Source organism: Protopterus annectens, chromosome 1.part2 (assembly GCF_019279795.1).
Source record: "Protopterus annectens isolate FY-2018-M chromosome 1.part2, PAN1.0, whole genome shotgun sequence".
In the NCBI taxonomy this organism is placed as follows: Eukaryota; Metazoa; Chordata; order Ceratodontiformes; family Protopteridae; genus Protopterus; species Protopterus annectens.
This window is the reverse complement of record NC_056727.1, coordinates 807,744,106-807,816,194: the sequence shown is the minus strand read 5'-3', so window position 1 is coordinate 807,816,194 and position 72,089 is coordinate 807,744,106.

Below are 72,089 nucleotides of genomic sequence, written 5' to 3'. Positions count from 1 at the left end.
CTGATGTACTGCGATGCCTACGCAGTACATCAGAGTTGGCAAAAGCAACGGAGAATGCAAGATCTCCGTTGCTTTTACTGTTTCACTATATAATGGGTTTAACATAGAGACAGCTTTAAAATATGCAACGGAGATCTCCGTTACTTATTTTAAAGCTGTCTCGCTATGTTAAACCCATTTAATATAGCAAGACAGGTTTAAAAAGCAACGGAGATCGCAAGATCTCCGTTGCTTTTTACACTGTGTCGCTATGTTAAAGGAGTTTAACATAGCGAGACAGCTTTAAAAAGCAACGGAGATCTGCGTTGCTTTTTTAAATGTGTCGCTATGTTAAACTCTTTTAACATAGCGAGATTAGTAGTTTATACTAACGGAAAAAGTCCGGCGACGGACCTTTTCCGTTAGTATATTGAGGGATTTACAATGGCCACGCTGGTTGGGCTGGCCAATCAGCGTGCATGTTTTAGAGGAAGAATTGTATAATAGAATATTTAGAAAATAGATGGCATACATAAATATGGTGTTAGTAGGAAATGAGAAGAAAACATTGTATATAGGTAGACTAACTACAGAAATATATCTTTGGACCATAAAGCTTTAACTAGTAATCTTAGGGAAAGTCAAGAATGAAATAAGAAAGAAAGAAAGAATATGGAAAGGGGTAGTTAAACATAAAGTCTGATATATTACGTGAGACAAATGTATGCTAATTTTATTGAACATGTTATGATCATGTAAGAATAAACTGATTGGACTGAAGGGTTCACAGAAACAAAAAAAGTAAGAAGGAAGTATAGGTATATGGTGGGTTTAGAGGAAAAAGAATGTGTTGTAAGAGAGGCTTAGCATTTGGATAGATTTCATGATCTTACAGAACATTGTTTAGAGCCTGAATTTAGACTGTAAGCACAACAATTGTTTGCTATGAGAAAACAGTTAAACAATGAGCATAAATAAGCAACAGAAATAACATGGGAAAGTGAACATATGTGGTCTTTAAATAGAAAAAAATACATGAAATTGGAAACTCTGGGAAGTTATTTAAACAGAAATCTGAGGTTATAATTTGTACAAAAAGAGATCTGAAGATAGCAGAAGAGGACATTTCTACAATTTCAGTGATATGATTTGAGCAAACTTTGAAAGTACAATAACGATTACATTCTGCATTTGTATATTATATAATTTTTCTTTTGATCACTTTGATAAAGAAAACAGACATAGTTGACATCTTTAACAAATGGTTCATGTCTAGAACTGACTGAAGAAGTAATACTTATGGAGGAGGTACAGAATTTTTAAAGAGGAGAGATATTCCAAAATGGAGGCCTAATTCAGTTTTGGCACAGAATATAAGATTTGTAGCAAGGCAGTGATTTATAAAACAGAGAAAAGGTTCAATGAGTAAGTTCAGGAAGGTATAGAAGGGAATGGTAAAAATATATAAATACTATATTATGGTGGGAAGGGAGCTGAATGAGTTAATAGAGAAGAAGGAAGTATATGTAGTTTACACTGACTGAAAAAAGGCGAACGATAATGTTAAGCATCAGACTATGTTGCAAACCTTACAAACATTTGAAGTAAATTCTTTGAATATGAGCTTTATTGAAGAACTGTCTTGACAGTTTTATATTTCCAATTGTAAATGGAATGGCAGAAAAAGTCTGTCAACTCAACAAAAGACTTTAACAATGGTGCCCATCGAATCCTCTGTATTTTGCTTGCTGCATTAATTTCATGCTGAGGAATTTGCATGATAGGCTGAGGGAGAAGTATATGGTGTTCAGAAGACAATTTTATTATTCTGCCCATTTTAACATATGCAGATAATATGGTTTTAATGGTGAGAAATAAGAAACTCTTACAGGACTTAGTAGGCTAGTTAAAAGAAGACAAGGAGTAGTTAGTGTTACATGTAAATGTTCCAAAAGCAGATTATCTGACACACAGATTATCTGACATGTATAACAAAAGAAGAAAGCTACTGCACATCAGAGCAAAATCCCATGAAGGGAAGACATCTCTGATCAACATTAGCAGAAAACTACGTTCTGTCTTAAAAACATCCAAGGCCAACTTTGAGAGAAAAATCGCTAAGGACACTAAAGATAACCACAAAGCCTTCTTCAGCTATGTTAGAAAACTGGGTGGAAACCCACAGCATACCTGGGATTTTAAGGCCTTCGACACAATACCCCACCTCAGCATCATCAGATAAGCTCAAACAGCTTAAACGTAACCCTTATGTCACACTATGGGGGGCAAACTGGCTAAAGGACAGAACCCATAAAGTTAAAAAATGGCAAAGCAATGTCAGACTCAAAGTCACAAGTGGTGTGTCCATAGATCTGTCCTGGGACCCCTCTTGTTCAGCATTTATTTCTCAGATGTTAAAGCAAACATGGGAGGGTTGTGGCTGACAAAGTTCGCAGATGACTGCAAACTAGGCGCCATAGTCGATACACCAGTGGACACATACATCCTACAAAAAGGCCTCACAGAAACGGACAACTGGTGCCGGAGTCACGGCCTTAAACTAAATGCCAAAAAATGTATAGTCATCCCCTTTGGGAAAAACAAAGTACCTACAAATTATCACATAGAAAGTAACCCACTGAGTATGGAAAAAGTAATCAGAGACCTAGGGACCCAAGTCGACAGCGACCTCTCATTTGACACCCACGTTGCCAAAGTGGTTAGGAAAACAATCTACCTTGCACACCTCATCATGAAGGGATTCACTTCCAGATCCAAGGATGTCATTGTACCCCTATATTACTCCCTCATCAGACCCATGATTGAGTACAATGCCCCATTTGGTATGTACCTCACCTGGCATTTGCAACAGCTGGAGAGACCACAAAAGTACCTCACCAAGGGGATCAAGGGTCTCCAACATATGTCTTATTCTGCCAGACTAAAGAAACTTCAGCTCTATTCAGTAGCATACCGCCTGCTCAGAGGTAATCTCTGCCTGACATACAAGGCCATGTCCAATCAGGATCTGATGGACATGCTCCACCTCAAAAAATCCAAATCCATCAGGACCACGAGAGCTAAAGACTTAAACCTCGGCACAAGTATGAATAGGACATGCTGGAGGAATAGATTCATAACCCAGAGGCTTCCCATGCTTTGGAACAAGATCCCAGTTCATATTAGGCAGAGCCCCTCACTGACTCTCTTCAAGAGAAATCTTGATGAGTGGATGTGAGATCGTAAGTTTACCCCAGGGGTCACATCTGTGTCACTGCTAGACAGGGGCACAGTAAACTAATTCTATTATATAAGGGGACCTTCATTGTGTCACTACTAGACAGAGGCACAGTATTCTAAATTTATTCTGTACATTTTTGTACCATTTCATGGGGTGGCAAAAGCCACATCACTATGGCTAGGCTTACAAATGCCCCAGGGCAGATAGCCTAGTATTATACTATGAAACTATGAGACTATGAAACCAAGTAATATAGCGGATATAGAAATTTCAGCAGATAAAATTTAAGTGTTAAGAATACAATTTCTGGAAATATCAAGGAGTTGATGAATGGAGAGAGACCTTATGAAAAGTGAAGACAATTAAATTGGAGAAATGGTATCCTATGTCTTTTGGAAAGAAAATATTTATGACAAAAACATTTTTGATAAGTTTAATAAATTATAATATAGAAGTTTATTTTATAACTGAAGCAATGAAAAGGATGTAAAGGAATTTTGTTTTAAGGTTGTTAGTGTGCAAGAGTAAATCCATTAAAAAGGAATAATGTACTTGAAATGGGAGGGCTATTTATGATACAGCCACTTTTTCTTATTTTTTATGGATATGATTTTTGTTATAGTTGTTACTTGGAAAGTAAATTACATTTGGGGTGTTTATGAGATGGATGTTTTGAAAAGAAGTGGTAGCATAAAAGAGATAGAAGACTATTGGTTTAGTAGGCAAAATAAATGAATTAATTAGAAATATTAAGAAATCAAAGTTAATTTTGATGAAAGAAATAAAAATATAAAAGTGTGACACATCGAATATGTGAATAGATTTTGCAATGAAGACGGGTAGAAATAAAAACTTCTTGACCATTAGTTAGAATATGGTGTGAAAATAAATGTTATGATTTTTCTAAATGTTATCAAATTTTAAAGAACTGTTAAGGAAAATATGAAATGTCAAAGAACTGATGAAAGATTACACAATTTTTAAGGATGTAAAGAAGAAGAAGAAATACATTTTGACAGTTTTTTTTTGAAGGGTAAAGCAAATATGGTCATATGGTCATTGATATAGAAAGTAACAAATCTGAATATATTTAAATAGAATTTTAGTATAACTTGTTTTTAGTTTTATAATATTGAACCTCTTGTATCAGAGACAACATGGGATATATATGTTGCCTTTGATACAAGAGGTTTAAGGTATCACACAGTGGAAATTCTAGCTTTACTAGATTTTTCTTTTTGTGTTTTTTAACCAATTGGTTTCTCTGTGTGACCTTTGTACTCATTGTTTTACATCATTCTATACTAGAAAGACTGAGAATCCCTTAACAGAATACTATAAGTTCACCTGCACTCCTGTATAAGTTAGACTCATTCCATGGTGTGTGAGTTAAGTACTCTGTTTTGTAGTCTGTGCTCTTAGATAGGTAGTGGTTTTGTTCTTACTTCAGTTGACTGTGTGTGTGTATGTGTCTCTAGTCAGCAGAATCAAAGTGCTATCCCACAGTTACTTCTCCAATGGCATGACTGGCCATTTTTTTTAACAGCTGCTCATCCTTACACATTTATTCTACCTGGCCTCCCAAGCTGTTGTCTCTCACAGGGCCTGCTGATGCCATCTACTATTAAATTCATCTGCACACCTGCATAAGTCAGGTTTGTGCCATGCCACATGCATTAAGTACTGTGTTCTGCAGTCTGTTTACTTAGATAGGTAGTGGTTCTAATCTCACTGCAGTCAACCGGGTGTGTGTGACTCTAGGCAGCTGAGTGTACGTGGTATCCTACAGTTATCTCTCCAATGGCATGGCTGGCCAGTGTTTTGATAGCTGCTAATCCTTACACATCCATTCCAAACTGGTCTCCCAAGCTGTTGTCTCTCACAGGGCCTGCTGATGTCATCTACCATAAGTTCACCTGCACAGGTATATAAGTCAGACTTATGCCATGGCACATGTGTTAAATACTGTGTCTATAGTCTGTTTACTTAGGTAGAGGTTCCAATCTCAATGCAGACAGCTGTGTGTGTGTGTGTGTGTGTGTGTGTGTGTGTGTGTGTGTGTGTGTGTGTGTGTGTGTGTGTGTGTGTGTGTGTGTGTGTGTGTGTGTGTGTGTGTGTGTGTGTGTGTGTGTGTGTGTGTGTGTGTGTGTGTCTCTGTCTGTGAGTTTGAGTGAGCTGTATTTTGATATTGCAGACAGCATTTTACCCAGCAGGTGGGACACATATCTTGTCCTCAGCAGACACTGCTGATGTCATCAGCTATAAAGGGTTGTTGGACACAATGCAAGTCAGACTTGTACCATGGTGCATGTGTTACATTCAGTAATCTGTAGTCTATGTACTTATATAGGTAGTGGTTCTAATCTTACTGCAGTCAACTGTGTATGTGTGATTCAGCTGTAATTTGATATTACAGACAGCATTTTGCACCAGCAGGTGGGACACTGTTATTCTCATATGCTCAACAGACAATGATGATGTCATTGGCTATATCAGAGTATTGTATATGCATGTATCTCACAAGGGCATGATCAGACAGTGGCCTGGATGTCAGGCAGACATCACATCATGTGATAGAAAACAGATTAAAGTAACGTGTTTTAATCTGTACACATACGTCATGGCATAGTTTGTAGGCTCTGTGTTAGCTTGATGAGAAAGCCCTGTGGGGTGTCCTGCAGATGCATGTTTCTGGTGAGCTACGTTCAACAGAGAGCATGATACTGCACTGTTCTGAGATTATACTACAGTGCTGTCATGCCATCCAGAGATCTGAATGCGATAGCCTGACTTATGATGCGCACCACGTGTTTCTACTGGATAATCATTAAAGAGAACAGTTAGAAAGTAATGAGACGCATTGCATTTGTTAACTTCACAACCCTTACCAGAGAATACACTATAAAGTAGTGAAATGATGATGCTATCCACTATACATCTTGGCAAGGTAAATATAATTCACAGGTACAATTACCATTTAAACAACACAAATGTAGATATACTAAGCAATAGTGTAGCTAAGCACCCTGTGTGTCAGACACAAAGCTTTAGTTTCCCTGAATCCAAAAGAGAGAAATCAGGGATATGATACAGTTATCATCACTTGCATAGGGTGCTGGGGGGAGGCAGGAGGCCTTGGCTGACAACAAAGGGTGCTGAGTTTGTGTGAGTAAGAATGGGGAAGCAAGCAGGCTGAACCATGCAACAATTGTATGTGTGTCTATAGGCATCCTCCATGTGAAAGTGGTGTGTGACAGTGTGCAGGAACACAGCCAAGCTCAGTGCTAGCTCTGTGTCTTGGTATGTTGGACAGGTGTGAGCTGTGTATGGTAGAGTTGTCAGTTCATCGTTGTCTTTCCTGACCATGAGATGTGGCTCTGCCAGAAAATGCACTGGCACTTCCACGCCCAAGGTCAAATGCAGTGCTACTACCTGAATGTGACTGTTGCCTGCTGGGCATGCTCCCTTCATGGGAATGCCCAGGACCATGACCCACTGGCCTGTCATTTCTGGGTGTGGACAGCACACCCCCTGATGATGCAGAGGAAGTACTGCCACTACAGGAGAGTGATTGGGCACAGCCACTTTTTCTAGCAGTAGATGGTGTGGCTGACCTACGCCCATGTGGATGATGTCCCCCTCCCAACAGATGTATCATCACAGACACTGCACGATCCATGATATAAACCCCTCGTTCCATCACAGACACTCCATGTTCCAATGTGTCATTTGACTCATCTACTGAATTGGCTACACTGTGGTGGCAGTCACAGATGCCAGACTGTGTCACTTCTAGAATCCTGAGCATTTGTCTGGAGCACCTTTCAGAATGTGCCTATGTCTCCATGATGGCTATAAACATCCATTGAGTGACACGGAAAGAGACACCTGCACCATGTAGAGGAGGGACAACAGGCCTCCTCTGAGCACCCCTATCAACCCTCCTATGTGACACTTCCCCAACACTTTGACTACAGACAGATTCAACTGCACTGAAGCTGCAGTAGTCGCACTCCCCTGATCAATGTCCTCATCCATGACCTGTCCAATATCACTGGCCTCAGTGGACTGGGTAGGCATAGGCCTACTGGCTGTGTCCAGTGAAAATGAAGGGTGTTGCTGGGTGTCAACCACGGTGCCAGATTCAACCTCTTTACCTCCCAACTCTGCCTCAGTTTGGCCACCATCATCATCAGTGTCTGTTGAGACACTGACATCAGGTGTCAGAGTGCCCACACTCCCACTGTCATGCTCACCTGTGATAAAAAGGGAGCAACACTGGAATGCATTAATAGCCGCACTACTATGCTGCAATATATGCTAAAAAAATACACTGCTGTTACAGACAGTACAGCAATACATACAACAGGCCTAAGAGGACACAATATGAGATATCTTATGACTTATCTTACAATACTGACACAAATGTGTTAGGCTTACCATCTGTAGGAGGCCTGCATCTCTGTATTCCTGATGGTCCTGAAATAAGTAAAGCAAGAGGTAATGGCAACATCATCACATTTAACAGTAAAACAGGGGGTAATGCATCTACACTGCTGAATCTGCAGTACCTGAAATGTCAACAAGAATGTGGATGACAGCTTCCAATTAAGCTTATAACTGTAGCAATCCTAAAACCACCCACCCAACAAACAACTGACACAGATATATACATCATTGATGTTAGTGCACTGTGCCACATTATTCTAATTATTATTTAATAAAACATACCTGGAAGTTCCTCTTGGGATGCAGGAGTTGCGCCCACATCCAGAACATACTGTGTCATGGATTGCTGGGAGCTGTCCTGGGTGGTAATGTTTTCCATGAATTCTTCACTGGCAGTGAGAGGGGCTTCTGCAGGAGGGCCTCCACCTGTGACTTGACGATCATGTGCCACTGCAGCTGCATGCCTGTGTGCAGCAGTTACTACGTGTGTGGCTATGTGATGCACCTGCTCATATGTGCGACTGTGTCACCCAACGGTGTTAATGTCGGCCACTAATTCATCCCAGAGGGCTGTATGCTCAGCCATATTGGCTCAACCCCCGGACAGCAACACAGCAGCATGTTGCCTTAAGGCATCAATTATCAGATGATTCTCTGCATCTGTAAATGGGGCCTATGACAAGCAGACATATTGTGTCCTACAAGACAAAAGAATGATAATACATATGATAATTGCATAACTACAAATTAACTATTTACAGATAAAGCAGTAAAGGAAGGCTGTCAGTATTCCCCACTGGATAAACATGGAAGATTCTGTATATTTCAGAAAATGACAAGATGGTGGATACAAAACAATAATACTAACAAGAGAAACATATCCTTGTCTGTGCCATAGCGGTAAGTAAGACATGTTCACCCATCCAAAATAACAGTCCAGTCTAGTTAGTGCCCTAGCAGTAACTCATCTATGCCCCCCCCAAACAAATGACAGGCTAAGGACCCATTGTGCTAACAACACATCTTTGAAATGCTAAAAGTGCTATCAAAGGACCTGTCCATGTAACGTGTACATATTTATAACACAGCATTCCCAATTAAGGTATTCTCAGTGCTGACTACATGTGAAATGGCTTGACAACCAAGCACATGCCATCATTACACTTCTAAGTAATGCATACAGATTAAAGTGTGGAAGCCACTACTTCACATTTATTATTAACTACATTCCAGCATATGCATCATGTAGGTAACAAAATGGGAACATACTTGCTGGAGTGCAATACTCCAATATAGAGATATACTATGAAGAAATACGGTTGTCTTAGTGAGTTGAACATTGTATTAACTCTCCTCAATATCAGTTTGGCTAGCTACACATTTGCCTTTTTATAATGGAGTGCATTATTAATGGATTGTATCTGTCTTAGTCTTTGCTCCATTGATGCTAATTATTGCATAAGCAGGTGAATTTCATGTGAATCAGCCAATCTTCTGAAGTTATTCAACAAGATATAAAGCATCCATGCATATCCCATGCCGATTTTTCCTAGGGATTTCACACAGTATGGAGTACAGACAGAGCATTTACAAGATAAGTCCTGAAAACATAGTGTAATGCATAATACTATTATGCAATGTACTTGTATTTTATCACATAGTATAGTAAGCAGGTAAAAGGTGGGAGAAGTGTATAGAAAGTCAAGTAACATGTGACAGCAGAGAGTTATTTCACTTATATGTGTCCATTAGAAAGTAGTAGTCTTCAGCCATGCAAGATTCACACATTCATAACTCTTCAGAGTACGGGTGATCAATGCATGGCCTCAATTTAGCATCATATGTTTGTAACGGAATATTTTTACAGAGAAGTTGTGCCATAACATGACTTTACCTTGGCCCACCCCCTTGAAAGAACAGCGTACCCTTGCATGTGCCAAAACAGGAATTCACCTTTGCTCCCACCACCAAAAGAGTAGTGTATGCTTTTCTGTGCCATCCAACCTAACCTTCATTTGTTGACAACTGCATATCATACTATTCCTGGTTAATATACACACACAATGTAAGGTAAATGAGGTAGAGGTAGAATGGCTTTCACACTGCATATATATGAATACTGGTCAGATTGCTGAATGGCCAAGCAACACAGATTGGTATAATTTCATGCAATGGTCCTAACAGGTTGTGTAATCGTGAAGTGCAGTATGTCCAAATCTATTTCATATAATACATGTATAAATAACAGCTGATGGCTTGATACAGTTAAAATGCATTGTGGAAGATTGCTGTGTGATGTATAACATAAAGTTGCTTGCTGCCAAGCTGTTTGCATGTCAGGCAAGGATAAGTCACCCATCCTGTTTTCTGACGGTGCATTGGAGTGAGATTTGAAAAATCTTGGAAGACATGCCTCCTGTTTAGTAACAAACTGTATTTTCCCTTTTTTTTCTCTTTTTGTCTTACTTTAGTGGGTGATGGGGGAGGGTGCATTGTCTGCGAGATGTACCTCTTAGCACAAACAAATCTGGCTATGCTAATCAGTTTTTCATGTAGAGCGACACTGAGCAAAATGGATGACTGGACCACCCAGGTAACAGACAAGACCCAGACAGCCAAAAATAGAAATCAGATATTTTCTGTTAACATAATTGTGCATCATGCAAACCCGCCAAGCGCTGTTGCACTGAGGTTAACAGCAAGAACTAAACAATGAATACTAACTTAAGGGATGTTATGTAACTTACTTTGTGACAGCAGGTGTTATGTCTAGGTCTGAAATCTAGATGGTCCTGGGTTTGAGTACAAGGTGTGCAGTCTTTGTTTTACTGTTGTGACATTGCAGTATTTAGCAATGAACTTACATAGTAAAGCTTAATAGAACATTAATGTCTATCATGCAATGAAGTGTCATACACAGCTAATGTTGGAAATATGACTTTGGTAATATAAGGAGCAAGCACTGGGGAGTACAAAGGGAAAATATAAAGATAAAATGTTACAGTTAGTATTTATTGTATAAAATACACCTGCTAAAGAACTGACTGTGTTGGGAGGGGTTAATGCATTGTTGTTGGAGGTAGATGATACTGGGTTCAAAATGGGGTGTAGGCATGGATGATAATGTTACATACATTTACTGATACAACTGCCTTTTACAGTTGCTTTGAGATGGTGTGCATCGTGCACCATTATGCACTGATTCTATAAAGAGAAGAAATGGTGAAGATAGGAAAGTGGTGAAATGGTGAGCAAGCAGGGGGAAAACAAAGTGAAAGCAGGGCAGGAATGTGCAGAAAGGGTGTATGAAAGAACCATAGCTATCCATTTCTTCAACCATAAAAACTGATCAGTTGTATACAATATTAGCTGAATTTGGACTGTCACCTCCATATACAGAGGTGGCAACAACATAATCATGTTGAATAGCCAATTGGACCGAATCAAATGTGTCAAGTAGATATGTGTAAGAAATGGAGAACTATATATGGGATGAATTTTTTTTTTTTTTGGTGGGATGGGTGCCTTTTTTTTTATTAAGAGAGGAATGTTGGGGAAGCACCATAGGCATGTCTGGTCTGAGGCAGGCAAGCTGGCAAGGTGAGCAAGCAATTGCTGACAGACAGGACATGTAAGGCAAGATACAGGGATGGTGAATCACACAAGAGCTTGGTGAACACCATGGTTGGGGTGAGAGTGGGGAAATCAAGGTCTCATGGATGACAGGATGAGTGTCAGTGGGAATCAAGTCCTCACCATGTGGACTGTCACCACTGTCCCCTCACTGCACTGCCAGCTGCAATGCCCGACGTGCATCTTTGCTGGGTAGTCTGTACCAGGACAGAGAACAGGGATTCCATCCAGCATAGGCATGTGTCCACTGTGCTCTGCACGATTCTACACACCATATCTGGCAACTCATTCCAGGAGATAAATGCACCCCCTCCACCACTGTTATCAGAGGGGACCTATCCTCTAGAGCAGAACTACCTGAAGACCCAGATAGTGCAGGGGGAACAGCTGGGGTGCTGCCAGGTTGCAGCTCAGATGTGCTGGGCCTTTGGTTCTGTAGCCGGTGGAGTGAGAAAAGGAGGATCATGTGGGGCCTGCCTACCCTGCTATGCTGTAGTAATAAAAAACAGTAATATACAATTATAAAATAAAAAATGAAAATAGAACAAATTAGGCACATAAAAAATAAATAGATGAACAAAGAAAAACAAAAATTAAACATAATAAAAATAAAACAAATGTATTTAACAACAAATACAAACAAAATTAGAAATAATAAATTAAAACAAATAAATACAAAATTATACATAATAACAACAAAATAAAAATTAAATAAAAAAGAAAAAAGGGTGAGGTGAGAGAAAAAACAGGAAAACATTACTAACTTCATAGTTAATATACAAAAGCTTTCTGCAATTAGTTCACTCTATTCTGTTATGTTTTATTTTTAACATTACCAACTCCTAAGAATTTTTTTTATTACGTTGAAGACTACTCAATTACTAACAGATGGACACTATATTATTGATCAGATTGCAGCCAACAATAATTAATGTGTACATATATTGCACATATGCATGACTGCACTTGACAGCAGGCCATTCATGCCAAGGAAATTGAGGTCTGAAAGTAACTTGCTATAATGATGATTAGCTAACAGTATTGTGTATATAATGATAAAAACATAACACTGTTATACATACTGTTGTATATTTGGGAAGCGTTGTTTTTGAACCCACAACCTCTGACTACTGTAATACTGTACTTTTATTTTGGACTACAAACTAATGCATGCTTACTTTCCTTTTATACTTTATACATGCCTGCTCACTGTTATTTGAGAATGTGAAACACTTACTTTGTGCTACAGAGTAAGGCATGGATTCTTTTACAGTTGGGATATGCATGCTCAGTTATATACAACTGTCTCAAATAACAATATGTCTTTACCAGTTAAAGCTATAATAGTACTTTTTATATGCATACATACCACATGCTTCTGTCATCCTTGCTAGGCATGCTCCATGAGACTTCACATTTAAGGCCCTTTCATCAACAGCTGTGGAAAAGGAAAAACAAAACAGAATGCCATTATGAATGCCACTCTTGACTATATTCAGCTATAACTTTTACAACTAACCCAGAGCTGTTGGACATGCTATACCTAAAGAAATCCCAAACCCTCTGACCTACATGCTCTAAAGAACTAAACCTTGTCACCACAATAAACAGGACATGCTGGAGGGATAGATTCCTGTCCCAGAGACTTCCTATACTCTAGAACAAGCTACCCATCTATGTCAAGCAAAGTTCTTCATTATAACTCTTCAAGAAAAATCTTGATGAGTGGATGGGAAATAGGAAATATACCCAGGGGATCACTTCTGTGGCTCTGCTCAACAGGGACACAGGAAATCAACTTTTTTTTGGGTGGCGTAAGCAAGGGAACCTGGTTGGCTAGGCTTACTTAGGCCCCTGGGCCGATAGCCTCACACCTACCTATGAACCTATGAACCTATGAACTGGCCAATGTATTTTATACTTACATATCTGTGGAGTGTTCCCTGAACTACATTCCCTGATCTACAGATCAAGGGTATCCCTCTTCCTCCTATTGAGATCATCATAATGATGACTACACTGCACACCAGTATGTGAGAAACTTGTTGCACTGGTCAAAGCCCTAGCCAAACTAATACAGGCTTCAGACTTATACTGAGAACCTGAGCAGTCTCTCTACAAAAGATGTGGGCCATGCTCCTTAACTAGGAGTCCAACAAAGACTTTGGACTCCTGAACACCCCAGCATTGCACCCATAAGCACACTCCCTCTCCAACACCAGCCATGTCTCCTAAAGATCAAGCTCAATGTATAATGAGCATTTCCCACCAATTCTGTTTTATATATCATGTTTTCCAACCAATTGCATGTATTGAACTTACTGAGAGTGTGCACTGTCTGTGTTTTGCTACATTTGAAAAAGCTGCACCCAGCTAGCCATCACACAAACACAGTAAGCCAGGGTTTGTCTGTTTGCATGATTGTGAGTGGTGCTCAACAGTGGGCAATAAAAAAAAATAAAAAAAAAACATGAAAAGCAATGCAGTTCCAAGGATATTTGATATGCAACCACTTGTGTAACTCTATTATTCAAATGTGATTGCAGAAATATACTTGCATGAACACGATATACCCACAGTCATACTTTTGATATATGCACAATACCCATATAAATGAATAGGTAAATAACTGACACAATATTAATATCTCAGCCCTCATACATGTAAATATTAATATCAGCTACACTAGTCAGGTACTAGGAGTGAGAGTAAATATGACATGACATGGAACAACATTAAAAGTGCATGGAATATGCAGTTTTTTAACCCAGGACTATGTGTACAGTAGTCCTAAACTTACAACTCTTTCCACAGGAAGGTTGAGAAAACACTTGTCTATGTTGCACTTCATTTATATAATCTGCAATGTCAACACAGTAACAGAAAAGTTTGCTCACCCTGTGCTGGAACTCAGAACCATTTGTACTTCAGACCTAGACTTACCATCTATTGCCACAGGATTACTTACATGACAGCCCCTATATTAGTATTCATTGTAAACTTGACAGTGTTAGCGCAGTGCAGCCTCACATAAGAGATTTGCGCAATGCCCAGTGGTATTAATTGAATTCATCCAGTTCCTATTTTTGGCTGTCTGGGTTATGTCTGATACATGGGTGGTTCAGTTGTGCAAATAAGCTAAGCATTACACAAACATGTGAAAAACAAAAAAAATAAAAAATGCAGAATGCGCAAACAAGCTAAGCATCATGCAAACGTGGGAAAATGCAAAAAAGACAGAGAAATAAAAAGCAATAAGATATATGAAATTAATAAAGGCAGAATGATATACCTGTGGCAGGTCCATTGTATGATTTTTCTGAAATTAAATGTGTTTGGGACCTTGCTAAATTTCAAACAAGGGAAAGCAATTGCCATCATACCTCTCAACTTTACAGATTTTTCCAGAATGTCCAGATTTTTGCTTCATATTTTTGGTCTGTTTCTCATATAACTGTGGGTTTTTGGCAAATCACTGGCAAATCATTGAGGATTGAATTCAGAAAATAATGACAGACATTTGAGATTCAGATTTCATACCCTTCAGAAAATTCTTGCCAATGCAAAACCTGTTATTCTCTCAACATTTTAAGTTTGTATGGGTAATATTTATAAATTGCCTCTATTTTTGGGCCTTTGTCCCCTCATTATTTATAGCTTTGTTCAGATTTCTTGCTGTAAGAGTTTGAGAGGTATGATTGCCATGCTGCAGACAGCAAGTTTATACAGAAATGTTATCCACATTCCTGAAGAGGTTTTGCAGCCAAACAAATGTTGTGCACCTTGAAGCTTTGTTTAAGCATGCCATGTCTCATTAATATGTATTGCATGGCACCACCACAGACATAACGTATGTACATGGAAACACTCTGTGTAGGTTCTACACAAACCCTACATGGAGTTTCTTGAGTCCTGCAACTAGTTTATTCTTTCTGAGGCCTTTCTGTTTTTATTCCCCTTTCATTTACACTTCCCCTTTTGTGGGGGGGTGGGTAATAGTTTACCTGATGACTCTTTACCCTTACATTTTATTTTGTGGTCTTCCTGTTCTTCATGTTAAAATGGAATTTCAAGTTTTTGGGGATCTATAAGTGGAGCCGAATGGAATTTCAAAACTTAAGGACAACTTATGGTCATTACAACAGCAGTGAATGAGGCCCCTGTGACGCCCGATTAATATCCCACCGAACTGGCACCAGTATGTGACGTCCCGTACTATTCTGCATCAGTAACTGCAATACTCACTACTGACTCCAATGTGAGACCATCACTTATACAGAAATAATATTTCACAATTTCCCCTAAGAGCACAACAGGAACATGCTCTATAACCTGGGTCTGGACCATATACTTCCATTCACCCCCTAATGTAACTCCTTATTACACACTACAAAGCAATGTGTCCCAGTTTAAGACCTCTGATACACTCAGGCTTAAATTGAATCACACACATCCAAACACTTCTGGGAAAGCCTGACACAGATTTCCAGCTGTGTTCCATCCCCAAATGATGCTGGAAAATGCTGCTGGAATCAGAGCATCTACATGCCCTTTCAAAGGGGTGTCCAATTAAATCCAATTAAAATTAATTTAAAATTAAATATTAAAACAAATGGTAGCATGTGACCTAAAGCAGTCAGACTTTTGGAATGGCCCAGGAATTATTAAAGCAGGTATAAGCACTCCAAATTCACTAAAAAATACACTAATTTATAGCCACAATGTAAGATAATAAAAATATTTAATAATGAGCAAAACAATTAAAAATATAAAACAGTAATTTCAATAAACAAACAGAATTCAATCACCAGGAAAATTAAATTAATACTGAAGGATAGAAATCCAGCATTTAGAAAAACTCTGACTAATTAACTATAATTTCCTATCTAACCAAAGAACATTGTCCCTGATCTAAACTAAATCATACAACAGAACAAAGGCAGGCTTACATTTCTTTTTGAGTCCTTTGGGTATCCTCTGTTCAGTACAACTGTGAACTCAAGTCACAACTCCACTCAACTCAGCTCAACAACTCAACTGTTTAAACTGTTTCAGCAGGCTATTTTATAAGCTAGGTTAACTGTCTTAACTGTTCCAGTTCTTATTTTCATTTCACTCTTTGAAAATGTTTTTTAAAGTTCCTTCCTTTCTTTCAGTCTTTGACAATAAACACAGAGCACTTGAACATTACGATGACATTGTCTGTAGTTCACCTGACACTGACATGGTCTACTTTTATAATCTCCTGTACAAACATGCGCAGTTAGACATGTAACAGAACACTGTTCAACTTTTCAAACATCCTGTACAAACAGAGCATTAATCAACATACAAGAACTTATTTACAATATCGTAGCCAGTCATGCTGGCATATAACAAACAGATTAATCTGAAATTATGCACAAAACTCCAGCCAGACATGCTAGCACAGATGACGGTGTCTAATATTTTCACAACCTCCATGGGGTTAATAATGTCGGAGTTTTGAATGTGGAAAAGGATAACTTTACTGATAAAATTAATAGGGATTTTTGTGGAGATGACCCCCATGACATTTCAAGAATATCTCCCATTACAGCAGAGGTCCCCTAGGTAACAGAAAGGGAGGGAGACCACAGAAGAAATTGTAAGGGTGGAGAATCATCAGATAAATTATTATCCCCCACAGAAGAGGATCAGTTCTTGAATGTATCAGTTCTTGAAGACTGACTCTTATTTTGAATTACGTTCATGTAATGAAATTAATGTCTTATAATAAAATTGATAGGATACTGTATGATGGTTTTATTAAGAAGAAATTATCTGATACAGTAATTAATTATTTGGAAGTAGAAAAACAGATCAGTTTCAAAATTGGCTAAGCTTCTGGTGTCATTCAAAGGGGATCCAGTGTCTGTCAGCCTGGGATGACATGCTCGACAAGCCATGTTGCTTCGCAAGAGACGGCTTGCACCTGTCACCCCTTGGCTTTCAAATACTGGCCAAGGCTCTTGCTGCCCCCATAGTGCCTTTTTTATGCAAGGCTCAAAAGTCAAACCCACCTCCGTAAACAGCACAAGTAAAAAACTGAGGGTTATGCCACTCAATGCCAGGAGTTTAAATCTCAAAATGCATGTGCTCGAAGCACTTCTAAGTATGGAGAACACTGACATGTGTGCAGTAACTGAAACCTGGTTCAAGACTCCAGAGAGCACTCTGGCACTACTGGGCTACAACTCATACCACACATTTTGGCCACAGAACATGGACCAAAACACAAAAGGAGGGGGTGTATCCATATTCATCAAGGATACCCACACCTCCAGGTTAGTGGTGCAGCATGATACCTCTGAGATCATCCATGTGCAACTAACATCGGGCAAATCTGCAATGCAAATTGTGGCCTGCTACAGATCACCCTCCATGACCCAGGACCACCACTCCACCTTTCTGGAGACACTGGAAACCATGAAGGTCCTACCAAACACCCTGATCTTGGGAGATTTCAATTACCCTACCATTAACTGGGAAAACTACTTGAGCACAAATTCCCAGGCTCAGTGCTTCCTGGAATTTATCAACTCAAATGCCCTGGATCAGTTGGTAAACTCCCCTACCAGAGGCCACAACATATTGGACCTGGTCATCACCAACATGGGTGACAGGTACTGCATCGAGGTCAACCCGTCACTGCTTAGATCAGACCATAAACTAATCACCCTGGATGTCCACATCCCACCAACACCCCTAACCAAGGAAACCACAGTGAAAAACCTTTCTAAAGCAAACTTTACCTTACTTAAGTCAGAGGTAGTAAGTTTCACAGCCCCCACGCTAAAGGATAACACTGCCCAAGATGCAGAATCCTTTACAATTGCACTCTATGAGCACCTACAAGGATGCATGGATCGTGCTATCCCTAGCAAAACCAAGACTCACTCCCCTAAGAGAAGGAAACCAGTCTGGTGGACCCCTGCCATAAACAGGTTATACAACAAAAGGAGGAAACAAGTTCAGAAAAAAAGCAAATCCCAAGAAGGAAAGACATCCCTGATCAGTATCAGTAAGAAACTAAGGTCCCTCATAAAATCATCCAAGGCTAACTTCGAAAGAAAAATAGCAAAGGACTCGAAAGATAACCACAAAGCCTTCTTTAGCTATGTCAAAAACCTAAGTGGCAACTCGCAGATATGCTCTGAGATAGTGCAAAATAGCACCAAATATACTGAACCTACTGATATTACCAACATACTGGCAGATAGATTCAGTGCAAATTTCACCTCCCTCTCACCTTCAAAAGGGCCCACAACAATACTGGAAAAGTGTAGTGTCCCGGAAATCACAGAAGCACAGGTGCAAACAGCCCTTTCAAAAGCCAAAAATACAGCATCAATGGGGCCAGATGGTGTCCCAGGCTGCGTCTTGCATGAACTACAGAATGAACTAACCCCTCACCTAAACACACTGTTCAACCTCAGCCTCTCCACAGGCTACGTGCTCATAGAATGGCACATAGCAATGGTTATTCTGCTCCACAAAGGAGGAGCCACAACTGAACCTGGTAACTATCGCCCCATAAGCCTGACTAGCCTGGTCTGCAAGGCTATGGAGCGCATCTTCATGGAACTCATTAACAAAGACATTGGGAACCTCCAAACACTTGACCCAACCCAGTTCAGCTTTGTTAAGGGCAGATCATGCCTACTAAACCTGGTTGACTTCTTCGAGACAGTTACCAAGGCCATAGATGAGGGAAAGGTGGTTGACATAGCCTACCTTGATCTCACCAAGGCATTTGACACCATTCCTCACTCGGGTATTATACAAAAACTCACCAGCCTGAACATAAACCCCTATGTTACAAGATGGGTTGCCAACTGGCTTACAGACAGAACTCACACGGTAAGAATAGCGGGCTCCAGGTCTGACTCTAAACCAGTCACAAGTGGTGTCTTGCAAGGCTCAGTTCTGGGACCCCTACTGTTCAGCATATATTTCTCAGAAGTACAGGCAAACACAGGAAGACTATGGCTAACCAAGTTCGCTGATGACTGCAAACTGGGGCCATAATTGACTCACCGGCTGACACGTACATCCTCCAAAAGGCTTTACTGAGACAGACACCTGGTGTCAAAGTCATGGCCTCAAGCTAATTGCCAAAATGCATAGTCATCCCATTTGGGAAAAACAAAACACCCACAAATTACCACATAGGCAGCAGCCCCCTTAATACAGAAGAGGTAATAAGAGATCTAGGGACCCAGGTAGATAGCAATCTCTCCTTTGACAATCATATTGCCAAAGTAGTTAGGAAATCCTTCTATGTGGCCCATCTAATTACTAAGGGGTTCGCATCTAGAAATAAAGAGTTTATAGTGCCCCTCTACTGCCACTCATCAGACCCATCATAGAGCACAATGCCCCATTTGGGATGTACCTCACAAGACACTTCCAACAGTTTGAAAAGCACCTCACCAAGAGGATTACTGGCCTCAAACATATGTCCTATGCAGCCCAACTGAAAAAACTCTGGCTGTACTCAGTGGCATATTGCTTACTCAGAGGTGATCTCTGCCTGACTTACAAAGCCATGTCCAACTCAGAATTGATGGACATGCTCCATCTAAAGAAATCCAAGTCACTGCAAGCCACGTGCTCTAGTGAGCTAAACCTTGCCACAACAATAAATAGAACATGCTGGAGGGATAGATTCCTGTCACAGAGACTCCCCATGCTTTGGAGCAAAATTCCTAACTACATTAGGCAGAGCCCCTCACTAACACTCTTCAAGAGAAGCCTTGACGAGTGGATGGGTAACAGAAAGTACACCCCTGGGATCACTTCATTGGCTCTGCTTGACAGAGGCTCAGTTAATTAATCAATGGGGCGGCGAAAGCCAACACACTCTGGCTAGGCTTATAAATGCCCTCGGGCAGATAGCCTAGTACCTACCTATGAACCTAAGTTATGCCCTCAATATTTGACATCCCCAAGGTGCACATGAATTTAGTTGCGCCTCCATTAAGACCTATTGTAGCATCTGGGTGGTCAAAAACAGATACATTGGCAGAGTTTGGGGGGCAAGAATTTAAAATTGTTTTTTTGAGGATAAGAAACGTGTTCAGAGACCCATGGCATTTTGTTTACGTGATGCTGTATTATGGTCTGTAGATGTCAAAGATTTGTTTTTAGTCATACATCATGAGTTAGGTCTGGATTGGTTTCAAGAAACCTTATGTAGTAGAACACAAATGTTACCAGACAAAAACTGAATTTTAGTTGGTCTGATGGAAATTGTTTTATATAATAATTGTGTGTACTTCAATGGTGACTATTATAAACAGATCAGGGGAGTTGCTATGGGTGCAGCAGCAGCACCAATTTTTGTAAACATTAATTTATGGTTTGGGGAAATTAATTATGTGTTTAATTGTAGATTTTATAAACATATAATGTCCTACTTTAGAATTTTAGATGACTTATTCATTTTTTTGGAAAAGTTATGTTAATGAGCTGAATCTTTTTTTATTTATATTAAAAACACAATTGAATTTTTAAAGTTTACCATGAATTTTAGTGTAAGTATGATTCATTTTTTGGATTTTATATTGATTAAGGATAATTTTAAAGGAATGTTTCATCTAATTTATTTCAGAAAGAAACTTGGTGCCATAGTTATTATCATTTTAGTAGTGCTCACCCTCTTTGGCAAAAAGTAAGTCGGTTAAGGGCCAATTTGTCTGTCTAGCTTGGATAGTATCTAATGAGTTAGATATCCTGGTGGAAATTGAAAAGTTAAGGAATAAGTTCCATGACAGGGCTTACCCTGCAAGCCTTATTGATGAAGTAATAGCACAAGTTAGAAGTGAAAGACAAGGGCACTTTAAACATATTTTGAGTGAGTGCTGCTGTGTAGTAGTTAAGAGAAGATAAGAAATGTTTTCATTTAAGTCTGGCCATGGTCCTGTTCTATAGTGATTGCAGCAGGCAATTAAAAAGTACTATTAACAAGAATTGGACTGTTATCTTCTGTAATTTTGTCTTGAAAAGTAAATCGGGGGAAGGAGCTAAATTTGAATATAAGAGGGGGAGGAATTTGAAAAATCTAGTTGAAGGAAGTAATAATTATACTGGTGTTATAGTAAAGATGTCCAAATGTGGAGCCAGTGCACAGTGTTGATTTATTTATGAGGTTCTAATATTAAAGTTGCCTCTTATCCTATGGTCATGAGTGTAAATGGTCATTTCACATGTAGCACTGTGGGGGGGGGGGGCTTACTTGGTACAGTGTATGACTTGTGAGGCATTCTATGTTGGAAAAATGGAAAGAGCATTGAGACAAAGAATATATGAGCATGCATATGCTATATAAAAAAGAAAGATGTAAAGAATGCTCTATTTAAACACAGCATGGGATGTAAGGAATTTAAAAAGTTTTTGTGTTTTTGTTTTTTGTGTTTGAGAAAGTTCCTCAAACCATTAGGGGTAGTGATTGGGAGTCTTATCCTGAAAAGGGTGAATTATTATGGCAAATTAAATTAAATGCCGGTCAATAACCTGGAATTAAGGATTTTTAGTGGAAGTTTTATCTTGAGATTTAGGGAAACATATTAAAGATATATATATGTGTGTGTGTGTGTGTGTGTGTGTGTGTGTGTGTGTGTGTGTGTGTGTGTGTGTGTGTGTGTGTGTGTGTAAAACTTTTAATGCTTTCTTTGATGCTTCTTAATGTTAATTTATTAGTAAGAGTGTGGATATATTTTTTAATGTTTATTTGATGTACAGTTTGTTAAGTGTTTTTTAAACTTATTTGGAAGAAATTCATTTTGAACTTTTTTAATTTTATTGATTTGTTAACCTGATTGGTCAAGCAATTAATTGTGGGGGTTATATAAATGTGGTTTTGTTTAATGTAATTTGATAAAGTCCAGTAGTATACGGATGAAAGCACTTAGTTTGTATAATTAAGAAAATTCTGGGATGGCTTGACAGCGTTTTTTTCTAATTTTAGTTTTTATTCTATGCTGTGGTTCAGTATTTTGACTACTACAAGAAGTAAAACAGAAAAGTTGATTTCCTAGGTTAGTAATGAAAGAGATATAAAAAATAAATTGTTTTACAGCAACAGGTACAAAAGTGTGTTCATAGCATGAAAATAATGCTATAAATATGTTTTATAAAACAGCAGTGTCATGAGCTAAATGTAACCAGCGAGTATTGTTGGCATAAACAACAACTGGCATTGTCTTTTAAAAAATTCTAGAGTGTTGCTTAAATTGACAATAGTGTTCTTATTTCATTTCATTTAAATAATTCACTTTCACATGAAAAAAATGACTGATTCAATTTATCATTGCAAACTACTAAGTATCCTAAATGCTTTAAACACAGATTAGTTTTGCTTACAAAAGTCATCCAAATGTAATGGTCTCATTTAACACAGTTTCTATGTATGCATTTAACAGGAATTGATATCTATGTTCTCTGTAATCTAAAACATTTCTCTGCTCCCTCTCTCTGGCTTCTAAGGGTTAATAATCTAAAACATGAACCACAGTTTTTTTTCTAATTAATATTCTATGCAATACAATCCTTATATAGGGCATTGTTTACTCTAATTGCATCCATATGCTCCTACACATGGGTGTGAAGCCTCATAGTTATGTCAATTCCAAAGGTTTCACACCCAAAACATTCCTTATGCTGCTGTGATTCCTGGAACATAAAAAAAGAAGAAGAAAGAAGGAAAAATAAAAATAGATGTAATTTATTTGCACTCACTAAACATCATTTTGTGTGTGTGTGTGTGTGTGTGTGTGTGTGTGTGTGTGTGTGTATACATTAAATACTTACATAACTTATATTTTGGATGTAAAATACTTCTTACAACAGTTATTTGTTACATCAGATTTGAAACATTAGGCAGAGGAATCATTTTACATCCAAAAATAAAAAAAGAGTATGCAAAACAGTAAAAAAATAAAACTATTTAACTCATAGCCCATTCTATTAAATGCAATAATGCCCTCCAGATTGTGTTATATTAATAGAAATAATACCTTGCAGGTGTGTAGAGGCCTCCCTGAAAACCTAGGCCTCACATACCCTTGGGTTGGTGGTATTTCCTCAATAACACTCACTTGGTTGGGCATTATTGCTTGTTAATAATGGTGGCTCTGTGCTATAAACCTACATTGGCTACAACTGTTGCATTTATAGCCACAATGTAAGTTAATAAAAATATTTAATAATGAGCAAAACAATTAAAAATATAAAACAGTAATTTCAATAAACAAACAGAATTCAATCACCAGGAAAATTAAATTAATACTGAAGGATAGAAATCCAGCATTTAGAAAAACTCTGACTAATTAACTATAATTTCCTATCTAACCAAAGAACATTGTCCCTGATCTAAACTAAATCATACAACAGAACAAAGGCAGGCTTACATTTCTTTTTGAGTCCTTTGGGTATCCTCTGTTCAGTACAACTGTGAACTCAAGTCACAACTCCACTCAACTCAGCTCAACAACTCAACTGTTTAAACTGTTTCAGCAGGCTATTTTATAAGCTAGGTTAACTGTCTTAACTGTTCCAGTTCTTATTTTCATTTCACTCTTTGAAAATGTTTTTTAAAGTTCCTTCCTTTCTTTCAGTCTTTGACAATAAACACAGAGCACTTGAACATTACGATGACATTGTCTGTAGTTCACCTGACACTGACATGGTCTACTTTTATAATCTCCTGTACAAACATGCGCAGTTAGACATGTAACAGAACACTGTTCAACTTTTCAAACATCCTGTACAAACAGAGCATTAATCAACATACAAGAACTTATTTACAATATCGTAGCCAGTCATGCTGGCATATAACAAACAGATTAATCTGAAATTATGCACAAAACTCCAGCCAGACATGCTAGCACAGATGACGGTGTCTAATATTTTCACAACCTCCATGGGGTTAATAATGTCGGAGTTTTGAATGTGGAAAAGGATAACTTTACTGATAAAATTAATAGGGATTTTTGTGGAGATGACCCCCATGACATTTCAAGAATATCTCCCATTACAGCAGAGGTCCCCTAGGTAACAGAAAGGGAGGGAGACCACAGAAGAAATTGTAAGGGTGGAGAATCATCAGATAAATTATTATCCCCCACAGAAGAGGATCAGTTCTTGAATGTATCAGTTCTTGAAGACTGACTCTTATTTTGAATTACGTTCATGTAATGAAATTAATGTCTTATAATAAAATTGATAGGATACTGTATGATGGTTTTATTAAGAAGAAATTATCTGATACAGTAATTAATTATTTGGAAGTAGAAAAACAGATCAGTTTCAAAATTGGCTAAGCTTCTGGTGTCATTCAAAGGGGATCCAGTGTCTGTCAGCCTGGGATGACATGCTCGACAAGCCATGTTGCTTAAGAGACGGCTTGCACCTGTCACCCCTTGGCTTTCAAATACTGGCCAAGGCTCTTGCTGCCCCCATAGTGCCTTTTTTATGCAAGGCTCAAAAGTCAAACCCACCTCCGTAAACAGCACAAGTAAAAAACTGAGGGTTATGCCACTCAATGCCAGGAGTTTAAATCTCAAAATGCATGTGCTCGAAGCACTTCTAAGTATGGAGAACACTGACATGTGTGCAGTAACTGAAACCTGGTTCAAGACTCCAGAGCACTCTGGCACTACTGGGCTACAACTCATACCACACATTTTGGCCACAGAACATGGACCAAAACACAAAGGAGGGGTGTATCCATATTCATCAAGGATACCCACACCTCCAGGTTAGTGGTGCAGCATGATACCTCTGAGATCATCCATGTGCAACTAACATCGGGCAAATCTGCAATGCAAATTGTGGCCTGCTACAGATCACCCTCCATGACCCAGGACCACCACTCCACCTTTCTGGAGACACTGGAAACCATGAAGGTCCTACCAAACACCCTGATCTTGGGAGATTTCAATTACCCTACCATTAACTGGGAAAACTACTTGAGCACAAATTCCCAGGCTCAGTGCTTCCTGGAATTTATCAACTCAAATGCCCTGGATCAGTTGGTAAACTCCCCTACCAGAGGCCACAACATATTGGACCTGGTCATCACCAACATGGGTGACAGGTACTCCGTACCGGAGGTCAACCCGTCACTGCTTAGATCAGACCATAAACTAATCACCCTGGATGTCCACATCCCACCAACACCCCTAACCAAGGAAACCACAGTGAAAAACCTTTCTAAAGCAAACTTTACCTTACTTAAGTCAGAGGTAGTAAGTTTCACAGCCCCCACGCTAAAGGATAACACTGCCCAAGATGCAGAATCCTTTACAATTGCACTCTATGAGCACCTACAAGGATGCATGGATCGTGCTATCCCTAGCAAAACCAAGACTCACTCCCCTAAGAGAAGGAAACCAGTCTGGTGGACCCCTGCCATAAACAGGTTATACAACAAAAGGAGGAAACAAGTTCAGAAAAAAAGCAAATCCCAAGAAGGAAAGACATCCCTGATCAGTATCAGTAAGAAACTAAGGTCCCTCATAAAATCATCCAAGGCTAACTTCGAAAGAAAAATAGCAAAGGACTCGAAAGATAACCACAAAGCCTTCTTTAGCTATGTCAAAAACCTAAGTGGCAACTCGCAGATATGCTCTGAGATAGTGCAAAATAGCACCAAATATACTGAACCTACTGATATTACCAACATACTGGCAGATAGATTCAGTGCAAATTTCACCTCCCTCTCACCTTCAAAAGGGCCCACAACAATACTGGAAAAGTGTAGTGTCCCGGAAATCACAGAAGCACAGGTGCAAACAGCCCTTTCAAAAGCCAAAAATACAGCATCAATGGGGCCAGATGGTGTCCCAGGCTGCGTCTTGCATGAACTACAGAATGAACTAACCCCTCACCTAAACACACTGTTCAACCTCAGCCTCTCCACAGGCTACGTGCTCATAGAATGGCACATAGCAATGGTTATTCTGCTCCACAAAGGAGGAGCCACAACTGAACCTGGTAACTATCGCCCCATAAGCCTGACTAGCCTGGTCTGCAAGGCTATGGAGCGCATCATCATGGAACTCATTAACAAAGACATTGGGAACCTCCAAACACTTGACCCAACCCAGTTCAGCTTTGTTAAGGGCAGATCATGCCTACTAAACCTGGTTGACTTCTTCGAGACAGTTACCAAGGCCATAGATGAGGGAAAGGTGGTTCACATAGCCTACCTTGATTTCACCAAGGCATTTGATACCATTCCTCACTTGGGTATTATACAAAAACTCACCAGCCTGAACATAAACCCCTATGTTACAAGATGGGTTGCCAACTGGCTTACAGACAGAACTCACACGGTAAGAATAGCGGGCTCCAGGTCTGACTCTAAACCAGTCACAAGTGGTGTCTTGCAAGGCTCAGTTCTGGGACCCCTACTGTTCAGCATATATTTCTCAGAAGTACAGGCAAACACAGGAAGACTATGGCTAACCAAGTTCGCTGATGACTGCAAACTGGGGGCCATAATTGACTCACCGGCTGACACGTACATCCTCCAAAAAGGCTTTACTGAGACAGACACCTGGTGTCAAAGTCATGGCCTCAAGCTAATTGCCAAAAATGCATAGTCATCCCATTTGGGAAAAACAAAACACCCACAAATTACCACATAGGCAGCAGCCCCCTTAATACAGAAGAGGTAATAAGAGATCTAGGGACCCAGGTAGATAGCAATCTCTCCTTTGACAATCATATTGCCAAAGTAGTTAGGAAATCCTTCTATGTGGCCCATCTAATTACTAAGGGGTTCGCATCTAGAAATAAAGAGTTTATAGTGCCCCTCTACTCGTCACTCATCAGACCCATCATAGAGTACAATGCCCCATTTGGGATGTACCTCACAAGACACTTCCAACAGTTTGAAAAGCACCTCACCAAGAGGATTACTGGCCTCAAACATATGTCCTATGCAGCCCAACTGAAAAAACTCTGGCTGTACTCAGTGGCATATTGCTTACTCAGAGGTGATCTCTGCCTGACTTACAAAGCCATGTCCAACTCAGAATTGATGGACATGCTCCAACTAAAGAAATCCAAGTCACTGCAAGCCATGTGCTCTAGTGAGCTAAACCTCACCACAACAATAAATAGAACATGCTGGAGGGATAGATTCCTGTCACAGAGACTCCCCATGCTTTGGAACAAAATTCCTAACTACATTAGGCAGAGCCCCTCACTAACACTCTTCAAGAGAAGCCTTGACGAGTGGATGGGTAACAGAAAGTACACCCCTGGGATCACTTCATTGGCTCTGCTTGACAGAGGCTCAGTTAATTAATCAATGGGGCGGCGAAAGCCAACACACTCTGGCTAGGCTTATAAATGCCCTCGGGCAGATAGCCTAGTACCTACCTATGAACCTATGAACCTAAGTTATGCCCTCAATATTTGACATCCCCAAGGTGCACATGAATTTAGTTGCACCTCCAGTAAGACCTATTGTAGCAACTGGGTGGTCAAAAACAGATCCATTGGCAGAGTTTGGGGGGCAAGAATTTAAAATTGTTTTTTTGAGGATAAGAAACGTGTTCAGAGACCCATGGCATTGTTTACGTGATGCTGTATTATGGACTGTAGATGTCAAAGATTTGTTTTTAGTCATACATCATGAGTTAGGTCTGGATTGGTTTCAAGAAACCTTATGTAGTAGTACACAAATGTTACCAGACAAAAACTGAATTTTAGTTGGTCTGATGGAAATTGTTTTATATAATAATTGTGTGTACTTCAGTGGTGACTATTATAAACAGATCAGGGGAGTTGCTATGGGTGCAGCAGCAGCACCAATTTTTGTAAACATTAATTTATGGTTTGGGGAAATTAATTATGTGTTTAATTGTAGATTTTATAAACATATAATGTCCTATTTTAGAATTTTAGATGACTTATTCATTATTTGGAAAAGTTATGTTGATGAGCTGAATCTTTTTTTATTTATATTAAAAACACAATTGAATTTTTAAAGTTTACCATGAATTTTAGTGTAAGTATGATTCATTTTTTTGGATTTTATATTGATTAAGGATAATTTTAAAGGAATGTTTCATCTAATTTATTTCAGAAAGAAACTTGGTGCCATAGTTATTATCATTTTAGTAGTGCTCACCCTCTTTGGCAAAAAGTAAGTCAGTTAAGGGCCAATTTGTCTGTCTAGCTTGGATAGTATCTAATGAGTTAGATATCCTGGTGGAAATTGAAAAGTTAAGGAATAAGTTCCTGGACAGGGCTTACCCTGCAAGCCTTATTGATGAAGTAATAACACAAGTTAGAAGTGAAAGACAAGGGCACTTTAAACATATTTTGAGTGAGTGCTGCTGTGTAGTAGTTAAGAGAAGATAAGAAATGTTTTCATTTAAGTCTGGCCATGGTCCTGTTCTATAGTGATTGCAGCAGGCAATTAAAAAGTACTATTAACAAGAATTGGACTGTTACCTTCTGTAATTTTGTCTTGAAAAGTAAATTGGGGGAAGGAGCTAAATTTGAATATAAGAGGGGGAGGAATTTGAAAAATCTAGTTGAAGGAAGTAATAATTATACTGGTGTTATAGTAAAGATGTCCAAATGTGGAGCCAGTGCACAGTGTTGATTTATTTATGAAGTTCTAATATTAAAGTTGCCTCTTATCCTATGGTCATGAGTGTAAATGGTCATTTCACATGTAGCACTGTAGGGGGGGTGGCTTACTTGGTACAGTGTATGACTTGTGAGACATTCTATGTTGGAAAAATGGAAAGAGCATTGAGACAAAGAATATATGAGCATGCATATGCTATATAAAAAAGAAAGATGTAAAGAATGCTCTATTTAAACACAGCATGGGATGTAAGGAATTTAAAAAGTTTTTGTGTTTTTGTTTTTTGTGTTTGAGAAAGTCCCTCAAACCATTAGGGGTAGTGATTGGGAGTCTTATCTTGAAAAGGGTGAATTATTATGGCAAATTAAATTAAATGCCAGTCAACAACCTGGAATTAAGGATTTTTAGTGGAAGTTTTATCTTGAGATTTAGGGAAACATATTAAATATATATATATGTGTGTGTGTGTGTGTGTGTGTGTGTGTGTGTGTGTGTGTGTGTGTGTGTCTGTGTGTGTGTGTAAAACTTTTAATGCTTTCTTTGATGCTTCTTAATGTTAATTTATTAGTAAGAGTGTGGATATATTTTTTAATGTTTATTTGATGTACAGTTTAAGTGTTTTTTAAACTTATTTGGAAGGAATTCATTTTGAACTTTTTTAATTTTATTGATTTGTTAACCTGATTGGTCAAGCAATTAATTGTGGGGGTTATATAAATGTGGTTTTGTTTAATGTAATCTGATAAAGTCCAGTAGTATACGGATGAAAGCACTTAGTTTGTATAATTAAGAAAATTCTGGGATGGCTTGACAGCGTTTTTTTCTAATTTTAGTTTTTATTCTATGCTGTGGTTCAGTATTTTGACTACTACAAGAAGTAAAACAGAACAATTAATTTCCTAGGTTAGTAATGAAAGAGATATAAAAAATAAATTGTTTTACAGCAACAGGTACAAAAGTGTGTTCATAGCATGAAAATAATGCTATAAATATGTTTTATAAAACAGCAGTGTCATGAGCTAAATGTAACCAGCGAGTATTGTTGGCATAAACAACAACTGGCATTGTCTTTTAAAAATTTCTAGAGTGTTGCTTAGATTGACAATAGTGTTCTTATTTCATTTCATTTAAATAATTCACTTTCACATGAAAAAAATGACTGATTCAATTTATCATTGCAAACTACTAAGTATCCTAAATGCTTTAAACACAGATTAGTTTTGCTTACAAAAGTCATCCAAATGTAATGGTCTCATTTAACACAGTTTCTATGTATGCATTTAACAGGAATTGATATCTATGTTCTCTGTAATCTAAAACATTTCTCTGCTCCCTCTCTCCGGCTTCTAAGGGTTAATAATCTAAAACATGAACCACAGTTTTTTTTCTAATTAATATTCTATGCAATACAATCCTTATATAGGGCATTGTTTACTCTAATTGCATCCATATGCTCCTACACATGGGTGTGAAGCCTTATAGTTATGTCAATTCCAAAGGTTTCACACCCAAAACATTCCTTATGCTGCTGTGATTCCTGGAACATAAAAAAAGAAGAAGAAAGAAGGAAAAATAAAAATAGATGTAATTTATTTGCACTCACTAAACATCATTTTGTGTGTGTGTGTGTGTGTGTGTGTGTGTGTGTGTGTGTGTGTGTGTGTGTATACATTAAATACTTACATAACTTATATTTTGGATGTAAAATACTTCTTACAACAGTTATTTGTTACATCAGATTTGAAACATTAGGCAGAGGAATCATTTTACATCCAAAAATAAAAAAAGAGTATGCAAAACAGTAAAAAAATAAAACTATTTAACTCATAGCCCATTCTATTAAATGCAATAATGCCCTCCAGATTGTGTTATATTAATGGAAATAATACCTTGCAGGTGTGTAGAGGCCCTCCCCCTGAAAACCTAGGCCTCACATACCCTTGGGTTGGTGGTATTTCCTCAATAACACTCACTTGGTTGGGCAGTATTGCTTGTTAATAATGGTGGCTCTGTGCTATAAACCTATATTGGCTACAACTGTTGCACTGAAATATCCCCACCTACTAATAATGCAACTTAATTCCCTGTTGACATTTTCAGTACAAAGAACAAATTTCTGTGTGAGAAGCCCAAAATCTTCAATTATTCTGGATTGCTGTCCTAATATTATTAAATGATAGTATTAAATCATTAATGTTTTCCAGTCCTTCCCCTTTTGGCCAGTGGGCATGAATTCCATTTGTCTTTTTCTTTATTACTAATAGAGTCTACTTATTTTATATCATTTTGTATTACAATAACCAAGTACCCTCACATTGCAAAGGTGACACATATCCTATTCAACTCTCCTTCAAACACATGATCATCATATCTAAGAATGCTAACAATATTCTCTTGAATTTTAACAATGTTGTTTTTAAAAAAAAAAAACTGTAGGTGCAGCTGTTGTAATGTAACACTGTATTGCTAGCAACATTCTTGTAATTAGTTTTCATACTAATGCTATTATTTCTAAATCCTTGTATATTGTTAAATTCAAAATGTAATATTGTCAAAATCTTTATTAACATTAACTTCAAAAAATTCTTTAGAATCTTTTAAAAAGTTGTAAAACTTTCCACATTTTCTGACATACCACTCCATATATAAAATAATTTATAAAATGCAACTGATATTTCACAAATTTGAACCAGTTCATTAAAAGACACATTTTTTCCAGAATGTAAAAAAACAGATTGATATAACTGGGCATTATTGTTATACCCATCACTACACCTTTGCATTATTTAAATGATTTGTCTAAAAATGAAGCAGGTGTTGCCCAGTATCAATTCCATGAGTTCTCTTAACAGTCTGGCTTCAGCCACCTGAAATATCCTACTTTCCAATAAAAGAGGCATAAACCATTCTTAACTTAATATATGTGATATTACCACATATAACACTTTGATATTGCTGAACTAAAGATGTCAAGTTCATTTATTTTTTAATGTTTTTAACCTTCACAATTTTATTTTAAAAATCTGAGAACTCTCTAAGAATCAGCATTATTAACTAACTGCTTTCCTTTGCTGTCACCAAATATGTTAATAGTTTCTAATGGTGACTTCCCCTAGCTACTATAGGCCTTAAGGGCCAATTTAACTCACTCTTGTGGGGTTTTGACACTCCAAAAATCACGATTTCTTTATTTATTTATTAATTTACATTCTAGAAAATCAAATATTTCTTGCGCTCTTCTTTACTTTGATAGACAGCATTATCTTTGTCTTCACTTAATTAACAAAACTAAGCACTATCACTACCACAGAAACTCACTGATAATATATGACAATGATAAGACTGTAGGCCCTGCCCATCATGTATTAACCTGATTTTAAAGTCATACAATGAGACATTAATGGGTGATACTGGATAAGATAAGAGGTACATACCATCACTCAGCATGTCCACAAAACAAACACTATCCCGTAGCATCTTTTGTGTGTCCAGAATTCCAATCTTGTGTTTCATTGTTTCCTCTGTTTTGCTTTTCAGCATGATATCATACTGGGGTCATTGTCCTGCTTTTATTCAAATTTATTCTTGTTCCAATGGTAGTGTTCACCTAGTGGTCATTAAAGGTACTTCACCTGTAAGTAACTGTGGTAAGTTATATCCTACAAGAACATTTCAGGAACCTATTCTGTTTAATATTTTAATGGCTATAATTCCCAAGGCTAAGGAACTTCAAGAAGCACATTTGCAGATGCTTGCAAAATTCTGTGCATATGTATAAATGAGAAGTGTTAGTTGCTAGTTCTGAAACGGCACATATGTTACTGAGTATTACAGCTAAAATCTTTATAATAATCTTAATCTTGGCAGATAAATGAAAATGATTATGCTATGAACTCCAGATGTGTTTCATCACAGAGTCATGGGTTTGATTCCTTCAATTCTTCATTTTCATACTCTGCAACTCCTTGGTACCCCTGAGAAAGAGGCATGTTCTCCTAATGTGTTAACCTAGTTAACAAACAAAATAAAACGAATATATGAAAGTGTAAATGGTGAACCACAAGCAGATATTAGGAAGCAAATTATATCAGTGTTACCATTTCCCAAAAGGTTAATACAAAACTGAAGACAGAGAATGTAGATAGAAAATCTCTTGCATTCACTACAATATTCGGTAATAATCTTATAATGAGCTAAATGGAATGTTAGTTTCTTCCTTGCTTCTTTTTATGTACAATTACTGAAAATACACTGAATTAATTACAGTGATTGATCACTTACTGTATAAGAAAGTTATATTGATTTTCTCTCTAATATGTGTACAAGAGAAATTATTAAAGAATAATTATGAAGCATGTCAGGATCAATGGCTTTGTAGGCATTCAGTTCAGACTTAATGGAATATAATGCCATTAATATTGCAATAAGAGCTCATAAGCTGCAGTTAAATATTATAGCTGTTATACATCAAGAAGGAAAATATAATTAATTCATAAGGTTCTTTCATTTTGAAATGTGATTCCAGACCATGCTGTTAAGTGTTATATCACAGAAATGTTTAACTGTTCATTACATGAAGTCTATGATCATGGTAAAAAGAAAACACGCATGTATTTATTTAATTTATTTATTTATTTATGTAATGGTGAGCATCAGTTTGGTTTCTACACATTTTTAATATTTCTGGTATATCTTTAATATTATCAAAAAAGTTCAAATGCTTAATAACAGGAAGACACTTCTCACAATGTAGTAATGATAGAAAGAGAAACAAAAAGAAACAAACCTGGAGAAAAAAATGGTCTAGAGGGTATAAATTCCTGCAACACAGAAATTGCAATTTCTGAAAAAAAAACAACCCTTGCTTTATAGTGTTTCCTTCTGTCAAAATGTAGAATACTCACTAATGAAGAAATTCCATGAGTCTTTAATATGATATACCAGCTGCCCCCAGCAAAATGTATTACAAAGCATAGTATGCCTGAAGCCTTCAGAAGCCCACAAGTGATCAAGGTTCCATTTTGAAACAGGTTAAAAAGCTCCTGCTTGATTCCTAGCCTAGAAAAAATATTTAAGAATATCTACTAAGCATGTCAGTATGAATTTTTTTGCAGGTATTTACCTCTGTCATTAATTCATAAGATGCACAAATGTGTCAGATTTCCTGTTCATGTTCTTTGCCATGGCCTTGCACTGCATGCCCTCAAATCTTATAAAAACATCTACTAATTGGTAACACTGCAAACATGTAGCATCTAATGTAAGCAATCAATTCTATATTTTGAAAAAAATGCATAAATACCTGTGAAGCTAATTACTCAATGTTGTACATTGATATTATCCAGCATCTGAGGATCTCCTCACAAATATTCTTTTTATAGGATTCATCCAACTGGTAGGAACACAGGTGAGAGCCAAAGATCATGGGTATTATTAAAGAACACTGGACTGAAATAATGTATTTGTGTGATGGTTGACATTTTACAACAGAAGCGTAATTGTACACTGCTGTCAACATTTTAAATCACGATCACAAAGACACTATTTCAGTCCAGTGTCATCCATTATCACAGGGTTGCAGGTACTATACTGAGAAGATTTGTCAGTTATACTTCAACATAAGTAATTTGCATTGAACTTTTATAATTACAAATCTTGGATAACCTTCCCCAGCATTTAAAAGTTACAGTTATGAAGTGTATCTGTGGCTGAGGTTGTGATAATTTATTTTTGCGCACATCTCCCCAAGCATACCTTTCAACTGTTTTGGCTTTGTCTCAAAATATTGCTCTGTCTCTCCTAATTATTTTTCTGGGAGATAAAGCAGTGTATTATATTTAATGGATAATGGCATTAATTAGTTACTGACTAATTAAGATCATCTTACTTTGTAACCTTTTCATGATAATAGTATTAGTATTTTAAAAAGTGTCCCTGTGTCCCTGGTTGTTTCCAGAGGCAAGAGATTGAGGGCTAGGTGATAATGGAATACATTGCATTGAGCATAACTCACATTCATATTCACAGACATGAGTTACACTCAGTCAGGTTGTTGTTGTTGTTGTGTCTTTTGGCTTTTCCCGGTTAGGGGTCACCACAGCGGAACTCCGGTCTGCTAATGACTGGTAGTTGATTTTTACATGCCGAGTTACCAGCTCTGACGCACAACCTTCAATGAAGGTACGCCCATTCACACATGTCTCCACTCAGAAGATGCTCTAGCCGAGAATCGAACCGGACAGTGTCTTACTGTGAGGTGACAACGCTACCGCAGGCACCACCACCGCGGGTTAGTTACACTCAGTCAGGTGTTCTTCATTATTGCCATATCATTGATAAAAGGGACTCGCTCTTTGAATGGTCAGGTAAAACTAAACATTGCTTTTCAAAGTTAAAGAGGATATTTATGATCTAAAAAGACATAGTTGGGTATTAAACAGCTGATGCACCTCATCACAATATACCCAAGTATCTCCCATCTGTTATCTACAGTAAAAGAAGAGGAGACGGACAGCTCATAGGTGGCCCTCATATTCCCCATGGGAGTAACTGTAGTTGCAGAAGAAATCAGAATCCAGATGGGTAACTTAGTCAGCTTCATGGCATAAAGGGATAACATCTTGACTACAACCCATGCAAATAGGGTTTGATTGCTGATCCAAGGAGAACTTGGCCTGGGGAAAAGAGAGACAGAGAAAGATATATGCTATGGTATTGCCTGTTCATGTCTTTCTAGGGGGAGGGTTAAGGGGTACATCCCCAGTACATGGACACTGTGTAGAATCACTGGTGGCTATTGGGGATCAATAGAAGTATCCCACATTCAAAAAGCCTAGGGTTATGGAAGGGATGTCTCCCAAAACACTGGGGAGACATACCTCTAGTATATAAACGTATTGCATGCCAGCATGCCAACCCCTTAAGCTATAACAAACATATGTAAGGGAAATGATAAGGGTCACAGCAAAAAGAAACCTTGATTTCCAGAGAGAGTAACAGCACAACTCCCATCACTTGACCTTTGTCCCATGTGCTGTATGATTCTCACCTCCAAGGGGACTGAGCCACCCATTTTGGGGGTATACTCTATGGTCATCAGTTATGAGGAGCTGAGAAAAAAATCAAGAATTGTCCCTTATAAATCATTAATATGTGATGGCAATCACTGTATCTATGGAGTTTACACTTTTGGAGCATGATGGTCAAATCAGATTACTAGCTGCTTAAAAAGAAGTATCAGGGAAAGTGTTCTTTTATCATGTTCTGTGAGACTGATAGTAAGCTATACAATGCATTAGAAATAAACAGCAATTGAGTCATAAACAAGTTAGATAATCCTGACAACTGTTCATAGTGAAATAGCCTGTACTTTATTGGTTAATCCTTAACTGTATGGTCTGAAGGATCTCAGTTTGGTACAGTTTACTACTCAATGACTGCAGGTTGCTATGTGTTCAGACCCAACTGGTTCAAAGTGCTCAGGCACATTAAGTATATCACAAAAAGCAAAAATAACAAACCTCTCAGACTGAAGCATTTTAGGCACCTCAGAAACATACATTCACATCTTTCTGCTAGACTTGACTGAACTGAGCCTCTATTCTGAACAAATTGAAATGTAAAACTATACAAATGCATCAGTAATTTATAAAAACATGATTTAAATATGGACATTATCAGCCAATCATTCACAAAAATGGTTTTGCTTGGTCATTACCCTGGTTTCACTATCTCTTTATTTCTATTCACTTTTATAAACATTTGTCAGTATTCTTATTCTTATTCTTATGACTTAATATTTTTTAGGCTGCCTCACAGTCTTATACAGAGAAGCAATATTTTAGTACACGGGGGCAGGGAGTACTTTAGCTTGCTGATGACAGTGTAGATAAACTATTATATTACCAGAGTTTGGCTGAAACAGCTGTGTGAAAGTGTATAACTTTCAATCTGAAACTAGATGCTGGCGTATATTTTTTCTTTTTTTTTCTTTTGTGTGTGTGTGTGTGTGTGTGTGTGTGTGTGTGTGTGTGTGTGTGTGTGTGTGTGTGTGTGTGTGTGTGTATGTGTGTTTATGCACATGAAAAACATATGGTACCCTGCTAGCATTCCAGCACTAGAGCGTTGAGGAGATTTTGATATCTGCACAGGTGAGATTATAGTAAGCTGTGTCATAAAGGCTTTGAAGTGAGTTGTTTTCCTTCTGCATCTAATTCTGAGGGAATTTTATGTCACTATTTAGATACAGATAGTTGATTCTTCAGAGTGAGTTCAGTGTTGGTGATTTGTTGTGTTTCAGGAAATGCATGTGTAATGCAGCATCAGACTGGATTTCTAGCTGGCTGGTGGTGATGAAAAGTTTGGAGTTAGTTGTAAAACTTCAGGAATGGCACAGCGGATGAAAAGGTCACAAAGGCACTGCTATGAATTGAAGACTGAATTTGCTTTAATGTAAGCAATTGTGTCTTAACAGTTAAGTTAAGAAGTGTGAGGGGCTTTTTCATTTTATTTTCTCTGTTTAATGTCCAGCTTTGTTTTCTAAGAAAAGAAGTGTGGATCATATGTTTAGCTGTGTGTTCTCATCTTTCAGATGAGACATTAAACTGAGATCCCATCTGCTTGAGTTGGTAGTAGATCAAGTGGATGTGAAAGATTCCACAGCACCTATCAAAAAGAGTAGTTCATAATTTTCCTTTCAATCATATTACATTTTCATCTGTATTAGACCCCCACTTCTTTTTCCATAACCACCAGTGGTTTTACTTAATATTGTTGCTAAAATCCATTTGCCATTAAACATCATTTCATTTATTCTTTCATTCCATATACCCCATATGACATTAAATAACTTTTTAATTAGTTTTTTAACATATTCTTTACTTCTGTTCTTATAATATCCATTTTAATCATATCCATGTTTATTTTATCCACTTCTTTTATATCTTTGAAAAAAATCTTTATTACATAGTTTTTCCCATAACTTTTTTACTCTTTTGCATTTCAAAAACACATGTTCAATGGTTTCTTCTTCTTAACAATGCAATTTTTACATTGCATATTTCCTTTTACTGGTAATTTATCTATTACCAGTATCCACAAAAAATATTGGCATTCATCTTTCTGATTACATCACTTCCTTCTTACTTTTATAGCCTTAATTTTTAGATTTTCCCATGGTTTTACATAATAATGTTTACATTCTTATACCAAACATTTCCTTTCTTTTCTATATCATCAATTTTTATTTGCCACAAAATATTTTTCCTTTGCAACATTTTATTTCCTCATTTATGCACTCTTTTTTTACTCTTTTTACCATACCCCAACATGTATCATACTTATATTTATACCATTTTACTACTAATCTCTCACCATTTTCATTTGTCCACTTTAACACTTTGTACAAATTTAATGAATCAGCATATACCACTTGGTTAATTAGCCCTAAACCTCATTCCTATTTCTTTACATAAAAATACTTTTTTTCTGGGTTTAATTTAGAACCCATATAAATGAAAAAAAATGTTGTCAACAATTCCTCTTCATATACTGTTGGCAACATAAATAAAACTTGCTAAGTATATTATTTTCCTATCCATACTAAATTTATCAAATAAGTCCTTTTTTCTGAATAATAATTTAGATGTTCTCCAGAAAAGACAAGTTTGTTTTATTTCTTCTATAACGTTTTTCCCATTGAATTATATCTAACACAGAAATATCAGTCATTGTAAAATATATACCACCATCTTTCCTACATCGCCTAAACCTTTACTTTTCTCTTTATTTAAAAAGTCCTCCTTATCCCCTCTAGACACTCATTTATGATAATCATTTCTTTTATCCAAATTTTATATTTTGCAAATATAATAATGTCATATACATCTGTTAACAGGGCTGGAATTCTTAACCCTTTAAATGTTATATACCCTGCCTGCTTCATTTTGTAATTTATTTTACATACTATTACATTCATAACTAATGCAAAAATTATATAACTCATTCCCCTGTATTCTGCAAGCCTTGCATGATGTGCAGGATTAGTGCAGGAGCTCTAGCAGGCAATATGTCTGCTGTGCAATCCAGGAATAGACTGCAGGGACGTGCACTAGCGCTCCTGCACTAGTCCTGCACGGACTAAGCCCCTGTATGCAAATCACCCCATTTGCAAGAGAAATCCATGCAAATGAAGTAAAGTTGCGATCCAGGAAGTTTGAAACCGGCCATGCAGGGCTAGTGTAATCTGTAGAAATGTACTCATTTAGTAACCGAGTACATTTCTGCAAAATCCAAAACAGAGCCGTGACAGCTCTAAATAAAGGCTGCATATCAGTCAGTAAGCATGCCAATGGCCAAGTATAAGGCCATTGGCATTGCAAACAGCTTAAAAAAATAAAAAAATCAACTTTTATTTTTTTTAGCCGATCTCGAGGGGAACCCATCCCAGTGGATACCAAGGTATGTGTAAGCCTAGGAATACTAGCCACAGGTACCTCTCAAAGCTCAACTGGGGATATCATGGGGATCTCACAGGCATCAGCATCCAGAGTATTCCACCAGTTCCTGAATGCCATGTCAGCACATGCCAGTGAGCATGTATATTTTCTCAATACCAGTGAGGTGTTGGCTAGCAATATGCGTCTCTTCTACCAAATAGCAGAATACCTTGAGGTAGTGGGTGCTATAGACTGCACGCACATACACATCAAAGCACCACCTGGTGATCAGGGTAGGGTCTACATCAACCGCAGGGGCCTTCCCTCCACCAACTGCCAGGTTGTGTGCGATGCCCAGGGCATTATAATGAATGTGTGTGCTGGCTGCCCTGGAAGCTATCCCGAGTCCCACATTTGGCATCTGACGCAGCTGTACCAGAGATTTGCTAATGAGGAAATCCCCTATGGTCACCTAGTGGGGGATGCTGGTTACACACTGGAGCCTTGGCTGATGACACCCATCAGAAATGCACACACACCTGAACAAGAACGCCATAATGAGGCACACACACAGACCAGACTTATAATAGAGCGTGTGTTTGGTATTCTCAAGTCATGGTTCCTGTGTCTGGACACATCCAGTGGAGCCTTGCAGTACTCACCAGCTACATGTACTCAAATTGTTATGGTGTGTGCCATGCTCCACAATATGATCCTGCGGAAACAGCTGCAGCAGGAACAGCACGGAGCAGGGCCACACAGCCCTGCAACAATGCCAAGGCCTGCACAGGCACAGAGTGACTCAGAGGAGGAACAACCTGAGCCTGCCCCAGTAGGCAGATGGAGGCATGCCCAGTATGCCCTGGCCTTGGCAAAGAGGCAATGCATAACACATACACTGAAACAGTAGGGACCCAGGGAATGACACCTCTCTCTAATTTGCACATACAATAAAAGGGATGCCAAACGTGACACTGTCTGTGCTCAACCATGTATAGGGAGTGTACTATGTGCATCCAACATAGGCAGCCCTCCAGCACCATCCTCAGTCCTGGCACACCCACAAGGTAAGTCAGTCAACCTAACAATTGTCAAATGGAGTAGAATGTGTTGTTACCTGTATCTATGGTATGGATGTGAGCATGCAAGAGAATTGGGTGGCTGAATGTAATGGCAGCAGATAGTAGACACCCATAGTTGCACCATGATCACCCCTCATTAGACCCATTATAGAATACTATACCCCGTTTGATATGTGCCTCTCAAGACATCTGCAACAACTGGAATAGCCGCAGAAATACCTCACTAAAAGAATCACAGGCCTAAAGCAGATGCCCTATGCTGACCAGCTAAAAAAACTCCACCTATTCTTTGTTGCATATCGTCTACTCAGAGGCGATCTCTGCTTAACATACAAGGCCATGTCAAACCCGGAGCTGTTGGATATGGTACACTTAAAGAAATCCCAATCCCTCAGAGACACATGCTCCAGGGGTCTAAACCTTGTCATCACAATAAACAACTCATGCTGGAGGGATAGGTTCCTGTCCCAGAGACACCCCAGACTCTGGAATGGACTTCTCATACATGTCAAGCAGAGCGCCTCTTTGGCCCTCTTCAAAAGGAACCTTGATGATTGGATGGGAGATAGGAAATTCACCCTGGGGATCACGTCAGTTGTCCTGCTAGACAGGGGTCCAGGGAAGTAAATACTGTGGGAAGAAATAGCCAGGGAATTGTTATGGCTAGGCTTGTATAGGCCCTAGGGCCGATAGCCTAGTACCAACCTATGAACCTATGATACTGGAGTCACCATAGTAGCCAGTACTACACAGGGTGATAAAACCCACTGCAGGAAATGTGCTGGGCAACATGTGTGTCTATATGACTCACACATGCCAGTCAGGGAGGTTCACATACCCAACAACAGTCTCAGCCAGCAGGACAGGTGTAGACAAACCCATAAAGAGCCTGTGCTATGTCCTCTGAATGATGCCTATGCATAACCTCCCCCCAAGCCTACACAGACAGACTACAGCAAGTCAGGCAGTGGGATGTTAGTTCTGAAGGGTAGGAAGTCAGACACTAATATGTAGGGCAACCAAAGCTAAGACCTGTAGTGCACTGATATGCCCCTAGTTAGTATGATAGGTTAGAATACAGAATGAAATGGAGTACTTGACTTACCAGTACAGTCATAGCAAATGTGTGCAAGTTCTAGGTGTGCTCCCCCATCCTATGTAGACATGTAGAAACACTAAGGTGTGCCCCCCAATCATGTGCAGAAATGTAGAAACAATCAGGTGTTCCCCCCTCAGTCCTGTGTAGAAATGTAGTAACAGTCAGGTGTCCCCCCAGTCCTGTGCAGAAATGTAAAAACAGTCAGGTGTGCCTCCCCCACAGCCCTATGTAGACATGTAGAAACAGTCAGGTGTGCCCCCCCAATCCTGTGAAGAAATTTAAAAACAGTCAGGTGTGCCCCCGCACAGCCCTATGTAGAAATGTGGTAACAGTCAGGTGTCCCCCCCACTCTCATGTAGACATGTAGAAACAGTCAGGTGTGCCCCTACCCCTAATCCAGCGTAAAAATGTAGTAACAGTCAGGTGTGCCCCCAATCTGGTGTAAAAATATAGAAACAGTCAGGTGTGTCCCCCCACAATCCTATGTAGAAATGTAGTAACAGTCAGGTGTGCCCACCCATGCCTATGTAGACATGTGGAAACAGACAGGTCTGCCCGTTCTCCCTATCCAATGTAGAAATGTAGTGACACTCAGGTGTGCCCCCCCATCCTGTGCAGAAATGTAGTAACATGTATGTGTAGGTATAATACGAGTGGAGCACAGATGCCTAGAGGTGGCCAAGGTAGCAGGATAGGTTGTAGCATTTGCACAATATGCAGGTCTTTGCGTGTTGGGGTGGTGTATGTATTTCATAATGTGTGAGAGTGGTCAGTATGTATGCATGTTGAGGTAAGACCTGGTGGCCATTGCCCACTAATGCTGATGACAGGGACAAGCCCTCATGACTGCAGTGCCAAAGACAATCCCCACCAGTATAACACATGCTAGCAGTAAGCCATTGTAAATGTATGGTGGTAGTATGTTTCACCATCTGAAAGACTGACATGGCATGGCTGTTGGGCTATGTATACAAGCAGTACACAGGGGAAAGTACCCCAGTCATACAGTATATATTGTGTCACTGTGAAATGGAGACACCCTTGGATTTGTACATATAGGTATGCATCAAAGAAACTGGATATGTAGTAGAGGATACCAGTGATGTCTGCCTGAACACCTGCAGATCACAAAGGAGATATGATGTACTGGGATCAGCTGATGTACCTGCATATGCCAGCATAACTGTAATGACCCATGCATATCTGTGTGTCAGATGCAAGTAGTGTCCATAGCACACATGCACCCAGCCACGCAAACACCACCCACAGGCACCTCTCTGGCAATATCCCTGCTGTGGGGAATGGGTACAGTAAGACCCCCCACCTGTACATGGCAATTGCAGAAGACTGCAGCATGCAGTGTAGGTGTCCCATGCAGGTGTGTCCCTAGCTGTAGGTAGCACCCTACCAGCATCCATACCACCTGATCAAGACTGATAGAAGGTATTGGCATGAGCAACTATCACACCTACTCTGTCACCCCAGGGGAATATACTGTATGGTGGTCTAGGACTGTAGAACTGACAGGATGCAATGGCCTACCACATATGGCCTGCACCAACACCTAATGCCCCACAGGCACCTGCCAAAGGCCCGTGTCTCACACGTGCTGCCAATGCATGTTATGTCATGGACACCCAAATAACAACATAACACACTCCACATAAGCCATATGCAAGGCCATGTGGACAAACCATAGTAACATGTCTGCCATGTCCCACTGCATGAACTGTGGACCAACACTAACACATACCTGTGATGTGGTGATAACCTTAGGGAAAGTATCACAGAATGTATGCATAATGTATGAAAGAGGTTAGAATAACAGAGGAGGGTGTGGGAGCATGGGCAACATGGAATGTGCAGGGTCCAACACCAAGCTGTGTGCACACACTATCCCTGGCTGCAAACACATAAATGGGTGGCTACACACCTGCCCATACACCACAATAGGGTAAATGTCCTGACCCATGGCCCCTGCCTCTGGCTAACCTTTGCAAATTTGTACAGATGTGAGGCATTGCCACAGCAAGATAAGGCCATACTGTCATGTTGATGGGTGGACAAGTATGGGATCCTCTGCCAGCACTGTACCAAGGTGCTGTACTGGATACACAAACCCAGCACCAAGTGTCGGCAGCTCCCACTCCAGAATGGAATAACTTACCATGAATACGTAGGTATCTGCCCACAATCGTGGCCACAGCTGCAGTCACCCTTGTCCCCCAAGTCATCACTGTGAGTAAGAATGTCCACCTGACAGTACATGAGGATAGAAACCATCACTGTGTATAACAGTATACATGTCTGAATATCTCTGCTAACAGCATTACTATGCAGCTGAGGCAGCACAGACACAATCACCTACAGTACACACTATCCCCTGCACAGTTTGTCCCCATATTGCCAAATGATTGACAGATACCCCGCAGAAACAGTATGCTACCTGTAGGTGTACAACACAAAGGTCTGCACTACAGTACAAACTACCTGGAATCTATCCACACATTCAGTACAGAAGGGCATACTGGGCATGCTCACACACTTAGAGAAATGAAGGTAATGTCAGCCAACAACATACTGAAAGGTCATACTGGACATGCTCACACACTTAAACAATTGAAGACCATGTCTGCAAACAACAGTGGACCAGACATATCTGGCAGTTGCATATCTTAGTGCAGACACTCCTCAGTATGCGGCACTCATGCTTTGCACACACACTGGATAGGAATACATGCATATATCCAAGGACAGCACACTATAATAAACCAAATGTAGACATACACAGATGTGTGGAAGAGAGTGACTGTCACAAGGGGCCACCCATTATTAGGCCTGTCCCACCCAGCACACAGCCAAATGGCTACAACCACATGATGTTTGGATGTCACTCACTGTAGACCTTAGCCACTGGTATCTGTCGGCATTATGGACTATGTGGTGCAAGTGCTAGCCAGGCAACATGACTGTACAAGGAAGTATTCATCTAGCAGCTGTATACATGTACCTGTGGAATATAACCCTGCATGTGCTCACATGTGGTGTGTCAACCTCCAGATGAATGGGTTATGGCCAATGCACACACACTGCCCTCCCTATAGCCATACTATGACAAGCCTGCTGAGGTCATCCACTTTGAAATAAACCCTTGTGAAAGGTGTAGGCCAGTAAGTTCCATGGTGCTTCCTATAACTGCGTACTGCTATAGTGTGATAAACTAGTTAGGTAGCAGTTCTAATACCAGACATGGCAACTGTATGTGTGTGTGTTTGTCTCAGTCTGTATAGAGAGCAATGTTTTTTAGGCTAGTCACACTCACTACAATTCAAATACCCTACTTTGTCAAGGCTGCTGATGTCATACACTGTGAAATAAACCTTTCAAAAAGATGTAGCCCAGTAATCTCCATGGTGCATCCTATAACTGCATACTGCTGTAATGTGATAAACTAGTTAAGTAGGAATTCTAGTCCCAGACATGGCAACTCTGTGTGTGTCACTGTCTGTGTAGAGAGCAATGCGTTTTAGGCTAGTCACACTCACTACAATTCAAATGCCCTACATTGTCAAGGCTGCTGATGTCATACACTGTGAAATACACCTTTCAGAAACATTTAGCTCAGTAATCTTTGTTGTGAATCCTATGACTGCATACTGCTGTAGTATGATAAACTTGTTAGGTAAGAGTTCTAATCCCAAACATGGCAACTGTTTGTGTGTGTCTCTGTTTGTCTAGGGAGCAATGCATTTTAGACTAGCCACACTCACTACAATTCAAATGCCCTGTTCTGGCAATCATGCTGATGTCATTCATTGTGAAATACATCTTTGGGAAAAGAATATTCCATTAATCCCTGTGGTGCATCCTATAACAGCTTCATGCTGTAGCGTGATATAGAACTCTGGTAGAGGTTCTATTCCAACACATCACGGTTGTGGATGTTTTGTGTATGTTTTAATGTCTGTGTTAGGGAGCAATGCATTTTAGCCTAGCCACACTCACTACAATTCAAATGCCCTTCTTTGGCAAATCTGCTGATCTTATTCATTTTGAAATACACCTTTGGGGAATGAGTACTCCAGTAATGCCTGTGGTGCATCCTATAACAGCTTCATGCTGTAGTGTGGTATAGAACTCTGATAGGGGTTCTGTTCCCACACTTGTCGGTTGTGGATGGTTTCTGTGTGTTTCAATGTCTGTGTATGGGGCAATGCATTTTAGCCTAGCCACACTCACTGCAATTCAAATGCCCTACTTTGGCAATCCTGCTGATGTCATTCATTGTGAAATACACCTTTGGGGAAAGAAGACTCCAGTAATCCCTGTGGTGCATCCTATAACAGCTTTATGCTGTAGTGTGATATAGATCTCTGTTAGGGGTTTTATTCCCACACATGTCGGTTGTGGATGTTTTGTGTGTGTTTCAAAGTCTGTGTAGGGAGCAATGTATTTTAGCCTAGCCACACTCACTACAATTTAAATGCCCTACTTTGGAAATCCTGCTGATGTTATTCATTGTGAAAAACATCTTTGGGAAGGTGTATTCCAGTAAATCCCATGGTGTGTCCTGTAACAGCTTCATGCTGTCATGTGGTATAGAACTCTGGTAGGGGTTCTATTCACACACATGATGGTTGTGGATGTGTTGTGTGTCTCAATGACTGTGTAGGGAGCAATGCATTTTAGCCTAGCCACACTCACTACAATTCAAATGCCCTACTTTTGCAATCCTGCTGATGTCATTCATTGTGAAATACACCTCTGGGGAAGGAGTACTCCAGTAATCACCATGGTGTGTCCTATACCTGTGTAGTGCTGTAGTGTAATAAACTAGTTAGGTAGGAGTTCTAATGCCAGGTGTGTGTCTGTGTTTGTAATTTGTATCCTTTGTGGAGGTGAGTGTGTAACAACCGGGCTCAATGTGGAGAATGTTTTGCAAATTTCTTATATGGTGGCACTAGTATATATCACAATGTCTACCATACAGGGATAACAGATGTGAAATAGCCGAGAGGCTGGGGTGCAAATCCATACCCCTACATGTGACATCAATGCCAGGCAAACAAAGTTAGCAACCCTAGTATTACCCAGAGAACACTCTCAACCCATGTCTCATACACACACACACTTGCCTAGGCAACAGCCGCTATGTTGGTAGTACCCAGCATATTGCCCACTGATAGAAACCATGGTGTGATTGCAGTGGGCTGCAGAGGGCATGGCACCCTGTCCATCTGTTTAATAGGCACATATTTGTTGACAGTGCACATTCCCCATGTTCCCCACTGGACACCTGCAACACATGTGGTGCCATCAAATGTGGCCCACAAAGGACATGCCATGACTGAAAACATGCCCTGTATGGACAGATGCCACTGACAGCAGGGAATGCTGGTATCATGCTATCAATGCAGGTGCAGGGTAAACCTGCTGTCCATTGCCAGTTCCTACCACATGAGGCCAGGACTGGCATATCTGGTGATAATCTGTGTACACAACATGAGCCAGACACTCCAGGTACAGTTCTACATGTCACTGTACATGCATGTGGGAGGTGTGCACATCCCAGACACCGTCCATGTCATGGACTTAGGGACACATACATGGCAAGCAATGCACAGCATTGGCCACACACAATAGTCATCCAGGTGACTGGATGGTGAATACAATACCCATCTGTGTGGACAAATCCAGAAACTACACCCCTGAGCCACAATGCAGACCATTGTCATGTGGGCTAATGCCAAGGTATACCCATCACCTAGCCTTGTATAGCTGTCTGGCACAGTCGACCACTACAAACCCTTGAAACAATGCACCCATGCATGTCAGTACTGACACTGTGTGTGTGTGTGTGTGTGTGTGTGTGTGTGTGTGTGTGTGTGTGTGTGTGTGTGTGTGTGTTGTATGATGCATATGATCACATTCACACTCACTGCAACCCTCATTGGCATACTGAAGCATGCTGTCCAATGTCAGACACCTCTGCATACCCTTTGCCCATATAACCTCTGTATGACCCCTGTGGTGCATGTGATACCTGCACAGTAATGTGTTGTGGCAATCTCACTAGTGATGAGTTCCTAGCCATGCATGTGTGTCAATGTGTGTGCGTCCCTGTTAGAGTGTGGCTGTGTTGATACTGGCACCTGTTCATGGGGACATGCACGTGTACTACACCTACTGTATAGCTACCATATCCCTGTTGCAGATGCCACTCACCATCACATATACGTTTTGAGGGCTCATGAACATGTAACCTATGTGGCGCATCCAATAACTGCATAGAAATGTGATAGCACTACATAGTCGTCAGGGGTTTGATGCCTTGTGCTGATAGGTGTGTGACACGAACATGCTCATCTTTTACTCTCCCACCCCTCCCTGACTTTACTTTGCCTCTGTCTACCTCTCTCACTCCCTGTCTGGTGGATGTGGAGACCTACACCTGCTTTGCTTAGGCAGCAGCATGTGTATTTTAATTGATGCTCATGATCAGCTGATGGCCTCTGCACGAATTGCAGCCCTCCTGCAGCTGATTGCATGTGGAACAGCTGTGGTAACATTCCCATTGCCAATTGCATGGAAACACACTCCAATATCTAGGAACATCATGTTGGTTTTGGGCCTTGTCATTCACTGTGAGAAGGAACTTGTTCTGTTGTTTGGCAAACAGCATCTCAGATGGATTGGGGATTTACCTCTAACAACATACACTGTGGAAACAGGGCAACACACAGGAGGGGGATGTGCCTAACCTGACTACAAACTGCAAGTGCTATTATACTTCATTTGGAGTAATGTTGGTTTAACAGGGTGGTTGTGGATATGGCTGTCCCACATGTTATAATAACTGCCATGTCAGTGCTATGTTTATGTGGGAACCCCATATGTAGGGTCATCTGCAGACTGGGCAGTGTGTGGTGCCTTTTGTTTCATGTGTTACCCACAGAGCACCTATCTGTGGACTGCAGAATGTAGTGTGAGGATTGCAGTCTGTAGATGGTGACAGCCATGAGAGTTACTGACTTCATATCCCTCATAGGATATATGTTGCAACAAACCTTGTTACAACAGTAAATATATGAGGTTATCACAGCAACATGTCAATACTGGCCCTGTGTATGTTCCTCCAGCCACAATTCTGTCAACCATTTGTACATATGTCATGCAGTAAGAGGTGCATATGTGGTGTACACCATAATTAGTGACATCATAACTGATAACAAGCCCGTGAAATATCAGACTGCTACACATGTTATGTATAGTAGGGGTTATATCTGATTACATCACCTGGACATTCTGTGGTTGTGTGCACAGTACTGAGGTCTGCATATGTAAGTTGAATATTGACAGTGTGTGTATTGATAATATGTACTTTGGCCTGTGTACAGACTGTGGTAGATGTCATTGTTCTTGGCCCCGTTCTATCTGATGTTACATGCTGCTCCACTGTATGTTACCCTATCAGCTTACATGTTTGTAGGTCCATACACACACATGCCCCATACCACAGAGAGGCATCGGGTCACACTGTGTAGTGGCCCAGTATATGTAGGGTTAGTGTGATAGTGGCACATATGAGGATGGCGTTGAACAAATAGTCCATATACTGTAATATAACTCTATTTTACCATATGCGGCTGTGGCTGTGTTCACATTGGCTGTGGTTATGCACTTTCATACGGATGTATCATACTCTGTGCTGTGACATGCCTGTAGAGCCTGCTATATATGTAGGTACATGTGCATGCCCCCATAGGAAATGTAGGCCAGTGTTGAGCCAGTCAGCCTGTAGCCTGCACAGTGCTTTGTTACATGCCTAGCAGCTTAGTGTATGGACCTAGTGAGATGTCATGTCCGGATACGTGCCAGATGTACTCCTGATGGTCCTCTGTTAACTCATTACATCTGAGTGATGCCTCCAGGTGCATCTGCAGTTACCTCCTACTGCTCCTCTAGGCGTCAAGTATTGCTTGCTCATATTTGCATTAATAATTCCAAAACCATGCCCTGTACAAGGTATCAGAATATTTTGTCTTGAAGCATACATGATGGCAAACACAATTGTATTGATATTTGACCTATGTCGATGAGTATTTGTTAGAATTGTAAGGTGATAACTTTATTTTTTAAAGGCTCAAGCCACGCCCACTAGGAGTTAAAGGTGCACAATCAAAAGAGCTGTACTGGAGGGAATGAGTTAACAGTCATGAATGTCATACAGAGTAGTGGGATGCTGTACAGATGTATGTCAATATCTAGTGGGTAGTATGTGGCCATGGCACCTCTGTACCAGTTGTTATTATTTGTCAGGAAAGACAGGGGTGTGTGAATGCATAACCTATGGGGCCAAATGTAACCAGTCATTATGTGCTATACGCATCTACATGGCTGTTAACATCCACATTGTCAGACTTGGTCCACATGTCATACACTAAGGAGTTCTGTGTACACATCTGGACTATCCAGAGTGTGTCAGAATGTCCACATATATTAGTCAATATCTCTGCTGTAGTCCACAGGAACATATCGTGCTAGCAGCGGTACTGTATTATGATGTCCTTAGGATGCCTGTCAGTAGCCAATTGTGCACATTTTAAAAGCAGATGTGACCTCCCACACACACCATGTCTGTGAAGACAATCCCTATTACAGTAGCAATAGTCTACAAATATACCTGCTATACACACCTGACATCCCCTTGCACTACAGAGTTGGGATTATAGGGGCTGAGGTAGGGCTACACTCCATGTTCAGGACATATGGTGAAAATATATGTAAATATAATTATCCAGATATCTATAGAGATATATGCACATATACATATCGACATATATATATATATATATATATATAGATGGATACGTATATGTACATATATATATATATATATATATATATATATATATATATATATATATACATACATACATATAAACACCCAGATATATACATATACAGAGGAATATATGTCTACATATATGCAGATAGAGATACATATTTACATATACTTTGGGATATCTACATATATATTGACAGTAGTAGGTATATCAGAATAGATATGTATGCACATATAGTTATAGATATCTGCATATATACCAGCATAACTAGGCATATCTGTACACATAGGATGTGCATACATATATAGCTATATAGACATACATCTATATATACATATCTATATATACATATATGTGTATATATATATATATATATATATATATATATATGTATATATATATATATATATATATATACACATATATATATATATATATATATATATACATATATATGTATTATATATATATATATATATATATATATATATATATATACATACACATACATACAAAGAGATGTACACATGGCCATATATATGTAGCACTATACAGATGTGTATACAGACATATGTATGAGTATACATGTGTATGTGCATGTAGACATATATAGACCTATGATATGTATATGACCATATTCCTGTCATGAGTAAATGTCACAGTTATGTATACCCCCCGTATGTATCTGCTATGTGCACATTATGGTAAAACAACATATGTGATGCAACAGTCATATTAATAATAATGACTGCAAAATTTAGGAACTAAAGGCAATTGTTCCATACTACTCAATATGTATATTGACAGCTATATTGGTAAAACAACAGCTGTTTTCACAGTGGTCATGGAGTAGTGGTTAAGTGCTGTGACTTCAGTGTAAAGGGTCCTGGGTTCAAGACCTGAAAGGGCTGTTCATTTTGTTGCTGGGCAGAACAAAGGCTGTCGGATATAGAGTGGTTAAGGCAGCTTTGTGCTGCTTTAAGCGTGTTTGCATGGGTTTGTGCGAAGCTAAGAAGTACTGAGCTATGGGTAAACGTAAGGGTACTTACACAGTGTAGGCAGCGCTTACCAGTGTGCATATCAGCTTAGCTGTTATATTGCAGCAATGTTGATACTTGCTAAGCATAGCTTAGCCCTGGTAACCAGGACACACCACCCAGTCTGATAACCTGTAATAAGTGTATGTAATACCATGTACAATGCATGCACTTATGTGCTGTCATTACAGTAGCAAGGGGTGTGAGTACCATGTGTGGGACACAAACATATATGAAGCCTGTACAGCACTGTTCTCCATATGAATGTGTTACATACAGGTGTAGTAGCCCAGGGTATGTGCTGTCACACTGGCATGTAGTGTATCATGGCAGTACTCCTGTTGACAGTGCTAACCCAGGCAAGAGCAGAGTTCTGTATGTACTACTGACAATAGACACACCTGCGATCATGGCTGGACACCAAAGCCTCCCAGTTGTATCCCTGGTGTATGACCTGTGTCACAGTATATACCCCTTACTGGGTAATAATCCATCATGTGGAATGTAACTGTAGACTACCATCTGTACAGCACATGTTAGTGAGGGCATCCAGCATGTAGTTATGGCATACTTATTATTGTCAGACATCTATCTGTCAACACACTTATGCTACTCCATAGCTACTTGCCAAGCTGATGACTGTCAGTCCCTGTACTGATGTGCAGATGGCAGGTATCCAGCTGGGATATGTACAGGCAACCTAAGCTTGATTGACACTGACATGTCTGCCCAGCTGTGTAAGACGTGGCACATATAGGACATGTCACTCTGTACGCACCACTTACCACAGGTACCTCCACTACACTACCACAGTCAACCGAGCATGCTTGAGTACAGGTCTCCATCACAGACACTAAACATGTGCTGTAATGCATGTTGCATACATGTCAACTTGATCACCTCAGTGGCCATGTGCAGGAGGCACCTGGACGATTGGCTGATGCATGTCATTCTCACCCTGAGGGTCACGACAGTAGCGTCTGTTGGTAGATTGCCCGCTGCCACCTAGCAGGTGACAGGATAACACTGTACACACAACCCCGACACAACCCATCTCCTCTTGGACAATAGCTAGGTACACAGCTATGACCACCTGCAGGGATGCACCCCTGTACTGACACATGTGTACATGTGCATGACTGAGTATAGCAGTGTCTTTGTGTTAGCACACATGAACTTGAGAATTCCATAAGGGCTTTCACAACCAACACAACACCCATTGCCATAGTCAGTTGTGGCTGCTGCTGTATAGGACATTACATGTACCCTGTTAAGCTCCCCGTACCAGCTACATGAGCCTTGCAGTACCAGCACAAAAGTGTTTTACAAATGGGGTGATAGGCATGGGATACCCATTGTGTTCTGGCATGTGTGTGTAGTTGTGCATATCCGCATATCTGTAGGGTACTACATTCCAAGGTCACATACTCCTATTGCAATACCCATTGCCACACAGTAGTACAGATAGTGTTGTTGCTGCCCATAGGTGAGGCATGACAACGCAACACCCTACTACGCGTGTGGCATGTGCATGAAATGCATATCCCTGTATTACCACTGTTGGGGTATACTATGGATTGTATCGCAGTCGCAGCCAATGTGTGATGCTGGATATGGCAGTGTCATCATGAGTTTCAGGGAGTACAATATCCACTGGGGGATGTGGGTGCTGTGTACACTATCATTACACCAAGGTACACCCGGTATATGTCCCATGTACCATGTTATGGTTACCACAGCCACCATCAACCATACAGGTAACTGTTACCACAATCCAAGCTAGTTATGCATGTGATGTGTGCAGCCTACATGTAACACAGTGGACACACAGTCAAGTTAGTTAGCAGTGATAGGCCCTGGTATCTCAGCTGTGTGTCTGGCTATGTGTCTGTAAATGTGTATATGACAGTATGTCACACTACATATTGTCCAAATACACCCATTACATCCCCCATTAGCATACTGTACATGTCTGTGGATGTTCTGCATGTAACATGTAACCTGGGACACACCTCACCCTAAACACTGTGTGGTGTATGCAATGTAAACCACACACTTCAGTATCACTACATAGCTAGGTAGTGGTCTAGTCCCAGTGTTGCCAAGTAACATTATGCATGTATGTGGATGGGTCTACATCAGGTTACAGGGTATACACACCTCAGCAGCCCACCTGTCCATGTGGCACAGGCAATAACTGGTTTAGTAACCTGTGAAATGTGTTCAACTGTACCCCAGATATGTCACAGCCATGGTGTCACCACAGTGACATACCGCATTGTGGAATTTGACTACATACCATCCTAGTGCTGACACATGTACACCTACAGCACAAATGGATAACATTATAGGGACCACAACCAACCAGTGTTACTAACAGCTATAAGGCATCATTGCTGGAGAGCTACACTACCTGCCATATATGCATTACACTCTACTCCCTACAACATGTTACACTGCAGTAATGTGGTACACTGCAGTACAGTCATCATGTGCATCAGAACCATATCAGCCTGTCCCTGCATTGATGGTATGGATGACTCGGATGTGGCACAGGTATCAACATATGCACAGGGTGTGATGTTGGTTTGCCAGAGGCCAAGGGTGGGCCATACATTTGACAACATGTGTGTGGGTGAGGGGTGTACTGTTGGAAGCTGGGCAAGGTGATGTGGTGTGTGTGTAGGTATAGGTAGTAGCATAGTGTAGTGTGTGGATATGCATACACACAGTTCTGCCATGTGGTTGCCCTATACAGGTGTTTATGGACAGCTCTCAACTGTGGGCCTAGCCTCTTGATGGCCAGAGGTGTGACTATCATGTTTTGTCTGTCCACTCAACAGGTCCTATGTCAGATATTTCACCAACAGTGTGTGTGTTGAGTGCTATCAGCACATGGCTACATCCATTTATGTTTCTAACCTCAAATCCCTGACTAAGGGTATGTTGCAGACTATCCTGTAACACCAGCGACTTGCTTAGTGTATGACAACAGATTTCCACATCTGGACCTGTGTTCCAGCCTCTATCCTCCACCTACATACCAAGCTTTGCACATATGACATGCTGTCAGGTGTTGTTCTGTAGTGGGCTGTGAGTATATTATGCTGCCATTCCTGCCATGAGTCCACTGTTGTTGTATCCCCTGCACATACGGTGGAGCTGGGGCCATATATGTGTGGGCTTCACCTACAAAATACATGTGCGCCCTTATGTACTTCAGAGGCCACTGTATGTAACAGTGGTATATTGCCCTGTATTATTGAGTCTATGGGGGATGCACCATAAATAACCTAGGCTGTTACAACATGTGGGGGTATCAGGGGTGAGCTGCCTTAAGGTATCTGGATGTACTTTACCATACAATTCACCTATATTTAAATTAATTACATAAATTGGGTTAATGCGGGCCTACTGCCTCCTGCCATACAGACTGTTCTGTTTGTCAGTGTGTTTGTGATAGTGTCAGTTATGCCTTGTTATGTAACAGTTACACCCCATTGTGTCAGCTGTGGTCTTTACCACCTAGTGATTGTGTGCAGAGTGTAGATAGATGCTGCTGAACTATACACCTGCATTACTTACTGTTGATTGTTTGGTATCCTGTGGCCCAGTTTCTCTTTGAAGGGCTCAGCCTGGACAGCAACATTTGTAAACCTTTCCAGACTACTGTATTAGTATAACTGCTGCACAGTTGCATTACTCTGTTTATATGGCTCTCAGTGTCTGAACAGCTATATGACATGGCATATACAACTGTAATAGTACACAAATAAAGGTTTTCCATTTATGCAAACCTGTGTGTGGTGTTATATCCTATGACCTCTCTGTGGATATATGTTGCAGACAACAATTTTCATTTGTATGGGTGGCTCATACAGTGTCCAATTGTTAAGGTTTTAACTGTAGGCATAGTGGCTTTTCCATATTGTGTGCACCTTCTACATATGTATCTTACTATACTTATCTCTGCATGTGTATGTGTAGTCACATATCTATATATATATCTATATATATATATATATATATATATATATGTGTGTGTGTGTGTGTGTGTGTATGTATGTATATATCTGCAAATATGTGTCTGTGTATATGTATCCTAGGGATGTTGATAGCTTCCACATTGTACATTACCTATGGGAGCCAGACTGTACTACATGATATGTTACCGATACTAGCCTGACATCATACAGGTGGGATGGAGTACTGTTAACATCTTGTGCCCATGTCATGTCAGGTCCTGATTATGGGATCTGCAACACTTGGTAGTGTATTGTAGTGCAGATGTGTTTGTCTGTGTGGGGGGGGTATACCTATTCGTACAAGACATTTATTGTTTGGGGCCTCTCAACCCCATTAACAGTGCATGTGGACATATATGTTTTTGTCATTTTCCCATTGTTATCTACAGATGTATGCCCGTATATACCTATATGGATATATATCTGCTTACATAAATATAACTATGTCCGTATATACCTACACAGATATATATATATATATATATATATATATATATATATCTGCTAACATATATATAACTTGCTGTATATATTTAGACATATAGATGTAGACATATATATCTATAGATGTAGGCATTTGTATGTATGTGTATATATATATATATATATATATATATATATATATATATATATATATATATATATATATACATATATAGATATGTTGTATCTGTTTAGATAATATATTTACACACACATACATCTACATGTTGGAATTCATTCTCTGTACTGTTGAATGACTGGGCTGGGTGATATGTTTGTGAATATATCAGGGTTATGTATATCTGACAAGGCTTAGTGGTAAATCACTTTGTCTATGGTGTCCAGAATTACGAGCTCAAGCCTTGCAGAGGCTGTTTGTTTTGTTGCTGGGCAGAACAAGGGCCGTTGGATACAGAGTGATTAAGGCATTTTTGAGCAGTTGTAATCTAGTTTGCGTGGGTTTGCACGAAGGTAAGCTCTGCTAACTTCCGGTTACAGTTGCTTATACTCAGTTAGCTTCTAATTTGCTTAACCAGTGTAGGCATTGCTTACTCCCACACAAACAGGCTTAAACCCGCTTACTGCTTCTTAAAAGTGCTTACTCCTGCTTACCCCTCACTAATTTCTTTAAAAGAAAAGAAAAAGGGGTTGATAGGAAACTGGTGAAAAAAGGGGCACAAAGAGGGAAAGACAGTAGGGAAAATAGCCAGGGATGTGAAGGAAGGGTTTTGGGAAGGTCCATAGCTGCCCATTTCTTCTACAGTAACAGCTGTGCATATACACTGAATTTGGAGGTAGATTTGGACACTCAAACCCCTGGGAGGGGGTGAGGACAACAATAATAAGTTGTGATGCCAGTTTGACCGGATTACATGTGTCCAGTGGACGTGTGTGAAATGGGCAGCTATGTATGAGGCGACATTATTTTTTTGTGACAGATTGCCCTTTTTTTCAGATGAGAGTGGGATGTTGGGGAGGGGTAGTAGGTATATTTGGGGTGGTAGGTTGGGTAGATTAACAGACAAGATAAACAAGATGCATACAGGGGCGGTATATAACACATGTGGGGGGTAAACACCTTGATGGGGAGGGGTGTTGGGAAATCGGAAGCACATGAGCCTCCCTAGTGGAAACAGTGGGACTGAGGTCCCCACCCATGGGCAGTCACCACTGCACCTTCACAGCCCTGATAGTGGCTGTGCTGGGGGCAGAGTCGCAGAGCCAGACTGATGCCCTAGTTGTGACATGTGGCCTTCAAGTTGGCATAGAAGATCACCAAGCTGTTGGTTGATGTCTCTATACACCACGACCCTGACCTGGTGACGAGTGACAGGTACCTGTATGTGCCCGCTCTTGGGGGGGGCGAGCCCCACCCCCTGAGGTGGTTCCACCTGAAGGTGGTGCAGGACCAACGGACAAGGAAGTCCTGGGTTGGGCCCCAGACATGCTGGTTCCCGGTGCCATTGCTAGCTGAGGTGGGACAGGTGTGTCCACTGGGACCGGCCTTCCCAAATGTGCTATAGTGTTTATATTTCATCATCATATGTGGGTTAGTAATAGTCAACACATTCCAGTGTTAGGTATAACAGCATGCACAGATATTCCCATTAACCCAGACACCAGATACGAAACAGTTGCATAGCAAACAGAACACATGCATGTATGGGACCACAGCGGTAATAAGAACAGCATGCAGGTACATTGATGGCACCATGCCACCAGTGTTGGAATAAATCAATATAGCACATGCATGGGAACAATTAAAACATTTATCAAACAATTGGACATTATTAGAACATAGGTGTCATTACATACCACTTGGGGTGGGTATGTTGATTATTGTTGGAGATATAATGGGGGGAGAGAAAGATGTGAATTAACAACTAGTATATTCCTGTAGTCCACATTACTTTCTTAGTCAGTGCAGTTATCTGTACCTTACAAGTCTAGTTTGGACAGTGATGTGGCTGTCATCATCATTAGACATGATCTGGTTTTACCTGCAGTATACACCTCTTACCTGGTACACCCATGGAGGGAATGTTTGTTAACACTAACTGTTTCTACACATACTGCCAGATTCCGGGTTGATGTTGTGCACATAGCTATCCAACTCTTTCTGCACCAACTCCGGCCATGTGTTGACCACATGCAGGTGTGCTGGGACATATATAGAATATTGCCCTCATCAACCTTTAGTGACCTGACACACACATACGCATGCTTTCCTACACATTTATACTATGTAGCACACTGTGGGTGACAGTGATCAGTGATACTTTATTATTCAGAGAAACTGCAACACTCACAATTCCCTACAATACCAGAGTGAACAGTACCAGTACAGGTTATAATGGTCTTTATTTCTCAGCACAGTGTTCGTATCCAACGTACCTGTGGGAGCAATGTTTGCTAGCACTACCTGACTGTTGCCACACATACTTCCAGATTACACATTAGTATTATGGACATACATCTAACTCTGTTACTGTACGCACTCTGGTCACAGCCTTGACAACATGGGGGTGTAGATAGGACAAGCTTGGCATATTACTCTCCTAACAGTTTCAAGGGTTATTACAGTGACAGGTTTGTTCTCATAGATGTTTGACAATCACTTATATTCCCTGTTTGCTGGCTAAACATCTGGGATCATCCCACAGACTTACCAGGGGGACAGGGGGACAGGCAGCAGATATGGGCCTATATACTGGACATTCTGGTCTCATCTGTATAGTTGTGGGGTGTGATTCTGTATGCAGCCTACTTCCACTCCCAGGATTCAGACCATGGCTGTGTCTGCTACACCTTAAACACTGTCCATCGCAGTTGTGTCTGCTATATAGATATTGCTGTATATCTTCTATCTGCTTTCTGCCTTATTAATCCCCTATGCTTTTGCATTCTGACCTTGCATTACAACACTCATACAGATCTCCTAGACAGTAATATTTTGTAGGACAGCGTGGACGACAGTGATGTGTAATACCTCATTATTCAGAGCAACTGCCTCAGTCGCAATGCCATACAATACCAATGTAAACAGTGCCAGTACAGGGTATCATTCTTGTATTTCTGGGCTCAGTGTTGGTATCTGGCAGACCTGTGGGAGAAATGTTTGTTAGCACTACCTGAATGTTCCCACACACAGTAACAGATTCCACATCACTATTATACACATACAGCTCACTCTGTTACACACTCTGGCCACAGCTTGACAAGTTGGGGTGTAAATGGGACATACATGGCTTCTTAGTCTCATAAGGTTTTGGGGAGTTGCTAGTGTGACAGCTTTGTTCTCATAGATGTGTGTCAATCAGTTGTATTTTCTGTTTGCTGCCTATACGTCTGGGATCATTCCACTGACTTCCCAGGGGGACAGGTTGATATGCAACAGATATGGGCCACTTTACTGGACATTCTGAACATACCTGTTCAGTTGTGGGGTATAATTCGGTATGCAGACTACTACCATTGGCAGGATTCGAACCATGGCTGTGTGTGCTAAAAAGACAACAGCTCACATCTCAGTTGCATGTGCTATTTGGGTTTTGTTGTTTGTATTTTCACTCTTTTCTACGTGTCTCTCAGTTGTACTAAATGGCCTCTGGGGATTATACCAGTCATATACAGGGATTCCTACAAATGCAATATATGGTGCACAGTGTGGGTAACAGTGCTTAATACAACAGTACTATTACATGATTGCAAATCTACATTACCATATGATACCGGAGTATACACATGCAGTCCAGCAGTTAGACCTTTTTTGTCAGGCTGTTACCCTTTATTTATATCCAAACTATATGAGTCTCTTCTTGCCATATCCTCTGGTGTATGCAGTACTTGCCTTGAACAATACAAGTTTTATACAGGCAATTGATTTACTACTACTTTTAGTTTTATTTCCTATGACAGTAAATGCATGAGTATCACTGACCTGCCTCACGTCGCAACCTTGCCAGGTGACTGACTTGGGCCTCCTGGTTCACAGCCCACTCCATTGCAGCTGTGGGAGACATAAGAGGAATATTTAGCCATACCTATCCATGATATACATGAGCTGGCAATTATTACACACATAGTGGGGTGATACACACAACTGGAACATCCCCTGCTGCTCTAGCCTCTTGGATCCACTGCTCCAAAAGGTCCCCTTTATGCCGATTCAGGTCAGCATAGTGATGCCTGACCTGCTCATCGGTTCAGGGTATGCCAGTGGCACTGGTGAGGTCATGGGCGAGATGGTCCCAGGCCTCCACCTTATATTGGGAGCCCTGGTACTGGCCTTGCAGCAGTTTCTGATCATGATCTTTGACAAGGAGTCCTGCCATGACTCTGGACTCCTGGATGCACCAGCACTGCACCCTAAAGCACACACCTTCTCCCCTTCCTGACATGGTGCCTGCAAGGGGATGCTACAACCAGTTATGAGATGAATTCCCACCTCTTGGGTTTAAGTAGGGCTGATTTCCTGCACTTTTCCATGATTGGCCGGTTTTGAAAAGGCTTGGCTATGGGCAAACCTGCTTACCTAGGGTTGGCATTGTTTAAAGGGGTTTACCTCTGGGCACACTGAGTTAGCTAGCCTACACATTGCTTACACCTCCTAAGCTGGCCTGTGCAATGCTTAGCATTGCTTACATTAGACTTTGCATTATAGTTATTTTTTTGGCATTGATTTATTATTCATTACACCTTATATGTATGCCTGGTATCCATGATTAATGTGTACGTACACTGTATGGGGTCCTTGTGTTTTATTAGGGACTTTAGCACTCTATTACAATTACACCTGACTTCTGTGTTTATTGCTGTACTCCAGTTCACATATTTATGTCATGTAGTGGGTTAATGCACATATGTCTGTAAGCTGATTCTTTTCACAGGTTCAGTTTGATTTTACTATGGTGAAGACTTATTTGCTGATACCTCATTCTTCTGTGATGGCTTGGTGGTTAACTACTGTAACTATGGTATATAAGGTCCTGGGTTCAAGACCTGTGTGGCTGTTCATTTTGTATATGGGCAGAACAAGGACCATTGGATACAGAGTGATTAAGGCACTTTTGAGCAGTTGTAAGTGGGTTTGCACGAGGGCAAGCAATGCTAACCGCCAGTTACATATGCTTACAGAGCATTAGCTTCAGAATTGCTTAACCTGCGTGTGCATTGCTTACCCACACACAAAAGGGCTTAAACCCGATTACCAGTGCTTAAATATGCTTACTACTGCTTATTGGTGCTTAAATCTGCTTACTAGTGCTTCATTCATTATGATACTGACACCTCACATGTGCATTTACTGCAGTACTCCAGTTCATAAATATATGTTAATTAGTGGGTTATGCAACATAAATATTAGTCATAATGTGCTTTGCCATGGAAAATGGAATGTGCTGCAGTGAGACTCAAAGCGGCAATGCCTGCTCACTATTGCTGTGCTGTTTCATTTGCATATATCTTCCTTGCTATCCTCTTCAGCCATTTAAGCTGCATTAACCATAGCTATGCGATGGGCACACCTGCACACCTACGGTTAGCTTTAATCAGATTTAAAAAAAAAAGAAACGGGTTTGTTCATTTTATTTCTGTATACTTTTGCTGTTGTACACGAGGGGGACTGTTGGTGGGGATATGCGGACACCTATAAGCAGTCTCGCTCATTTCCTACCCCTTTCTGCTGTTCTTCATTGCAGGGGTGGTATATATTCTTAGAGCTCTGCTCTCAGACATGCCCCCCTGCACTCTTAAATGCTTCGTGTAAGATTAGGAACTCAGGCAGCGTGCCTCATTACTATACATGGTGTGCTGCCATCCTGCTCCTAAATGGCCACATCCATGCAGGACTAAGCTAGTCCAGCACGGAGGAATAATAAATCCAGGGGATTTGGTATCTCTGTCTTACACCACTCTCCATATGCACCTCTTGGCTTAACCAGCCATTGACAGGTATTTTACTTTATTATTACTATATGCTGACATAAATTATTTCCTATCTTTCTCACTTATATTCTTTAATTATTGCTTATAAGATTTCACATCCAATATTATCAAATGCCTTATTAAGGTCTCCTATCAGGATTTTTGCTTCTTTTTTTCTATTCATAATATCATTCACAATTTCTCTAAGTATCATTAATAATTTTTGACAACTCTCCCCCTTTATATTATATAATCTATCTTCCATAATATTATACATTTTAGTTTCAAATCTCTTTTGTATGATTTTCATAATGCTCTTATAATAATTATTATTCAGTACTATCAGTCTCCAGTTTTTTAATTGCCTTCTGTTGTCCTTCTTCCATATGAGCTTAAGTATTCACTACTTAATTCTTTATACTTAAAACACTTAATTTAACTATTCATTTTCAATCTTTAAAAAAATATTTTTTGCCAACCCCTTAAATTTTTATACATTTTATATCCTACTCCATTTGCAGCCAAATCTATATTTACTTGTCCTAATACTTTATCTAACTCATATGAAGAAATATCCTTTTCCAACTCCTTATTCTCTTTTTCTTACTATTTTTACTTTCCATGTTTTTTCACTACCTTCTCATTTCTTTAATCATTCCTTGTGTGTATTGTACTACACTGTTCATAACAGCTTCCTGAGTTCTTTCTATTTCTCCTTTTGCATTTTTTTCTCTCACTCCACTACCATCTTCCTTTGCTAATCTACTTAAGTAACTTGATGCTTTTTCTATTTTCTTTGTAAAATATATTTGCTTATATAACAATTCTTGTATTTTTCTTGCTTTCTTTCGTATAATTCTTTTTCTTTGCCAAAGTATTTTCTATTGTTATGTTCAGAAGCTTCGAATCCATCATTTCTCACATTATTTTGCCACTGTAAAAAAACATTTTTTATATTTTTCCTTGAATATCATCATTTTTATAAAATGTTCTCATAGTAATATGACCTTTCCATAACTGTATTGCTAATCTCTTTCCTTCTTCATTGCATTTTCTCATCCATCTTTTTATTCCTTTGACTATTTTTATACATTCATTGTTTCCCTTTATTTCTAGCCATATTGCAAGATGATCAGAAAATCCTGTTTCAACTGCCTTTCCTTCCCCTATATATAAACATTCTGATATGATAAAATAATCCATTTTAGTTTTATACATACCCCAAAGTTTAGTTTACCACAACTTCTAACATTTTCTTGTATCATTTCCTTTTCTTTTTATGATTGCCTGTTAAATCATAAAGTCTCCTGTTATGATAATATTCATATTCATCACTACAGTGTCCAAAATATGATTAACTAGCTTTCTTTACAATTAGTATGAGCATATAATGCTATAATTACTTATACTTGTACTTTCCATTTTAAATCTTCCATGGTAAATCATCCCATTTTTGCTACAGTTGCATCTAATATCTTTACTCTATTCCTATAGAATATGGCTATTCCAGAACATCTATAATTTCCCAAATTTCAGATTATCTTTCCTCCCCATAGTTTCTCAGTTCATAATCGTTCTTCATTTGTTAAAAATCTTATGTCTTCTAATATAATTATATATATATCAAATGTATTACACCACTTCAAAATTCATATTCTACCTATAATATTCTTAAAACTATTCACATTTACAGGAAACACTCTAAATAATTTTAATCTCCCTTTTCCTTAGAGTCATGGTTGTATAAATCAATAGCTAATAGTTAGGATAACTGCTTTAATAGGCCATTCTTGTGTCTGTGAGTCAAACACCTTAACCATTATACCAGCCTGACCATTAGCTGTATGCATTATTTTTCATTCATTTTATTTCATTCTTTTTTCTTTTCTACTTCACCCTTTACATTTTCTTTTCCTGTTGTTTACCCTTTTACCAATATAATTATTTTTTCTTTTACTGTCTCCTAATTTATGTCCTCTTCATCACTTATTTCAAAGCATTCCTCTGTTTCCTCTTTATTATTTTTTCATCTAATTTTTCTTTTATTTTACTACTTTCAAAATGTCTTTTCTTTGTTCATTTTCTTCTCTTTCTTTTTCTTTACTCTTATTTTCATTTTACAATCCATCTAGAAATGTCAATTTTTTACACTGATAACATTTCAATTCACATTTTTATTTGCGTCATGTCCTATTTTCCCACCAATATAACATTTTCTTTTATCACAGTTACCTATCAAATGTCCTTTTTTTCTACAAAAGTATGTTTTAGGTTGTCTCTAGTATTTTACGACAATCCTTTTCCCTCCACATATATCATGCTTGGTATATGGATCTATTTTTAACACAATATTATAATTCCATCCACCAGTCCATACATCCTTTTTATCATAAACATTTGTGATGTCCAGTACTACTTTACATAAAGTTTTCAATTGTCCTTTCAAAGTCTCTTGTTGCATCTCTGTTCAGAATTGTACATGGATTTTCTTTTTTGTTTCCCTGTTAAATGCTTTTATGACATAAAGATTCCATGCATTACAATATTTCTTTACTTCATATTGTCCAAGAAAATTTTCCATTGAAAAAACACCCTCAAATACAAAGTCACAAAATGTCTCTTTGTTAATAAGAATAAACACTTACCTCATGTGCTTTTACACCTGAAGGAGCTATTAAATTGTCCCATACTTCACACTTGTCCATTTCTTTGTCTTTGTTACTCTGAATCCTTACCACATACTTCTGTTTTTCATATTCTTGTTCCTTTTTCTTTTCTGCTATTCCCCATTTGCCTTCTTTTACTTTCTCTGCATATGTTTTTTGTTTTCCATATCACCATTGTTCTTCAGGATTGTCTCTGTATCCTCTGTATTTTCTCCATAATGCCTCAATCAGGAGAAGTCTTTTTCATTTTCTGGATCAGTCTACATCACCATTTCTTTAAATCCTCCTGCAACCATACCAGCTGGAGGATTGTAATTATACCTCCATCATTGGCCGACATATTTCCATCAAACAGATTTCTTTGAAAAATCTTCTCAGACTCTTGCACTCATTCTCTAGTCTCAGTATTGGCTTTCTTCTCTATTTCTCTTACCATTCCATCATCTCCTTCTCTCTCCATCTCCCTCCCTGTTTTTCTGAGTCACCTCTGTACTTGGAATGGAAACGGGAAGACCTCATGCAAAATGGGCTCCACTCACAACAATGACAAGTAAGGGAAGTTCCTGCATGACCTGACTAAATTTCCCTGGGCATCCCCTAAAAAGAGACTACTAAACAAGTGGAACTAACCCAGTCAACAAAGGATAGATAGATAAATAAATAAATAAATAAATAAATAAATAAATAACATGATCACGTTCCAGTTTGGGTAACCATTTGAAATGTCAGCACCTGCTGGAACGAGTCCCAAAATACAGCAACTGAATGTCCGAAAGATCATACTAACATATCCTAAGTCTGAAATGCCATTTCTCAACATATTACTATATTCAAAGAGGTATTGCAGTCTCAGAGTTGGTACATACACACACACACATATATATATATATATATATATATATATATATATATTTCTTATATATATATATATATATATATATATATATATATATATATATATATATATAAAGAGTCTACTTCATTTGCCCGAACTTCCATTTGCCCGACAGCCATTTGCCCGAGCCCATTTGACCGACACTTCATTTGACCGACAAGTATTATTGGCAAGAAAAGGGGATATGCCCCCTTCTCCACTGTAGTGCGACCCCGGAGTTAGAATATATAGTTAGGGTGTGTGTGGGGGGCACAGCCCCCCACAATGGGGGGTGTGGGGGGTGAAGCCCCCCACTTACTTTTGTTTTACTAAGCAATATTAAAGCAAAACTAAACAATATAATATGAAATTAAGTGGGGGGCTTTGCCTCCCACATCCCCCATTGTGGGGGGCTGTGCCCCCCACCCCCCCTAACTATATAGTCTAACTCCAGTGTCGCACTACAGCGGGGAAGGGGGCATATCCCCTTTTCTTGCCAATAATACTTGTCGGTCAAATGAAGTGTCTGTCAAATGAAGTGTCAGTCAAATTAAATTTCGGTCATTTGGTCTCGGGCAAATGGGTGTCGGGCAAATGGAAGTTCGAGCAAATGAAGTAGACCTATATATACATATATATATTTAAGTCTGGGGGGGGGGCTTTTTGAGGTTTTAAGAAGAAGAACGATTTTCGAGATTTGCTCTTCTCTTATGTTTTCAGTCTTTTTTTTCCGGCTTATCAGCACTCAGCATTTTGAATACCAACATTTCAAAAGAGAACCTCTTGTTTGTTTATAAGAAGTAGAGGTTAGTTAGTATAAAAGTTGGAATTTATTTATGCAGTACTTTGAGGTGTTAATATAAGGAAGTTTGTATATGTTGAAAATATTGTTTAGAGTTTTCCAAGAATATGTTAGTGTCTTCTCTGTTCAGAACATTTACCATGAATTACACAGGTGTGGTGATTTTCACTGCATACTTTTGCTGATTTTCTGATTATACATAAGAGTAACTGAGAAATTACACCTGCCAAGGCAACATTTGTCTGCACTTCATAGAGCAGGGAATAATTTTACATTTACTTTTACGTTTCACTTGCATTATACCTAAAGAAGAAGAAACGTTTACGTAAGACCTTTGCCCCACAATTGAAATACTCAGTAATGAAGTGCATGAGTCACCCTTTTGTTTATCAAATGAAATTTCTGTGTAAGAAACTGAACTAACAGCAGAGAATGAAACATTTGTTAATGTGCAGCTAATTTAGAACTGAGCTTCACACACAACAATATGCACAAATATTGTTATATTAAAGGTGTTTTACTCGGTTTACTATCAGTGCGATTGACATATGTGCAAAACCACATTTGCATATCTGAAAACGCAAGCACCACAATGTTGAACCTTGTAATAGCGAACGTTCAGTATTACAAGGTTCAACATTGTGGTGCAGATCGCATTAAAGTGGGGCTCAGGAAATGTACCCTTTCCTTCACTGTAGTGCGATCCCGGAGTTTGTATATATAAGTAGGGGGGGTGGCGGTGCAGGGTGGGGTGCAGCCCCTCTGCAAAAAGTGCGTTTTAATGCTGAGTGGATGTGAGCATTTCAGTCAAGTCAACATGTTCGACATTCAACTTTACTAAAATACTTAGTTTGGTATTTACTGTTTTCGGTGTCCTGATTTTCGAACATGTTGTTTGGAAATCTGAACATTCGAACGCAGGAATCCAAACATATGATAGTAAAAAGTTTTACTAACATTCCCTCTGGTATCACAAATTTGTGTACACTTCCATCATTTCTACATAAATCCTAACTGGAAAAAGTATGAAGGTCTCAACTTTTCCACTTGGTAAACTAAGTTAATTCTAATTCATCCGGTCATGAGGACCCTTCTCAGAAAAAGCTTTAAATGTTGGCACCAAAAAAGTATGAAATCACTTTGCATGAATTAGATGCAACATCATACAAAAAATATATATAGATAGATAGATAGATAGATAGATAGATATACACATGAGCATTAGAAGTAATGCCTTACATATAAATGCTTCATGGGCTAGAAGGCAAAATTTCTCTCAAACAACCTGAAACATAAAACAAGCAACAGATAATCATTTGAGTGCTTTAAGTCATTACAAGGGCAAAAATATCAGCTGATAAGCTAAAAGGATCACTGTGGAGAAAAACTAAAAACAAGTTTAGATTTTTGTCATGTGTTGATTTTCTATACAAAATGAATATTCCTTCTTCATTTTAAGTGGTTGGTGTTTATGCTTTGTTATACACCAAAAAATGGCCTGTTATGTTTGCTGTTGCAACATGGTTTGGTTTTTCACCTTAAGAGTTTTTCATCCCAAAATACACTTATGTCCCACAGTGTGACATTTTTGAAATTCCATATCCCTTGTGCTTCTCTTCTCTCTCTCTCTCTCTCTCTCTTTCTTTTTTTTTTTGGGGGGGGGGGATTAGAATTAGAATACTCTGAATGTTTGCTAGATTTGAGAATCATCTCCTAGAAGACTGATCCTTGTGTCAGTTACTAATGGTTACAAGTCAGTTTTATAACTTGTAAGAAATTTTTAGCTATACAAACTCATTTTACAACTCACACACTCACTGATAGCCAGTGGTATCAAGTTTCCTGTCATTTATGCCTAAGCAACTCACTTACCAGTGGTTTGCAGTTAAGAAAATAGACCTTCTTAATCCCCATAAGGCAATAGCTTCTATGCTGTCTGATTCCAGCAAAATATGATTTATTGCACTAATAGAGAAAGGAAAGGAGGCAGAACTGCAAACAGCTTGCTGAGTAGGCTGATCCTAGGCCAGAATAGGAAATAAGACAGAAGAAAAAGTAAGACAAATTCTTAAGGAAAGTAATGTGAGATTTCATTCAGATCTAATATGATATGCATTGAGAAGGCCAAAAATAGTAGAATGCCACATAATGGAAAAACAGTAAATTATTGCTTTGTTTGTATGCAGCGTAGTTTAGATGTGTAAAAGTCGTGCTTAGCTCAAAACTGCCATTTAATCTAAATTATAGTCTTCTTTAAATGATATTTTAAACTTTCCTGTCTAGGTTCCTTATCAGAAATCTAAGATATGTAAATGCAAGTGCATCTACTACAAAATTTAAAATCTATTTCCAGAGAAATACAGTAAATCCTGAAGCTGTTTTTAACACCATTAAAATGTTTCATGGAGGAGTAAGCCACCTGCAATCCCCATGTGGGACATGCCCCTTTCTATTCCTCTATATATTAACTACAAGGTCACAGTTAAAGGCAACACTATAATGTAGCACAGCTTCATAATTAGTAGTTATTCCCATTTTCATACTTTCACTCTCAGTATTCCAAGTATTGTAATTGTAGTCTCTGCACTTTCACAGGAATCTTCCAAGTTTTGGAATTTTATCTGTTGGGTGCTCTTTTTCTAACATAGTTTGAAATTCTGTTTAAATTCTTACATTTGGTACAGTGTTTTAATTGCTGTACTTGCTTTCAAAATGTAGTTCTAAATAGTTTTTTTGCTGAAAAATTTTCTAAGCTTTTTAGGACACTGCCCATAATTTATAGAGAGCGGAGCACACGCCTAATGACCAGGTATTCCAGGTTCGGGTCCCACTGCAGCACAGTCTATTTTACATGGCAAAGCATGTTATAACCAATTTAAATAACACATATTTATGAACTAGAGTACTGCAGGAAATGCAAATGTGAAGTATCAGTGTCATAATAAATAAGGCACTAGTAAGCAGGTCTAAGCACAACTAAGCAGTAGTAAGCAGATGTAAGCGTGTTTATGTGTGTATGCGCAGGGGAAGCACTGCCTAAACAGATTAAGCAATGTGTAAGCTAAATGAGTATAAGAAATTGTAACCGGAAGGCAGCAGTGCTTACTGCCGCTCAAACACAGGCACACCTGCTTACAACTGCTGTAAAGTGCCTAAGCACTCTGTATCCAATGACCTGTGTTCTGCCCAGCAACAAAATAAACAGCCTCTGCAAGGCTCAAACCCAGGGCCATGCACACCATACACAAAGTGATGTACTACTAAGCCACTCCAGATATACATAAATCTGATGTTTTCAGATACATCTCATCCAGCCCACTCATGCAAAAATACAGAGAATGCATACCAGCATCTAGATGTATGTGTGAGTGTAAATATATCAGTATCTAAACAAATACAACATATCTATATATGTAGATATATATATATATATATATATATATATATATATATATATATATATATATATATATAAAATATGCAGAAATATATACATGTATATAAATATATATATATATGAACATATATACATGCAAATGCCGACATCTACACATATATATGCCAACACCTATATGTCCACATATACACAGCAAGTTACATATATGTACACAGATATATATCCCCGTAGGTATATACGGCCATAGTTATACATATGTAAGCAAATATATACACCTATATAGGTATATATGGCCATACATCTGTATATGACAATGGTAGATCAACAGAAACATATGTGTCCACATGCACCATTAATGGGGTTGAGAGGCCCCAAACAATATACGTCCTGTACGAATTGGTGGTACCCCCCTCAGCCAAACACATCCGCCCTGCAATACACTACCAGGTTTATTGTACTTTAATTGTTTTATTTAAATAGGAATTTAAATTATATTTAATTTACATCTTATTTGTTCTATATGTCATTCCCCTCTTCCCCACTCACTAGGCAGGGCGACCTGTACAGGTCCATCCAACCCAGCCCCTCCTCGACACATACATTTATTACCCACAGCTCCGCCTCCCCCCCGCTGCACACAGCCACCATCCCTTCCCTGGTTACTGGCCCGTAGCTACCACACCACCACACTTAGCCCACCCTCCACTCCTCCCCTCGGGACTCATCTTGTACTTTGTCCCAACCCAAGTATCATAGGGCTGCCACACGCTGTAGTCCATGCACATATGAACCAGCCATGCTTACCTTTTTAGAGATGGTGTTACCGGAAAGAAAGTCACCCAATTTTTGGGTCGTCCCACATCGGATGAATGTTTCCCTGGTAATAACAATAGCCTTCACGTGTGACTGTGTGTACACTAACAGTTTTATTTGTAGGTATTGCAAAGCATACTTGGCACACAATTCAGGTATGCAGGAAACACATGACCCTGGTATACACACAGCAATACAGGTTCCCCTACTGATAACTAAATTATTGTCTAATGAAGATGCACTGCTTTAAAGTGCCTTAATCAGTCTGTATCCAATGGCCCATGTTCTGCCCAGCAACAAAATAAACAGCCTCTGCACGGCTTGAGCCCAGGACCATGCACACCATACACTAAGTGATTTGCCACTAAGCCATGCCAGATATACATTTGGCTGATGTTGTCAGTACCATAACATCCAGCCGAGTCATGCAACAGTACAGAGAATGTATACCAACATCTAGATGTATGTATGCCTTCATGTGTGACTGCGTGTACACTAACAGTTTTATTTGTAGGTATCGCAAAGCATACTTGGCACACAAGGTTGCCCTGTATGCACACGAAACCTAATAGGAATATCTAATTCAGGTATGCAGGAAACACATGACCCTGGTATACACAAAGCAATATAGACGTACTTAAACATGATGTTTTCAGAAACATTTCATCCAGTTCAGTCATGTAACAGTACAGAGAATGTATACCAACATCTACATGTATGTGTGTAAATACATTAATATCTAAACAGATACAAAATATATATATATTTATATACTTGACTCCCAAGCTCCCCTACGGACTAAGAGAATAAAAACTAAATCAGCCCCTTGGCTATCTAAAACTACTCTTTCTACCATGAGACAAAGAGACAAAGCATGGGCACGCTACCAAAAACATAAGGCAACCCCACTCCTTAACGAATACAAAATGCTCCGCAATAAAGTTAAGAAACACATCTCTTGTGATCGACAAAACAATTACTCTACACTCCAAAACCAAAACAAAAACAACCCTCAAAAATTCTGGAAAGGAATCTCCACTCTCCTCCACCCCAGTAAACCAGATACTCCGAACCCAGATCCAAATGCTCCAGAACTAGATTTAGCCACCCAATTCAATTCCTTCTTTATTGACTCTATTTCCAAACTGACCTCCTCTTTCTCTATCTCCTCCCCATCATCTAACACCCCTTCACCCACCCCCATTATCTCTACATCCACACCCTACTCTACACCCACTAATCCCACTATACCCCTTTTTACACAAATTCCATCCTCATCTATACCACCCCAAAATTCAACACCCCCTGACTGCACTCTCTTCACTTTAAATCCCATTCCTACTGCTACCATTAAGAAACTCCTTCAGAAATTGAAACCATGTACCAATGCTCCTGATAATATCCCTTCCTACTTTCTTGGCATTGCTGCTGAAAGCCTTGCCTACCCCATCAGCATCTTAATTAACCGCTCCCTACAAGAAGGCTCAATTCCCCAAATCTGGAAACAAGCATATATCATACCATTACACAAAGGTGGTAACAATAACAGCATTACTAATTTCCATCCCATAGCCATCCTGTCCCCCATTTCAAAAATCCTTGAAAAATGTGTACAACTCCAACTCCTCCCTCATCTCCTAGACAACAATCTTATCACCCCCACACAA